The sequence below is a fragment of the Anopheles marshallii genome, chromosome 2 (genome assembly GCF_943734725.1).
Source record: "Anopheles marshallii chromosome 2, idAnoMarsDA_429_01, whole genome shotgun sequence".
NCBI classification, from domain to species: Eukaryota; Metazoa; Arthropoda; class Insecta; order Diptera; family Culicidae; genus Anopheles; species Anopheles marshallii.
The window spans coordinates 57221197-57293285 of record NC_071326.1 but is presented as its reverse complement, the minus strand read 5'-3'; the positions used below and the strand labels follow the sequence as shown (position 1 = coordinate 57293285).

Below are 72089 nucleotides of genomic sequence, written 5' to 3'. Positions count from 1 at the left end.
TTTAGGGTTCTTCAAGCTCAATAATTGTTTTATGTTTCGACTATACGTGTTAAGTAATAATGGATGTAATCTGGGTCCATCACTACACTCCTGAATAGAAAACCACGATCTGCTAGGACATAAAAAGATACAGGCAATCTCGACCTTAAAACATTAACAAGTAGATATATCACAAGGAATTTGCAAGCTTTAAATAATTTAGTTTAATAATTAACAATAATTAATACTTTAAATAAGTTGATTTTTCACACATGGATTATGATGCAGGAATCTATGATACATCTTATTGAATGTTACGTAACAAAAAGTTAAAACGCTCCTCCGATCTATGTAACAAATTTTAACGCTGGTACTAACCCCCTCCCCCTCTAACAGCGTTACTTAATAATTGATTGTGTCCTTGACACCGTTTTTTGTACCAAAGGCTTTGTATTAACGATTTGATTTCCGAACTTGTCTTTGCGAATAAATCGCGAACTATGACGAAAAACTATGAGTACCAATTGTAGTTTATGAGCGTCGCAAATGGTTTAAGGCTTGAGTAGTTTTATAAACCTTACAAATGAAGTATTGAAGTATAGATCTTGAAAGTCTGTCTGTCTGATTTTTCTGAACTTCTGATACCAATCAAGGTTTTGATACGAATAAATTTTCATAATTTTCAGGCTATTTCGACTTTGTAAGAGTTTGAATAATATATTAGGTGTATTATGTGTATGCATTATGTACCATAAGTAAAGTCGTCCGAATATTCACTTCATTCAGAATAAGCCATAAATAAGGTAAATTCAGAATAAGCCATAAATCAAACTTACAGGGCCTTTTGCATTGTATTGCTAGAAAATAATTTCAGGTGGTGTAAAGGTGTATATTGACACTAATTATTGTTTTTCAAATCTTTAAGGAGTTTAATGAGCTTAATGAGGAGAAGTAATATGAGTATTGTATGAGTATTGTAATCCAACAATACAATTGTATTGTAACAATTGTAATATGAATTGTATCCAACTGACATTTATACACATCATGTTAGTTATACAGTGCTACAGGAATCTATGGCCGCGAAACATTAATGTTATTATATCTTGGAAAGATACAGTGCTATACAGTATGGGAATTTTGTTTGCAATTGCAAAGGCAGAGCTAACTACATTTTGGACGATTTTTTTTGAAAACTTCGAAAAAAACTTTTTTGCAACATCATTAAATGGGGGTTTGCAATAAAAAAATCGATTTCAGCTGAATCAAATTTTGGGCAATTGTGATTTTTAAATGATTCGAGATAAAACTGGGATTAAAATTCGTCTAAAATGTGGCATACTCGGCCTTTTGAATTTCTAGCTAAAACCCAAATACCGATCAATACCGTATCTTCTGAAGATTTAGCAAACAAACAAGGACATTTAGGGTGCGGCTAAATGAAAAAAAAAGCCAAGAAAGTCGGAGCACTATGTTAGGTATTCTAATATAGTATATAATCATCGCCATTTGTTCAAACTATTTGTTCACAAATCAATGATATAAACACTTTTGTTTGAAGGAAGGTTGATTAGTAGAAATTACATAACGCAGGTTCATACACCAATCATAACTTTAATGATCGATTGTCTTCTGCAGAAATTGTATCTAACATGAAAGGAGAGCAACTTATATATCCAAAGTTCAGAATGGTTAACTCTTGAAGATGCCGTCACGGACTGTAAAGAGGTGAAAAATGTAGCGCAAAGATGTCGGCGAAACGCTAGTCGATGGTAATACACCGTTTATCCATTCGTTTGAATTAATCGACACTCTCTGCGTGTCGTGACTTGATTGGAATTCATTTATTGTTGCTTCCCATCCTTATCGTTGCCACATTTATTTTCCTACTCTGTCGTTAGTTGGCGTTGTCGTTGGCAGCGCTTATCTACCAGAAGCATTTAATATATGTCACCGGGGAGACAAATCCAACCACATCGCGCCCGTTTCGATTCTGACGAGGTCCATCGCCGCTGCTGTAGCTATGGATTCCGTTCGGTTCGCTCGTCTATTTGTCAGGCGCATGGGTAAGCGGATCTTCGGCAAGCTTACCGGTGGTTTGTAGCTGGCGACACGGTCAGCTGGTATCGGTTGACAGGGTACAAGAGTATGCCCAACAGCTTAAGATTAATTTCAGCGCTTTATAGTGACGACGCCCGGTTTCGATGCTTCTTCGTGCGGTTGAAAAGAAAGGGAACTAGGAAAAAAACCTGCGATCGTGTGCTATACGGTTTCACCACTCAGCGCATCATTGGTCAGCGGTGTGGAGAAGCAGTAGACGTTCTTGTTGTGGCAGTTGTAGCAGTACAAGCTTAACCACATTCCAACAGATCCGCACGCACTACGCGCTCACAGGAAGAGGAAGAAGAATATTTCCCCCGCCGCGAAATGATGACGACTTCGCACCTTACCGAAAATATATTTCACCGTACAGGTGAGTTGGAATGATTGGAGGATCGTGGTCCGTGGATAATTATTGATGCTGCTCTCAATTTCGTTTTTAAATAAGATTAATGATAATCGCTCTACTCCATGGCAGCGGCGCGGCAAAAGGCGAGGAATACTCCAATTTTTGGATCGGTTGGTTAAATCTTTGAGAAATAGTTTGACAGTGTTGAGTTAATATTTGTTAATATCGCCGTTTTGCTTTCGAGTGGTTCTCGTTGAGTTATACACGGGTAGGATGTCAGATATCATAGCACAGGCTCAATATTTTGTCGATGATTTTAGACAAAGTTTGTGGTAGATCTTTTGGTTGGTGGTATTTGTTGTGGAATCGTAAATATTATGAATGATTCCGTCTGCTTATCAAGGCTTTACACATCAGCTGGAATGAGAATTGAATAGTCATATAATAGTTGCCAAGTGTTGATATATAAGTATACAGGGTAATATTTTATGCATTCATGAATTCGATTCCACATTGTAAAATATAGTTTTCAGCTGTTTATCCTATATCTAATATTTGACTATTTGTTTTTCAGTACGCAATCCAGTGAAATAATTATCGTTAAAATTAATAAGTAATAACACTAGACGACGAACTATCGTGGTTGCAAAGATTACCTCATCACGGGAGAATAGATGAACTGACCTCCGCAAATGTGCGGTTTGATTAATATTGACGATTTGCCGTGATTTTTCATCGTCGATTCCGACGGGTTGTAAAAATGCGATTACAAATGTGCTCACAAACTCAGTTCTCTCTTCGGAAACTTTGTAAACAATCTGTTGGTGCTGGAATATTAATCTTATTGGTATTCAGTTTACCCAGTTCAAGACGTTTTAGCCAGCTTGCATCTGAGCACCAATTGAGATTTTGAAGCCGACCGATTGACGTTCCAGGGGTCCATTTCGTTGTGCCAGTGTGTCAGCTTGGTGTGTACAGTGTCATGCACAGAAGGCGAAGATGTGTATCGATGTTCCTAAACGGGTCACAAGACCAGTAAAGAAGGTACAGAGAGCGCGGATTAGCCATAGTGCACGCGTTTTATAGCCTAAATAAAAATCATTACCGAGCCAATCCTTAGCGTGCTGGCCTTAGCACAGCTCGATGTGCGCTAGTGCAGTCACCATTGACTTGCATTCCAATTTAAAAAAAAAGCTGATGGTAAGGCATCGGATGGTTAGTCTTTCATTATATGAAGGTATAAGGTAAAGCCTTACGCAAAATAGTTAGCTGTAAGGTGTCATGTAAAGATCGTAAAACTCAAATTGAATTAAATCTGCTGGAATGTGTTTGAAATCGTTCGCTGACACACTGTGCTTCAATGTCTGCTCGCAGAAAATAGTTAAATTGATATTTTATTGATTACAAAACGTAGATGGCTTGCAAGTTCGGTTCACGATCAAACAGGGATAGAAACTTTGTAAGTTGGAGGCATCATACAGTGGTTAAAAAATATCGTGATGGCGTTGTATGGAATAGACCGAGTTAGCATGGGGTCAAAAGGATCAATGTTTGTTGTTTCCTTGATGGCCTTGCTAAAATGCTTTTTCTTTTCATTGTGGTGAGCACCTCATAGGTCAATGCTGCCCGTACATATGTTTGCTAGACATGTATGTCATGCCTGCTACTGCAGAAATGGCTAACAGACAAATTTAATTTTCACAACTTGCGTTGTGTACAGCTGACTGGTTTGCTCGACAAAATCAGATGGTTCTTTTGTTTCAAATTGTATCATGTAATTTATTATTGTTTGCTTCCAAATTACTAACCATACTACAATTGGTACGGTCTCATGGGCCTGTCATTTAGTGCGGCTCATTTAGATCTAACGCATCGAAGGTTGTGTGTCATCTTGACAAGACTGTGGAAGAAGTATTAGGAATAAATGGATATAATCCATGCCCTAGTATTAGATTAAGCCAAAAAATAGTTTAAATAATAGTAAGTGTTGAGAAATGTGTATACAATTTAAGAAAAGGCATGTTGGCATATCTTTAGGAATGAGGAAGGTCAACAATTACCAAACAGAAATGTCTCTGTTACGGTAATCAGCATTCCTTTGGTGGTTATTACTATCATAATCGTTTATCGTTGGGTTGTCCTTTCGCTTTCAGCTGAAAGGAAACAAAAGAAATGAGACATTCAAATATGGTAAAGCGAAACACGATGCAACGCAGAGCAATCCGTCCGGAAAATAGAAGTATTTCTGCATATCGCACTTAATGGACCCGTTCAAAAGGAGAGTGGAAAGGCCAGGATCGTAAAATTATTCTCAAGTTTAATTTGTCGAGTGTCCCAGGAGCAATTAACGCGTGATATAAGGTGCAGTCAGGGTGTCAGAGCTCGCGAAGGCACCGTGAGGGGAAACGAAAACAACATGATCTTCATAAGGCTTGTTGTTTGGCGGGCTCCATGGACAATCGATATGTACTGTCCTCGATAAGCAACGCTCGCTGATCAGTGTGAACAGTGCAGGTAGATGTACTGGAGTGGTGCCTTAATTTATTACCAATAAATTATTTTTTAATTTGCATGGCGCAAAAAAGTTTGACATGATGACGAGACGATGATTACATTAATGTGTGCCATCAAATCTCGGTTCTCTCCGGATGGTTTGATGGGCACGATCTGGACTGGAAGAAGAGTGTACCAATTGGCAAGGGTCATTTAGCGCGTTGTACAAGTTCAATACCGAACCGTCACACTAAAGAAAAGGAAGAGCAGCACCGGGTTTGGGCACCGATATTCCACTTGTGTGGTTGCTCTTTATCTGACATCTTTCTCTTTTTGAGCAGCGAGGATAAATCTCCTTATTTTCGTGATTTTTATAGCCATCATTAAGTGCGCACAGTTTGGTCAGCCCGAGACGATCTTTGAAATTGTTCAGATCTCGATGTTTTCCTGGTGGGCCATTATAGAGGCAAGCACTCTATTCGAACCATTAACGTGTAGCATATCGTAAAGTATGAACGGGACGGCAGAACAGGGAGAGATTAACCGAACACATGTGCCGGAAAGTTCGTTGTACGATCCGGATCTAAATGGTTTGATGAAAATAATACTTTCGTTGAAGAAACCTCCGAGGATGGAAGAGAGTTGTTGTGTTCAAAGTAACACTTGATGTCCTTTTATTGGTACATGATTTGCCTAAAAAAAGTAAATCAAACTTTACAAAACATAACAAAACAGGTATACCTATCTATTCGTGTACATCTTGGTATGTTATTTTATAAATATCTGGGGAACAAAATAAAGAAACAAATAATGGTTCTTAAGCTTGTAAAGATAAGACTGCAAATGGGGTTTTCAGTATAAATCTGGTGTTATACAGTAGCTTGAAATATACATATATGAGCTGTTATCGATTACACGAACTACAATAGTAATCGTGTTTACAATTAAAATTAAATATATTCGCTTTCATAAAATTTAATCAGACCTGTTTTTGGCATGATTCAATCAAAGTTCCCAGTTGTGATACATGATTATTGCTATTGGAATAAAATAAACCTTTTTGAGCTGTGCTAAAACAAACCATGACAATAGTCTACTGTTTGCCAAAGTAACTGCTAGCTGTCCGATAATGTCATGTTAAAATAATAAATTCCCATTTACTTCGTACCGCCACAAGTTTTCGACGGTCCTAGTGCACTTTAGTGTCACAGGCAATTTTGCGAGTGCATTTGAAAGCTGCAGGTCGTGTGGGCAAAATTTAATGCATCCACACGACCAGTCGCACGACAAAACGAAATCATGATTCATTTCTTTGCTTGATTTTAGTTCACATTGGCCAAACGGGTGCATCTTAAAGCCGGTGCATTAAGGTTGGAAGTCAGGAAATAATTCCTGCACACTGCCAATTCATGTATGGCTCCACGACTGTACGGATCAAGCGGACACACTCGCGATAGGCGACATAGGACTATTCACACTAATCTCATTCATATTCATCACTTCGTACTGCAGGTATTATCTAGCAGTGTAGGAAAAACAGCATTGTCTGAAAGTGTACTAGTGCTTCACGACCCAAGTAGGTCGCTAAATCGAAGTATGCTCGAGGCTAAGCTTCACGATCGTGCTCCAACTGCAGACATGTATTCCAGCCTGGCTCGCTCTCGGCCACCTCGACGTATTATCAACGTACTCCTGGAGCATGGGAAGATTTGACTGGTTTAATACTCTTACTCTCTACACCCTCGCCAATCGCATAACATACAATGCGGGGTATACGAATAAAGTATAGTTCACTCTGTTTGAAGCGACACTTCCGTTTACAGAATGGAAACTATATTTATTCAATATTGGATTAAGGCTTAAAGCAGCACAAGACTTGCCACAATATTCAATCCGTTTGAAATCATTTTTCATGAATGCAAGAGTCCCTACGCACTAATTGCGATTACAACTATGATCGTTGATGCATCATTTGTAAACTACTTCTTTCGTAAACACTGCACATTTCAGTTTATTCGTTATTGAAATAATCAGCATTATTTTACATTTGCCAATGAATATCGGTGCTTTGAAAGGAAATGTTAGCAAATGATACATTAGATTTATTTGTATGTTTTAAACCATTTAAATAATTTAGAATGGATAATTTGTAAGTTCATTGATTTGGTTTGGTTTCAAGGTTTTGTCAAGAGTGTCATAAACGAATGTAGGCAAAGTTCAAAGGCAAGGTTTCCATAGCTGAATAACAAAGTGTAATACAATTTATTAGTTATGCTGAAGAAGCTATTTTAATGTCGTTTTTTCATGGCGTACAGTACGCAAAGGTTAAGCAAATAATATACACAGCTTTAAAGTTCCGTAAATGAATGTGATTTACTCCAACACAGCAGTACAGCAGTTTTCGTAATTTATCATTATTCTATAGTTTACCATAAAAAGCAAATTGAAACTTCAAACTCCTTTTTATTACAAGCTCAAAATAATCTATTGGACTAATTGAAAAAAAAAACTAAATGTTTGGTTAAATTAGAATAAATGTAGAATTGTATGATCATCTTAGGTTTGAAATAAACTTATAAGAATCTGTTTTATAGTATATAATATATATATAGTATATAATACTGGAATCGAAGCCAGCTGAGCCGTGTTATGTGATACAAAAATTAAAAATTTATAGTATAATGTTTTATGAACCAATTGGGTACGATAATAGATCATAAGTTATACCTAATATTTACCATTAGCCACAAACAGGATTCGAACAGGTTTAGGCTTAAAGCAAAGGAAATGGCGAGATGAATCGTTAGCAAGGGGTTTAAAGTAAACCAAACATAAATGATTTCGCGAAAACAAATATATGATCACTTATATTAATAACTTGTGCGCTTATCAAAGGTTTCAATCTAAATTTTTCAATTTCTCTGCCCGTCAGTAACTGCCTCGACCAGGTTCCTGTATTGTGCAACTTGAAGGTTGGAAGTGCGTCGAGGCTAAAAGGGGATGAACCGTTTTGTGTGTGTTTCTGCGCGAGTACCTGTGCTACATTTAGCGTATAAAGTTCGAGGCGAAATGGAAACAGAGCAAAATATCGGTCCTTGCAACCAGCCTATATTTCATATTCGCGACGATGGTATGTTCGCGTTTCCGCGCGAGAACACATTTCTCATATTTCACGGATGGAAGGCGCGCGCGATCGAGCGCTCCTAAAGGCGATTCCGTTTAAGCGAGGAAATCTGAGAGATCCCGTAGAAGACTTTCCCGTACCGTCTAACATGCACTATATCGTAAACCAGCTTAAGCACTGTTCTGAACGCCTTCCGTCGAACCGGTGGCAACACGGTGGTTGGTAGAATAAAGTTCTCCGTACGAGGGAGATGGAGGGCTCGTTGCGAAGATTTGCAACATCATGAAAGATGGGGTGGCCGGGCAGCCGCATAACAATAATATAAATAACAGTGTAAATATTTACCCCCTGCAATTTTTAATAAACTGATTTCAAAATATCAAACTGGTGCTTGAAATTTATGCTGAACATACGAGTACATATGCCTAAGGTGTTCAAGGAACCTCCATAGGCATTCGGTATGCCCGCTGGAGTGGAATGAAGAAGTGGTTCTGGAAGGGATGTTGGAAAGGAAAACAAATTGATGACAACCATAAAACGAGCGACTTGCAGCGGTTCGCATTTGAAAGTGTGGTGCATCGGAATTGATGCACGGTTGCTGATGTTTTCGGTTGTGTCTTGAAGCGTAAGGCATAAGATTTACATGTGGTTTAATTGGTGCATTCGGGTTCCTAATTTGTGAACCCATGGATCAACTGGCGAACGTTGGAACCAATCATTTTACTCGGTTTGCGAGTAAATCAAGCAAGAAACATGAACCTTAAAAAAAACTGCTGCAGTCATCAAGTTATTTTAGAGTGAGCGCCATGGTTGGTAGCCCTTGTGGCTTATTGGTATTTGGTGAAACATGATGCGCTCCTTAGTTTGGCTAAATGTTTGAATGCAAGCAAAAAATAACGATAAATAAAAACAAAAAGAAATGCATCATTGAAAGGTTTTTGTGAACGCCTGACCGGGCAGGGATGATGGGAAAATCGAAAGGTAGAGTCCGTGCTCTGGCACACCACCAGCAAGAAATCGATCGCCTGTGATGATAAGCAGTGCTATAAATTTAATTAGAAGCGCAGATGAAAGACTCTCAGCTCAGGTGGCTCGGACCAGTGTGGTTTTGCTGGGCGTAAAAGATCTGCAAACCCCACGGGGGCGCCCAAGTGACTCCCTGAAAAGCGATCGCACTACCGTAGGGCAGTAAATGGAAAGGGTACTAGATGGAGAGTGCTGTATGGGAGCGTGTGTAGAAGAAATTAACGGAAATTATCCGTAAGTAGCAATTAAAAAATTTGCTTGCCCTGAAAGCAATCACGGGCCTGGGAAAACCGTGAGAAACCTCACCTCTAGTCCGGACTTGTTAACAGACCCCATATGAGTTATGCACTTTGAAAGGGAATCGAGCGGGATATAAGGGTAGTGTAGTACCGGTAATGAACCTTTGACGCATCGTGGGCGATTTAGAATAAAAAAGGAACATCAGGTTCGATGATGCTTATTACATGGGCAATAGAATAACTTGAATGTTGTAATGATAACTGTAAATGTAAGGATAACTGAGCAAAGTAAAGAGAATATATACCAACTGTAGTACAATTCAATGCAAGCAATTGATATCTTTTAGTGAGAATAGCGTGAGCTGTATGTTAGGGCTCCGCTATACTTTAAGAAACCAAAATAGGTTCAATGATATTTTCAAACACTCATTACCAACACTATATAATGGACAGTCGTTTTTTTGTCTTAAAGAGTGTATTGTGTTCTATTTTTTTAAAGTTGTTTGCATTTAGAATTAGTACTGCGTAACAGCAGTATGCTCTGTTTTTTAAATGTTGTGAGTTATTCATCAAGAGTGACTAGGCCGTGTGGCTTTTCGTTAAGCTTACTATAATGCTGATGCTAATGTTCTGCTTATGGTAATGCTTAGTAATTTTCAAAGTAGAACTTTAGTATTCAGCTGTGACCTGGCCGCTGTAACGAAATTGAATCAAACTTTATCATTGGGTAATATATTTTTTAAATTGAAATTATTAATGCATTAAGCATGATTCGTTAAGAGGTATTACACCGTAAAATTTGGAACAGTAAGATTGAATAAATTATCACACTTCAATAGAAAGTACTGAAAAATACCTCAACGTAAACTTGCTGTTCGTTTTTAATGATGCAATTAATTTTCACATCTCTAGTTGACATCAATCACAGAGCCTACGAGATACATGTGTAGTGTAATGAAGCATACTCTTCATTGATAAATGATACGGTGGTCCTTGGAGTAATTTAGCGTAAGCTCCTTTCTGCCATCGTGATCGCGAGATGGTCAGCTATTTTTATTACCACCATCTATCGCATATCATTGCGACCTCCGTAAGGTGGTGTCAAATGATTTTGGAACACGTTTCCAGGTTAACGATATGCGCGAGGCGAATGACACCCGGTACCGCCTGCTGTCTAATTAAGGGTACGCGCGGATCGTCCGTATTACGTGAACCTTCATACCGGTGGCCTATGGTCATTGCAATATAGCATAAAACATCTTGAATTGGATGTTAGATTCAGCAATCAAATGAACGTCAATTAAAATAAATATATTGGAAATAAAACGGGCAGACCGAATGAAGTGCGTTGGTCGGATGTGTGCATGTCCGTTTTCGTTCAATGAACATTGTAATAGTTTAGCTATATCATTTGTTTGGCTAGTGCTGGCCAGGTAGTTCGGGCACGTGATGACACGATTGCAATATGCCTTACTTTGTACGTTTTGCCCCAACCGAAGCTTCTCACCGTGACCAAAACGTTCAAGTTAGTGTGCTTATCCCGTGAGTGTTGGTAACGTACAAGCCTTTCTGTTCTTCCTGTGATCGTGCATTTGGTCTGCAATCGGTTCGCGCGGGACTACATATTTACATGATAAAGGTCTCATCTCTTTACGAGGCGGTTGGTCAAAACCGGGCTGCGGATGGTCAATGGTTCTGGTGTTTGGTGGGTACGTTCTGCTGAAGCCAACACAAAGAAGCGAGAGTGGTCGCTGGCGCGCGCGCGCTCGCGATGCAATTATTTTTCTTATTTATGATGAAATATTTCGAATACTGGTGCGATTGTGGGATCGTGCCGATTAGGCAGCCACGGTGCCATCGTCTGGTAGATCGGATTTCCATCGGAGACGAGCTACAGGTGGCAAGAGATGCAACAGGACAAGAAACAAGTGATTCATGTTTATAACAAATTAGTCAAGCTTTTCAAGTGTTAAATATGATGTTGTGTGGATGGTTTGCTGACTCTCACCGTTCGCATGGTTTACGCTGCTCCGCCTGTGCTTGGGTAGCCTTTTACCAGTGCTAAAATGTGTTTATCAATATTTTTCATGTGTTTTCAAAGAAGCCTCGACATATTGGAGCTGTCGAGGAAGCTTTTATCTTCCAACCAGGCACCGCATTTCACACGCGCAATCTTGCCCGTGCTGTTTGCTGTTCTGCAAACGAGTTAGAGGGTTACCGACCGGTCAGTTTTCCAATAAGTCGAACGGTATTAATGTTCAATAGGAATGTGGGAAAATAAGCTTTCAACAGGCACGGTGACGTTGTGCTGGATAGTTGTTGGCGGTGATTTAGTCAAGCAAGAGATATGGCTTAGAACTAGTACAGCGATTGAATTACATTCAATTCATATTCACTTTCATATAAAGGATGATACTTTGGAAATCTTACCCATATTCTATAATACGAGCAAACTAAATAAATATATTTTTTAATTTAAATAACTATTCTACCATCGGAAATTTGGAAAAGAAGAGATTCGCATGCGTGAAATATTTTTCACATTATATTTAATAATACAACAATATTTTTATATGCAAGTTATACACTTTTCTGCAAAGCGGAAAAGGCTTAATTTTAAATTTCATTGCAGCTTAAGTCGTTACGCTATGTCTATTTCTGATCATCTGTCTATCTATTTCTGACAAATTGTTGTAATTACCTACATGGAAAGTAATACCCGTCTTAGAAGTTGGTAAGCTAATAAATTAGTCTTTTGTCTGTTCCTCTAAAAGTACGGGGTTGGAAAATCTTGTAAGTTCGCGTACAGCAAACGAGTGTACTTAGCTGCTGAATGCAAGAAGAAGGGAGAGAAAGCGTACTGTTTTCGTGAAAATTTGATAGACGATTCTCATTCGAGCAATATTAATAATCGCAATTGAAAACATCTCACTTGCAGTTCGGTGTCGTTAAATATTAGCCCAAGACATGCAAGATCCCATCGGTCCGTGTGCGCTGGTGAAACCGAAGCCGTGGAATCGTTTCACCGATCGATGAACATAAATTTCGCACAACGCTTCCTTGCGTCCTGTGTTCAGCCATGTTATTGGTTTCACTGAGGCGGGATATTCAAATTAAAATAAAATAAACAAAACCAACAGCTCTCCTCGGCACGTTCTTGTACTCGTACTGATCTGCCGCTTCTGGGTGCGCTACCCACGATAGCGTCTCCTGCTCCCGGTCGGTGTTCTTTCTTTGGCGACTTTAATGAAGTGCGATCTCTCATTTCAGCAACTGCTGTGCACCGGCTGAAGATAATTGCATTCTGATGCATCCGAGTAGTGGACGGAAATGGGCATGCCGGCTACTCTACACCTACAACGCTTACACCTCGAAGGGCCATGTCCCCATGGCAATGCCTATATGCCCTGCATCATATGCAGATCGTAAAGTGTGCCCTTGTGAAAAACGGTTCGCGGATAACATTAGTTTCTTTCGCACGGAATAGGAATTAGCTCGCGGAGAAAGAAGGCTAGAGCATAGAAGAGCTTCAGAATGTAGTTGATTCAAAGCAGCGACACTGCCAGTCATTTGACTAGTGCCAACCGGTCGGGCGCATTACTAGCCGCGTTGCATATCAGTGAGAAATGGGTCTGATAATGTTTTTCTGCGAACCGGTGAGCTGGATAAATGTTTTAGCGGAAAATTTAAGGTCATATTTTGTTGCTCTTCAGTTGACCATGGTTGCGGCTGTGTTTAGCTTGGAACAGCGTTTGATGCTCCGAATGAGGCAAGAATTTTCCTTTTTCTCAAAGCGCGAACTAATTCCTGAGACGTGTTGTAACCGCACTCGTGCGAATTTTGCTATGACAGGGGGAACGCGTTTACTTCTGTGTTTCATCTACTGGACATCTGTCGTGTTGAGCCCCCGGGGGCAGTGCGGTTAATATATTGTATTTGCAAAACGAGACAAATCAATTTGTAAGCAATTATTTAAATCGTTCACTGGTGATGAAGTCGTTCGGGGTTGTTGATTATGGGTAATTAATAGTGAACGTGCGATTACCGCGGTACTTTGCTTGTTTAACACTCCGACAGGAGAGCGAGACACAGGACCAGATTTTTTCTTTATTTATTTTCTACCTTTCCGTCCGGATAAGAGCAGAAGAACTCAAACCATCGAGTCGGCCTGATCGACTGGCCGTATTTGGGAATTCGATTATAAATTGGATCAATTTAGTATTTTAACGCAAGTCTCGCATAAATTAACAAATGTTGGTCAGGTTGTCATGCGAAGCTATTACGAAAGAAAATCGTTGAGATTGAGCGACAGTGAGTCCCCCGATGGCATTCGAATAGTATGGTGATGATCACTATCAGGGTCGGAGCTACATCGATTAGTTTTAATGGTTTCCGCTGATGTGATTTATGTGGCATATTTATAATAAACTTTGCGTTGCTTTGGTTCGACCCGGTAGGACCTCAGATACTAGTTTCTAGATCTTCTCTTGCCGTAAGCCGAAAGCTTTTCTCGACAAGACAGTATAATCTGTATTAGCTGATTTTGAAATATCACTCCACAAAAACCGAACCACTTAATTTGAAAAGCAAAAAACGAGAAAACATTGATAGAGTTAGAGAAAAATGTGAAACTATGAGCGTTTGAACGAAATCTAGTTTAACATTCAAACCGCAGAAATAGTTCTCTAGCTGTTTTTTTATACACCCCTGCCTTGGTGTGCATAAAATGATGATTTTATTGAAATATGAAATGATATCACTTCGAAGATGATTTGTTATGCTATAATCCGAAGGAGTGGTGTCGGGAATCCGGATTGATGTTGATTTTCACAATGCTGGGCAAGCGAGGTAGGTTGCAGTGACAAGTGTTTATTAGTGTTATACTATTTTATAATATTCACTTTCGTTAGGTTCGATAACATCACTACAAATGGATCATAGTCGGTAGTCGTGCAAGCACATCCATGCTGACATGTCAAAAATGCTGTGGTTTTCATGGAACTTTATGGAATCGATGGGATGAACTAGGTGTCTTTCTAATGTAAATGTAAATACTGTACTAGGTATGCAAAGGCAAGGTTTCACCCTCTGAACGACAACCGAGTGTCATACTGTCGTATAAAATGTTTTTAATGCTCAACCGTAGGATCGTGCGTTGGGTAATTTTTATAATTTATACCTATTAATGAATTCCAATACAGAAAAATGATCGCGGCTTTGCATTCCAAACAGAGTGTTTGTTGTTGTTGTGAACCAAAAATTGACTAACCTGATACCAACCATGAAGTGGTGTCAGGTCGACGATTCTGTGCATGTCATCAAGGAAGATCATCAGCTTGATCCAGTCGTTCCGTTCGTTATCCAGTTCTTATTACCTGCTGGGAATGATCAACATTCGATGGTTCCTATGCGTAAAATGTCTATTTTCTTGTCCGACTGTGGAAATGAGCGAGGAGATGATGAACATATTTTGTACGGGAATGTATTTCTAGTTTTTTGATCTACTTTATGAGATGGTGTCCTGTTACGCATTCGTAGCGTAGCATCGTTGAAGTTTTTGCGCATTAATACTGTCAAGATATCGTTAAGCCACAGTAGGCAAAAAGATAGTTTGAAGGTTAAATGTGTTTAGTGTGGTGCTTTATACATTCGAACATCTTGATTTCTTCGTTTACTAATAGCTTTATTGTTATTGTTTGACTAATGACTGTAAATGATTGTAATGACTGTTACTAATGACTCGTCTTCAAAAAATCGCATTTGGAAATTATTTTTTATTATATAATTTTGAATTTAATTGGCATGTACAGATTAACTACCATGAAAGCCGTCTGAAATTACTGTTCTACTTAATATATATATATATATCATGAGCTAATTTTTAATTTTAATTAAAAATAATAAATTAATTTTTTTTTTTTAATTTTTTTTTAAATAGCTATAATATATCATGAGCTAATTTTCAAGTTACCAAGTTGTTTATTAATTTAATTCAGTTTGAGAAAAAATCCTCCTTCTTCTTTATCGGTACAACAACCTCAGGAGATCAACGCCGGCCTGCCATTTTTGGCTTTCTTTGATTTTTTTTACTCGCAGCTGGATAGTCATATTCTGCGTGCGGGGGATTGGTCCGAATGGGATTTTGAACCAGTCCGTTCGTGTAAAGACCGGCGCTGTTACCAATACACCACCGAACCGGCCCAATTCCTTCCTCCCTTAATTCCTCAAGCTCTTTCAATATGATATATGCGCAAAGTACGATTTGCTCATGTGTTTTTTATTGTTGTTGGAGCATCATGAAGATGTCAATCAAATCTCTCACCTTTACCCTCTTTCTCTTTCAACATTATTCACTTAAGCAATTTGTGTAGACATTTTTCGATGACCATCCCTAAAATGTCCAATTATACACGACCGCTTCACCGGTTTTACACTGTTGTTCCGTACGCCAGTACCGGTTAGCATGGTTTCGAGATATCTCAACAGCGTTCGAGTTCGATGTCACCCAAGGTGGTACCAGTTGAGCAACCAAATTTACATCCACTTGTTGTGGACATTTTAATTTTGCGGCAAAATTTCCACCTTTGTTGCTTAACATTATGTTCACGCGAAGGATTTGGACAGCTTTCTACTGAAGCATCTTCATGGAAGCCCTGAGCGAGAGTTGCGGTATGGTTATTTTTCCTTTTTGGTGATTTTGAGATGGTTTTTGGTCAGCACTTCAATCCATCAGCCAGTTGGCATTCTGCCATGACAATAGCAATTATTGGTGGTCAGGTCAATAAAATGTCGAACACTCTCCATACATATGGGTGTGCTGACAGCCTGGATAGTAGTGCACCCAGCGTGTGATACCAGATTTATTTACGATTCTGATGACTGTTTACGACGTTTATAACAACGGTGGCCATATTTGAAAATATGAATGTAATCGGGTTTATATTAGCAGCAACGAAAATTATCTTTGCTAGCAAGCGTTGTATCTCGTGTATAACGAAAGGATGTGACTAAAACACTTATGAAATCTTAATGATCATCTAAAGTTTGACGTTCAATGCACCCTGGTGAGGATCAATTTAATATTTGGTCGTGGTGTGTTTGCATCGGAGAGCACAAGTGTAGAGCATAAAATTAACAGTCATCATCTTTGTCCGCCCGCGCACAAACACGAGACGCGGTAATTGTCTTGCAGCCGAGCAGACAACAGCATCCCTCAAGCACACCCTATAACAGACACTCCATGAGAACCAATCCATCTGCACGATTTCGGACGTGTGTAGGCAGCTTATTTCAATGCTTTCTGTAGCAGTTTCGCATGAATCACCATCCGCTAGTGTGTCTCAGCTGTATTTGTAGGCTACGGATGTCCTAAGGGACGGTTGCCAGTCATTCTCAATCATCCGTCTATCGGGTTGGGCCACGGGCACGTGTCAAGCTTTGATACATTTGAAGCATCTCATATCGTTTCTGGATGAATCTTCCAGTCAGTCAGACAAAGATCGCGAAACCGTATATCAAGCGACGTGTCCTTCGTTCACATCCGTCTAGTCTAATTTGCCATCATCAGTAATCAAATTACGATGAAGCGTTGCTGATCCTCCAACGCATTTTCAGGTCACGTGACACCTGGTAAGGATACTGTTTGTAAGGCATATGTAGACGTACGTAGAAAGCTCGCACACCGATTTTAATGAAACCAATTGTGCTTGATTGGGGTTGATTTGTGCAAAAAAAAAAAATGAAAAGAAGCAGTAATTGAAATTGTTTCCTTAAAACATTAACTTATTCTGAAAACAGAAATCTATGATTTTTTGAACTATTATCAATCTAGTTGCAGAGGCTCGGTGGTGTATTGATAGCGACGCCAGTCTTCACACGACAGGACCGTTCTAAAATCTCATCCGGGTCATACCCCCGTACGCAGGATTGACTATCCGGCTACGGGTAAATAAAGTAAAAGAAAGCCAGGCGCATAACAGGCGTAGACCTCTTGAATTTGTTGGGCCGATAAAAAAGAAGATCGATCCAAATGGCAAGCTTTTGGAAAGTAATGTCAACTGCATATTTGAAGAATAAATGAAAGGAGGAAAATAATTACTTTGAATTAGAGATGAGTTTTATAGGATGTGGCAATTCATTCGGACTGTAACACTTTCGATTAGTTTATGAATTTTCAAATTAATCTGGATCACAATATCGGAAACGGCCACAGCTTTGATCATATTGCAACATCATTCTATTATATTCCGCTCACGTGAGCTGTAGTCTGCAGCCCTCCAAAAATAGTCTGACAGATCTAACCACGATGCTGGCGATAATTACACGTTTAAGTTTTGATAGAGGAAGAACCAAAATTATAGTCGAACTGTGGATGATTACCGAAATCAAGAGCAATGCACGCCACAAACGCCTCGCATATTCTGTTCACGTTCTCACAGGTTTTCCCTTTCACCCCAAAAGAGTTCGGACGATACAATGACGAAAGGAGAACTGGACCATCGGAAGATGGACGCGTTAAGTCGACTAGACTCGGTAGCCGGATGGGAGCGTTGGTTCCTCCCCCCTAACGGGCGAGCACGAGCCGTGTGAACTGTGAAGTTTTATCTAAATTACAGGAAAAGCGTAAACACTGCTTTGCCGCTAGGTGCTCTCGCTCATTCGGCATCCGAGCACTTAGGGGTCCAAACCATCCTTGCCATGCCAAACATAGTTTGATTGGTGGTGAACGAATTTTTGTACGGTGCGGCATGGCACAATCTGTTCACCAATGAAAATCGATTAACCTGGGCGTACGTATCTGCCTAAGACGGATAGTTTTAATTGTATCGAAATGCTGCTTCGAAATGCTGCTCTGCACAGTGAATATGTATAAAGTACTTGAAGCATTAGCCTCAACTTTAAGAAGCGACTATGTTACGTATCTGAACAGCTGTGTAACGCTGGTAGCGGTATTGCTAATAGGTGATAGTATGTGACGACACTGTATCTATCTTCTTTGCCAGAACCTGACGGAATAAAACTATCCTCTCACGTTTGGATGTAGGCACAAGTGAGTTAGATGAGTGTAATTTTTCTGAGCTAATTTAATAATCAAGAAGTATATATTTGAATTGGAGGATGATTTGATGAACCAAATTTGAAACCCTGGCTAAAAAGAAGTATAAACGTTTTATAAAACGATCTTTATAAATTTAATGTATCTTATAGATTTAATCTTTATAGATTTAATGTTCCAAAAATTTATTCTAAAACTAGAAAAAATATATGACAGCTAATTACTTCGCGCAAATAATCGATTAAGCTGAGCAAAAATAGCCAGCAGACGAACGGTAAAAAATAAATCAAAGTTGTGTTACAATACTGCCCTTGAAACAAAAACGTCTAATGAAGCACTGAATTCGATGAAACGAATCTAACTAGGCGGCAGCATGGGAATGAAAAGATCCTTAACTGTAATTATAGCTGGGCTCAAGTTTCCTTTGAACCAGAGGCGAACATGAAACGTTTCAATGATTATTCTTCATCGTAGTGGATATGCATTTTGTGAATGCGATGTGTCTTGTAGAATTTTGTAGTTTATGCTAAGTACGTTGGTTTCTGCCTATTTTTTTGCTTTTGCTGTTTGGTATGTTTTTCGTTTGACTATAAATATGTTAAATTATATCACGTTTCTACAGCATAAGTGTTGTGCAAGTTGAGCATAGATAAGGTTCAAATTCATTGCAGTAAAACAGGTTACCATTTTGCCATAGATTGTTAGTTGTTAGATTCATTGATTATTGGTTATTTTTGTTATCATTCTTTACTATACTCGAAAGCTTTCAAATTGACTGTATCTTTATTTTAAACAAATTGAGCATTTAACGAATGCATTACAAAATGCAAACATTACATTAGTATCCTTTTGTGGGATAAGGTTCTTTGCGCGCGAAACCCCGTTAAAGCACGCTAAACATTGTCTAAACAGCTCGACCCTGTATCAGCTGTTGCACTGATTGTACTGGGAATGTTTCTTGACTAGATCTCCCAAAATCCAATCCTAAGTACGAAATTCCCAACGAAAAAAGCGGGGGAGAAAACGCGAGCACTAATTCTCTATATTTAACAATAGATTATCTAATTGAACCGTGAATTCTTACAATACGTTGGCTTGGTTCCCAACGAATTAAAAATCAATAAAGCCAAATTGTTTGGCTACAGGTAGAAAAAATCGAGATCGCTGAAGTGCACCCCTACATCGGGCATGGTCCATTCGCTGGTGGGCCTCTTCGAGCGTACCCCAGGTTCTGTGAGATTCTTCTTGTATCTAGCCGGCACCTGATAGTACCATCGGAGAAAGATTCAACGAAACCCGTAATTTTGGATTCATTCATAGAAGTTTGAAGCGAGCTGAATGCTACAATCGCTCCTTTTCGTTTGTCTTCTTCGGACGTTATAGTTAAGGCTGGGCTGAACGTTCAGATGGGGGTCTGACCTATTGGGCATGGGCGATGGTGGTATTGGCTACTGTTTGGAAGGAAATCATCAAAACCATCGAACATTCGAATCGTAATGGATCAATTAATAACTAAACCACTTTCCTCGGTTAAGTTGCATCCAATAATTTATTGTGTCGAAACGTTTGCCCAGATCGCAACGATGGGAAAACCGATTGAAGTTACGCTACACGGGAAATTATCTAACTGGACCGGTACGTTTTATTCGGCATGAGAGTAAACGGATTTTTAGATACTTCCTGTGCGATTGTTGATTTCAAAGGACGATGGCAAATAATTGTTCCATTATCTGTATGATGTAAATGATTTTTTTTAATGAGAAACAACATATTTGTACTGTAAACTAGTAATTATGTGTAATTGAAATTAGGAGTACAGTGTTATATTTTTCGTTTTAATGTCCTCTGTAATAAGCTCTAAAATATTGTTAAAATTTCAATGGATATTTACCTGATGAAATTCCGACATTAAATTCGTTCTATTTAAAGAATGTATTGGGGAATAGAACAACAATTTTTATCATAAATGGATGATAATCCCGGGATAAGGTGATAGGATAAGGAGGCGCAATGGTCGCTCTTCTTGAATAGGCTAGTGAAAAAAATGGTTAATAATGTGGCAAGCTTATTAAGCAGATTTCGATGTTTAAAATCAAACGGTTTAGACATTTTATAGATTTTTTATGCATTGTTCAAACAATCATGAGTGAATATGTGAAAATAGTTTGGAAAACTCAATCTGTTTGTGATCCTGTTCAGTTGCTATAGTTTCGTCATTTATTGTACGATTAATTGTCCAATTATTTGCCCAATACTGTATACTCTAAATTAGAGATTACGAAAACCGTTCTAAACTCGGATCGTTCTAGCCTAGCCTACGGCACAAGAGCTCGCTTGTAAAAATGCCACGACTGTACATGTCCTGGAGAGCTGGTCAGTTGTTTCGTGATCGATTGAGCGCAATTTATTATGAAATGAGGGTGAATTATGTTTCAACTATGCTCTCTTCACGCCGCTTATGATTTTGATATTTTATGGCCGGTTGTAGACACGAGTATGCAGTGATCTCGATTTACCAGAGAAGATTCAGTTCTATTTTGAAGCCCTCTAATCATCGATCTTGCGATGGTTTTGGTTCGACTAAGATTGCCCGGAATATACTGCTGAAACAAAAATTATCCATTCGCGAGCCACAATCACTGGGACTACAGTTCAAACTCCCTTCAAAACCGGAGGAAGGATGTTTCAAAGCAGCATTTAACTGGAGCTTTCATCGCGTGAGATTTGTGGCGTAATGTGAGAGAAAAATACATGTGCGACAGACCCATGCATGAGCACACGTGTAAACTCCCACAAGATTCATCCATCGCTCCACTTGTTTTGTCTTCGTTTCAATGCTGGGTCGACCTGTCCTTGGCACTGGCTGTGATATTATTCACGCTTCGATTTCCCAGCCACATCGGTTCAGGACGGTGTAGAACTTCGGGTTGTCCGCAACGATGGATACGTGCTGATCAATATTTCACGGGAAAATTTATGTTTCATTTCATTTGTAATAAATTTATGGCAATTTCGCCCAAGTGAAGTTAGTTCACACAAGTGCTCGGGTTGATGGGCTCAAATAGCCACGTTAGAAGCTGGTAGTTGATGCAGCTGAGGATCAGAAGCAGCGACCCAACAGAGCAGAGAGTGAAGGGAAGTAAGTTCCCTAGCAAATTGATAATTTTGCCCGGCGTTTTAGGTTGGTTGGGTGTCTCGAAACACGTCGGAACAACAGCCAGTCATCAGACAAGGCACTGAGGCATACGCAAACCATCAACTGAAGTCACTTGGCCTCACATGATGAATCTGCAGGGCAACGTGCCGATACAAAAAGTTACCCTACCGCGGTTTCTTTCGTTTTTCAGCTGCTATTCCATCACTTTGGGGAAGTGTGGGTATGATTCCAAGTTCGGAAGGTGAAGCGACACGAACCAACGTATAACGGGTGGTCACACGGAGGAAAGTGACTTGGACTTCCACTACAACGGTTCCGTGCGCATCTATCATCTGACCTTTGGTCGCGCGATGGTCTTATTCGTTCGAGTTTGTTCAATTCCGCATTCCGTCCGCAATCACCAGAGAAGGCGTCCACGGATTATAAACGCTCATCAAGTTGTTCTTGGCCTTTTTTGTTGTGGATCTGTCTTTCTTGTAAATTCACACACACGCACATACGCAATCATTTCTCTTCTACATTCATTCTCCAAATGATGCCTTGACAGCCAACCTTCTCAAACTGCTCGTGTTGGAAGGCCAATTTCCACCTGATAGATGTCGGCAAGATGATGTTTTGGGTGTAATCAATTAGTGTTTGAATTCATCTACACATGGGCGGGTGTTGTATTTTTCACAATGTGATTTTAAATGATCACAAATTAGATACTTATTCAGCCGAAGATGCAGTAAATGTGGTGCGAAGTTTATGCTTTTTTCATGTATCACATCACCACAAAGCTTGTAAAATAAAAGGAATCATTGCATATTTCAGAGCATTGTGATAATATGTTAGTAATATTTATAACCATTTCAAAATTTATATATTTAAAAAAAAATTCATTATTTCAATTGTTATTAAATATGATCCAAAATGACTATATACTTGTTAGCAGCGACATGCAGAAGACTATATGTAATGGGAAGATCTCACAAATAGTTAAAACGGTCATTGTATCATCTTCTTTTTAATTCATCTTATTTTAAATATTAAAACCTCGTACAGCATTTTGCTTACCTTTTCTGCATTTTTACTTTAACTTTAACTTTAACTTTTTACTCATAATTGTGTAAACGGTGGAATAGAATTTGGTCCAGTGTAGGCGCATTTATCATTTTCGCATATTTTGTTCATTTCAAGTTAAATTCTCTAATTAAAAAAAAATGTATACAATCCATTAATCTCACATTTGAAATTTTTGTGATATTCTGTCAACAGAAATGAAGAATAAAGTAGTCTCGGTACACTTTTTGAAACCGTCCATTAAATTGGGGGGCATTAGTGTGAATGTGCACTAAAGAATAGTTTATTCAGTGTAAGTGCTGGCTAGTATGTGATAAATATGCAAAATTATAATTTGAAATTCACACTGGAAACTGATCTATAACGATGAATTTTATGGACAACAACGAATAAAACTGACATTGAAACTGAGAATTTATTTTATATTATTTTTTAAAACTCATTTTCAATTTGATTAAAACTGCATTGCAATGATGAACGGTAAAATTAATAATCATTGTTGTTCCTCTGCAAACGAAGTATTTTTTTATTTTACAATTTACATAAAAAAATGGGCTGAACCACTGGATTTCCCAGTCACTATTGTCATCTCCATGATCTTCTCCATATCCACTCGTAAACGTATACTTGTTTGAAACCCTGAGTGCTCGGATCATTCGAAAGTGTTTCATGACTTCCTTCGATAATGAAAATGGAAGAAATTAAACCACTAATGAGTCCGAAGCGCATGGTACCTTGAGGCGAGATAAATACTACTTTATTGTACACGGATGAAGGAAATGTTGTCGCTGACATCATCTTTCCTTCAATCTGGCATCCAGATTCGTGGGTCATCAAACGTCGCAAAGTGCGTGAGAATCACCTTCGCTGTGCGATGTTACAACCAAAACCACACCGTGTAGATTAGTGCTCCAAAAGCAGAGCTTGATATCGTGTGACCTATGCCACCCAGTCAGTGAAACAGTCTTTCCCCATTATTATCTTTGGCAGTTTCTCTAAGTACTCGCACGGAACGAAAGTTAGACTCGGCGCTCGGAATGTGTACGAAAACATTCATTTGGTTGTTTCCTGTACCCTTTCATGTGCCTTCCGCTGCAACTTTCTCAATATTCTCAACTAAGCAGGGCTGTAACCGATTAAATCGAGGAGTAGAACTGAAATAGTTGATTTCCATGTGAGCAAAGAAAACATTTAATTTTTAAAATAAAACATGTTTGTACATTTTCTATGTGACCCAGATGTGATCCAGATTAAGGAAGACACTCTTACGTATTACGTTATCTTAAATATCCCTTTTGAATGAACTACCAATTATTAAACTGTGTTTGTTTTAATAATTCGTGATTTCTAAAGCTTGACGGTTGTATAAATAATATTTTGAAAAAATGTACTGTTTCTTTAATACGTTCAGTGCTGCATCACCCAAATTGTATGATGACTTGTCTTGATCTTGATATCTTGGAAACCGCCTTAATCGATTTTAAACCTATTTGTCCTCATTCTTCGGATGTACTGTAATTGTTTAAAAACTAAAAAAATAAAAACTTGAAAACTTGAAGACGCTACATATTTGCTTGATTTTGAATTTATTTATTACAAGTGTTATTTTTTCTAATAATATGCACAACAGTTTGTCATTTAAGATACATATTGAATGGAATGCTTAGTTCTATAAACGTGAAACTAAATTACCAAAACGCGGACTTGATTGCATGCTTTAAAAGATAACATTTTATTTCTATTACGCGCGTTTTATGCACAATTCAGTGTAATTCGACCATGGTGAGCAGTTGTGATGTGAATTTAAATAAACAGTAACACACCATCTATACACAATGCCGGCAGTGACGGCATAAGTAATATTATTATAAATATGATCAACTAGTTTTTTTTCTGGAATTTAAAGAAACAACCGTAATGGTGTGTACAGTACAATAAATTAGGAAACCGCACCGCATTCGTATGATTGTGTCATTATCGATTAGCTACTGCGAAACGGAAAGCCTTGTTTTACATCGAATTAAATTACCAGGTAAACTCTTAGCATGGTTTTATACAGTATGTAGATTGCCTGATGTGCTAGAGCTAGAATAGATTTTCCCGGTGCATGTGCAAATGATTCTTCTAAAAGGGTAAATTGAAGCTGATAGTAGAATTTTAAACAGCCGTTGAATGAGCTGTTCTAGCAGAAAGGCACATGGAATGTCAAACTGAAAATCACGGCGGATTTATTCGAATCAAGCCCGAAAGCAATTCACACGATTTATTGGAACCTATGTAGAGGTCGTATGTTTTAATAGAAGCAATTCTTCCAAGAATAAAGCATAAGAAGGCTAGACGCAGAAAGATGGTAACGATATGTGTTTTCCCGATCGCTTGTAGGCAGAAAGCGTTCGTGGAACGAAAGGAATCCTGCAAGACGAAATGAAAAATGATGATGATATTGAAAGAAAAGCGGACGTTAATTTGTATGCATTTAATCGACACTGAACCAAGCACGTACATTGTAGGGGTAGTAGTGAAGCAGTGAATAATGGGTTCCACTGTCTCAAACCAGTTTGAGTAGCACCAGAAGCCCTTTTTGTCTGGAGTTATTGTGGCACAGGAATTCCGGTAGCAGCTTTGGCATTAAATATCCGTATACTCTTGTTGCTGTTACGGGTTTGTTTATTAACATTACTTCGAACAGTTACCATTTTAGCGGACTCCTTGCCTTCTTTTTTTTCGTGCAGCGATTTCTCATCCGCACAACAAAATGAAGCAGATTAACAGATATTCGAATGTACAGGTGTGCTAAATGACAAATGATATTGGAATCAAATAACTGATCAGGGTTTGTAGCTGCGATTTTACAAGTCCTCAAATAGATTCAACATTAATACTGACCACAGTTAGCTTGCCAACATATTCACACTGGCTGGTAATTTATAAGTGTTCCGTTCCGTACTGGCACATTGGATTTGCATCGGTTATTGAATTTAATATAATGCGTGTCCTATTCTTTTGTGAATGGCATTCTGGGTTAGTCTAGTTTTTAGAACAAAATATCCTTATCAAAGATACTCCGACTATCCCTAGCCAATAATGCTGGTTTCTGTCATGGGGTTCTCCCTTTGTGCACAACAATTGGCAAAAGCAACTTTATTTTGTGTGCATTTGTTTTAGGAGCTATCTGCGGGTATTGACAACTACTGTGTCTGTTGCTATAATTAAGCTGTAAAATATTTACAATAACCACGAACATCGCTATCGAAACATTGTCGATCTTTGGTAATTAGCTGCAAATCAATGCTCTGCAGCTCATGTTGTTATTATGTATATGATGTTCTGCTAAAAACAATTACTATTTTCCTTGTACTATACAAACAGTAATCCTAGGCTACTGGCTGCTTCCGACCAGCGATGGTAGAAGGTGTATTGTAGATGTTGCAGAAAAAATAATCTAATCAATCATCAATTATTTCCACTTCGCCATACTCGACAGTTCTACATAAACATTGCACCACAAAATCTGCCTCAGCGGCACGTAGAGAAGGGCTTCATCGTACTTTGGTGACTCTACACCTTAGTGGTCAGGTCCAACGGTGTGGTGCCTTGTAGTTTCATTCGCTTCACCTCACGATCGTATTCGGTTTCCTCTGGCTCGAGCTCCGACTCGCTGCCACTTCCACCGTGATGAGCAAGAACGTGGCGTTGACGATGTTGTTGCTGCTGAAGATGCTGATGATGATGATGGTAATGATGTTGCAAGTGGCGTGGAGACTCTGACCGTATCGGAGACGCTCGGTGGTGTTGGTTCGGTAGCGATGGGGATAGCGAGTGAGGACGTGGCGAGTGGTGAAGTGCACCATGATGGTGATTTTGGTTGTTGCTGATACTGTTGTTATTATTGGTGTTGGTGGATGAAGCATTTTTGGCAACAACGGGCGCCGTAGTGGCAGCCACAGTACATTTATATTTCTCCATTCCGGAAGAAGGACGGCTATCACCATTGGCTTCATCATCGGATCCATTGGATTCTGCACCGGACATCGACGATCTACGCTCATCCACAGATGTGCAACTGCTACCCGTTTTCATGCTCAAATCGATGGGATTATCTTGCTGATTGTGATGGCCTGAGGGAGTCTGTGATTGCCGTAGCACTGGTGTCGGTTGCGTAACAGATATAATGGGAGATCGCGGAGGAGTCATTGTTGCGGGTACTACTTCTTCTGGTTCGGGGTCGTCCTTATCACTTCCAGTCGTACCATTGCTTGGACAACGTTGCGATTCAAGGACCTGATCGAGAATGTACCGCTTAGAGAAGGAGTCGGGTGATTTGTCATTATCTCGGACGGGCCCGGTGGAAGGATGCACATTAGATTCGGTGTTATGATTTGGCGTATAGCGGCTGTTATTGTTGGCCAGAGGTGAGCTTGGCAGCGTTAGGTGAGTATCGGCTGGCTTTAGCAATCCTGCTTGAGGATGGGAATACAGTGCCGGATGGAAGCCTGGAAACATGAGATGTGACGAGGGCAAGAATCCAGGCGGTGGCATAAGCGGTAGTCCTCCGAACGGCAGCGGAAGGAAGATATCCTTGTTGAGTGGCGAGTCGTGAAGTTTGCCCTGTCGCAACAGCGCATTTCTACGATCATTGATCTCGTTGGAGCTATCAGAGTTGTGACTATCCGGAGAGCTGACGGATGGTGATGCCGACGGATGCTTACTGTACTCTTCCAGGCCGAGTAACATCAATTCCTCCTTAGTGCACGGAGGGCGCGGATACATCCCATGTGGATAACCTCCATGGAACATTCCCGCATGGATGCCGACTGGTTGCGATGGTTTCTGGTGGTTTCCTTGTTGCTGAGCGGCTTGCTGCTGCTCCTGCAGCAAACAGTGAATCTTGAACCAGTTCGATCGACGCCCGTAACGTGAACCACTTTTTGACATTCCTACCATGAGGCATTTACGCAAGCGACACGCCTTGCAGGCAGTTCGATTCTTTTTGTTGATGATGCATTCGCCGTTATTTTTACACTCCGAGATCGAGGACAAATTGTTATACGATCGACCAAAAAATGACTGTAAGCAAAGAAAGAGAGAGAGAGAGAGGGAGAGACGAGAAAAAAGAAAGAAAGTTAGCGACAAATGTTGAGGCTAGACAAGAAGACATACGTTGAATATCTTCAGACATATTTTTTTACTCGCAACAGCTTTCATCAACGAATCGTCGTTCTCCCATGACAAGTGTAAAGTTCAAAATGCAAACAAAAGCCAACACAAGCCAAGAAAATGTAGTTTTGTGACGAATGATTAACAGCTCTACGCATTCCACATTTTCACAACCACCCCCACAGATTTATCGTATGAGGTGTTATGACTTGCGATTTCAGCAAGTCTCACTGTAACATACCAATTCACATCTATTCGTTATGGAATTTAAACAACTAAACTTTGGTCTGTTTAAATTTTGAATCCAAATGAAGGAATAGCAAAGCTATGAATCTTTTTTATTATTTTAAAACGTATTCGTGCACATTCGTGAAACAATCTGCGTTTTTGTCCATAGACTGTAACAAAAATGACTCACTTGACAATAATGCTTTTAAATAAAATACAGTACCAACATAAATAGTTGGTTAAAAACGTCCTTGAACATGATGCACGCAAAGCCATCGAATGATAAAGCAAACGTGCCATAACAATAATGATAGTTGAGCAATGTGTAATAAAACGATCGAAGCACTTTAATTTACACAACTATGACCACTGTTTATCCCATAGCACGTATGTGATCGGTTGCCTAGCACAATTGCCTGTTTCAGACAAGTCTTGTGGCAAATAAGCACTTCGATGGTTGTTTTGTGTTCGATTGCTTAAAGAAAATTGCATACAATCTCAGAGATATGCACTGCCGAAAACGCACACGCAAATTCCAATTCTTGCATAGGGCCAACATAACTATGACGCCATGACTTATGAACTGACAAAGATGCAATACAATTTATCTTATTGGTATCTTGTACGCCGTAATTATTAGTTGAATTAGTGATAGGGATATATTCGTTGTATGATGTGACACGGGTTTTAACTGAATTATAAAGTAATTTAATTTAAACAACTTAATGCTGTTTCAGTGAGTTCATTGATGGACACGTTCGACTTTCGATCGATTTTATTAGCGTTAGAAACAGGGTGGAACTTCCACCACACAAATTAAGCTTGGTCTGCTGCTGAGTTCAAGAAGCGTCATTGCAATAGCTATATTAGTAATATGAATCTAATAAGGCGAACACAGCTCTAGTGACGATGAGTTTTTCGAATGATTTAAGATCCCGCAGCGTTAGCACTAATTCGCTTGCATTCACCCTGTGCGATGAGACTGATTGATCTAAAGTGTCGAGGCAATCCATGAGCCTACACCATTCCGTAGGAATCAAACAGCAGGTACTACTCTGGTTACCACGGGAAGTTTGATTGCTTTTTCAAACTCGGGCCCCAATCAGCCGTCTCTCATCAAACTATGATGGCAATTACCAAATATAAGCTGCGATTGTTTTGTCATTGGTAATTTATTTGAAGAAAGAACAAAAAAAAAATAGATCACTTCTTCGCCCTCGCACTCACGCATCTGAAGCGAAAATGAAGACTTGCACTATCGTTACGTCCAAAGTACAGAGATGATCGCGTTCTACCCCAACCTCTGAGAAATTGCCGAAAGCGATTGATATGCTCTGAAATTTACGAAATAGCCCACATCAGTGCGCTCCGATCGTTTTACATCCCTTTGTTGGTGGTTTAACCTTTAACGTACTCATGTAACTTTCATTAGATCTAACCAACATGAAGTAATTACTATCATTCTGCGTATTATGCATTAATTGTATTGTATTGTGCTTTGTTGTGTATTGTATTTTTTTTGCGCATTGCAAGTTTTAAATAGTGAATTCTTTTTACAGTACAGTTGTGCAGTATAACGTGTTCCATGTAAGAACTAAACAGATGAACGTTTTTTTTAGGGAGCGGTCTAAAAGGCACATGGTACAAAGGAACAAAACTTATGTTCGTTGTTGATGAACGATTTACTAAACTCTTCTGATGCATTGGGGATAGGAACACGGGTCTCTTTAAGCCTGATGACAGACTTTGTGTAGGCGTTGCATGGGATGAGCGTCTGAGTTGTGATATTTGTAGAGCATAGCCATTAAGCAACCAGTTGTCATTCAATGCCCCGCGGAGCAGTGCTGATTCATCAGCCCTTTTCGAAACCGATGGCAATCCCACAATAGTGAGATACTAGTGTGGATGGTTAAAATTTGCAGCAGCGTGTGCCTAATCTGAATAGCAACGTATTGACAATCCTTCGGTGTTGAGATAGTGCCGTACCGTTGGGAGCAACGCTACCGGCTCACTGGTTGTACCGGTGGTAAGTCAATGCCAGGAAGGGTTTTTCTTCCGGCAGCTGTAGTTCTGTGCGATACTATTCTGAAAACACCACTGGAGGCTGTAGTTCCCACCATTATTACGAAACAAGAACAGCTTCTTACCTTGCAACCTTCGCAAGTGAAGGCACCGAAATGAAAACCGGCTGCCGGTTCGCCACAAACTTTGCACTGCTGATTCATCTGAAAAAGAATTTGAAAAAAAGGGAGAGACGGCAGGTTAGCAATTATTATTTAGAACGATTTTGCTGCGACTATAACCCAGCGTATGAAAAAAGTAGATGCAAAAAAGGGGTGTGCGTTTTTTGCTGTTGTTTTCATCCGGTAGGTTCTTAAACGATCCGACACGTCTTCTGGGAGCCATGGAAGCAGACAAACGAGAATCGAGCGAAATGACTAAAACTCAAGCGGTAGTAGCTACATTTTGTGAGATCTTCTCGTGACCGTACAGAACTGTAAAATATAAAATCTACATTGTTGCTCTGTTACAAGTTTTCAGTAAGTTGGCATTATCCTATGATTTACTGTTTACGAGTTCAGTATTGTGTGTTGCTTCCATTTTTGCACAGTCCACAAAGATTGGAATCGTTTAAGCGGTAACGACAGAAGTGTATGTACCTGGAAATGTGATGAGTGCAAAAAAAATGTGCATGAGCAGATAGGGCGAGCTTAATTGGTTTTGGGGAGCAGTTGTTGAGAATATACGATAACTTCATTTCTCCACATAAAAGGAGGTTATTAAACTCACAACTCGTTTATTTTGTGTTTCTCGGTAAACGTTTTTCGGTTTTGAAAATGTTGACTAAACGCTTCAGTTAAATGCTGTATAATACTGTAAAATAGCAATACTAACACAAAAATATTTTACGATTTTCACAACAGGCAACATCTGCAACATAGCAAAAACAAGCAAAGTAAATGGTAGATGGCATAATGGAAGATCTCTTCAGAAATGAGTACCCTTACAGTCAAAGGAATAGATACTTGAGTTTTACGGCTTTTAACCTTGCATTGACCTGTTCGACCGCATGAACATCAATAGCAGGACGGTAGATTTGTGCATTGCAAGCAATGGCGTCACGTATTTGCCAAGCCAACGATGCGCTTTGATTATGCAACATATGTGCTAAAACCTTCATGTACAGATTTACCTAAAGCTACATGCATATTAGTCATGATTCTCCAGATGTTTAACGCTTTGGTGTCTTTTCGCAAATGAGAGACGAATTTCGCGACGAAATTAACGCTTACTTGCCACTGGGTGAATGCGGAATTAAAATTGAATAAGGGGAGTAACTATTGAAATCAGTTGTTCAAGTACCGTGGAATATGCTCGTTATCCATAAACTTTTGCGTTAGGAATATATTCCTTAATTAGTCGGCTGAGATCAAGACAGGTGTGATATTCCTCCGCTTGTCGCGCATCATCGTAACGGCAAGAAATCGGCCACCGTTCGTTCAGTCTAGGTTTATTACACAGTAAGAATCTCACCGAGGCCTGCCAAAAATCCTGAATTCTAATGAGTTTCGATGAGCTTTATTGCTCTCATGGTATATTACCATAATGCATTTAAATTTTATGCCACTTATCCAGCCCGAATCAAGTCCAGCTAGTAAGCATCTATACGGAAACGACCGTGCCGGTTGGAATGGTCGTCTTCTCGGTCGGTGCTGCTATTTATCATAAACGGAACACACCTTCCACGGTACCGCAATCGTCAATCGCACCCTACTTTTGTGGGCCTTTCAATTCCGATTATCCTTTCCTTGCATCGCACTGCTCAGCATCTTCCTTCTGGTCAGACGTGATAAACTGCTGGTGGGAAAAGTCATAAACCGTGCTAAAATAATTCATTTTCGTGCATCGCTTGCGGAGTATAAGGTGCGTGGGTAAGGTGGGTGAGGCAGCGTGGTTCGTAGTCGCGCTGCGATGTTGCGGATTCCAAAGTGTTAGCAGTGGAATAAATTTATATCACGATCACTGCATTGTATCTCGTTCGACTGGTGTTGCTGTTGTTGTTTCATTTCTAGAGGATGCTCCAGTGCAATGATGCATGAGCTAGGATGGGTCGGGCCTTCAAAAGACCTGTTGTTGGGTTTGCCAAAATCCCCCCTTGAAAAAAACCCGAGGCTATTTTCGTATTGGCTATCAGAATAAAAGCTTCAATAACGAGTTGAATGTTAAATCAAGACTCGAAAGCACTATCTCTAACGAAGCAGACGGGGTTATATGATAAGTCGTTTCGGTTACTTGCTCGTACAGTCATTAATGTGCACAGTTTTGTCAGAATGTGGTTTTAATTGCCACTTTTACGACCACTCGTCTCAGATGGTGGTGTTGAAGCGGCAAGATAAAACCGCACGGTTTTGGAGTAAAATTTGTCGATGTATTTTATGATGCATTTAAAGGTGAGCGAACTTCGGGTCCGGGATGCAGTTGTGCACAACACCGCTGCATGACGGAATTAAAATGGTACATCACATTTCTGCTCGCTAAAGTTGACGTGAATCTCGCAACCTCAAGGTTGGCGCACATTTTTGAACCAAACGGTACCGCCACTTGTCCTCCAGCCTTTACCAGCCTTTACACGAGGTTGACGAAACACCGGCTCGCACCCTTTACAGGTACGCAACTGTACTGTTTTGTTTCGTATTCCTCCAACGTTCGCGCGGTGGATTTGAATATTCGCGCAATCGATCGAGGCCGCACCGTGGCAGTTCGGCGCTACGCTCTATTTCAGATAGCTCTCGTGTTCGTGTACGGGCACGTGCTTCAACGCTGCTGGTGGGCATTCGATTGAAGCAAAAGACAAAAGTTGCATCGTCCGTTACAAGAACCGAGCAAACGTGAAAGAATCTTACTCTCCCCGATCCAACTGTACCATTACCACCCCAGTACCGGGGGAAGCACGAGATGTGCTATCCTAAATTTATAGGAATACCCGCATAAGCACAAACTGGTGGCTTAAGTTTTTGATCCTAAATCTTTTGATTCTACGTCAAGAAGAGGTACCGTGAAGCGATAGCTCTGTTTCGAGTAGGAAAGCAGTTGCACGGTTCGGTGAATGCCGGACAGCAAAACAATGCCGATTTCACGCGCACTGGATACGTGTAGGAGTGAATAAGATTGACATAATTCGAACACTAACGAGACAAGTTAGTACTCACCTTCCCTTCTGGAGACGAACTCCTGAGCAGCCTGACCTACCACAATCCAATCCGAGTGTGGAGGCGTACAGGCAAATAGCGAGAGTGCATAAAGGCAAATCGTTTGTTTTGCGAGTGAACAATGTAGTAAGCCGAGCAGTAACGAATGAGTATGGCAAGCAACAAAGGTGCTAGAAAAGCGCGCAAAAGCATTAAACTGCGCTAGTGGCAATTTAACTGTAACGCAAGCAGAATGAAAGAATGAAGCAAAAGTGAGGAAAACTTAGCAACGGAACTAACCAATTTGAACTGTATCAAGGTTGGAGTATTTTATAAGCGCTCCAGTTGAGTTGAAAGTGAAAAGCCAGAACGAATAAAACAGCAGAGCAGACAGGCAGAAAGCATTGGAGTTGGGATGGAAACAAGCAATGTAAACAAACCGCCGCGATGATTGCAACAAGACGGAATGTAATGGGTGGGAGTAGTATAGGTATTATAGGCCAGAAGCCATACACACGCATACACCCTAGCATAAATTTGATTAAGATAAAACAAGAGATATAACAAGAATAGACAAAACTTGTGGAGTTACGAAGCTTTCAGTTGCTGACAACAGCTGTGTCTTGACAACAATTTTGTTGCAAAAATAAGAATCATCTAAACTGCGAAGAAAACCGGTAACAAATAACAATGGGACAGAGTTGAATTTTGAAACGCAGACACATGACACATCATAAAAAGCCCTTCCGGAAACTCACTTCGTTGGATATCTAATTGTAAAATGTAATTCACGTTGTCTAAGGTTTCGAGCGAAATGTGACAAATTGTTCGATTGATCATTTTTTACCTCTCATTACAGTCCGTAAGACTCTCGAGAGACTAGAGCATGTTTGCTATTATACAGTCATGATTGATCCGATTCCGATTAGCCGAATAAGATGATGCATTGATCGTGTCGGGTATACGGGTTGGGGTGCGACACAAACGTGATTCCGGAAGATCGATCCATTTGTCATGACTGTTAACCAACTGTTCATTTAAACGTACTTCTAGAGAACAGGGCGTGCATTTCATGTTGACTGGGAAACTACGTAAAAGGGACGCATCAATGTAAAGCCAGAAGGCAACAGCATCTTTGAAACGTTCCCTCGGCAAAATGTGATATATACAGATTTTAGAGCGACTACATCTAAAGCTATAACAATTCACGGCAATGAACATGATGCAGCATTCGGCAAATTCTTTTACTTAGCCAAAATCCCTTGCTCCCATTTCAAATGGCATCCAGCAAAGGCATCGAAATACAATAACGATTGTCACCATGTCGGTTGTTGATTTTTCCCTTGTACGTTGCTTCCCGTCCACCATTTACCACACGGCAACAGCTGCGGGATAAAATGCTTTCTCAAAACTCAGACGATGTGTTGAATTTAATTGCCGTTTTTGCATTCCTGTGTTCTTTGCTTAATAACTTTTGAATAATTTCCGTTTTTATGGACCACTAGTCCTGAATATTCGCCCAATAAACGCACAACAGCAAAAAGAACAAACAAATAAGAGGACAAAAAAAGAACGTACACAAACACGTACAGATCACGGTCCATCCATCCATCCATCCGGAAGAACAGTGTTGCAGTTCGAGATGGTGTTCGGCATCGGCATACAGCTCAGTGAGATCATCATAATCCCATCATCCCCAAGTGAGCGGAGAGGAGGAAGTGCATTTTTATAGCCCGCGTGGCATCCATCCGCAGTGGAGTTTGATTTATTTGAGCCAGTTCCGTTTCGTTACGAGCTTGCAACGCGCCCCGGCTGGGTTATACGCGAGCAAAACAAGCAAAAAAAAGGGCAGATCGCAGCAACAAGCGGTTTGTGTTCGGTTGTCTGCCCTCTAAATATCCGTGCACATTTACGCAAAAGGTTGCAACAGGGTCGTCGATCGACCGGGTCCGGGGCAGTGTTTCTTTGCTGCGCCAACTCGGCGGTGATGCAAACTCCATGGATGACTAGCGGAGAGTCAATCGACTTTTGCACATCCGTCGTCAAATCGCCCCCGTATCGAGGCGTTGCAGAAATCCTTCACACCAATATCTGCTAAAGAGGCACTAACACATGTTTAGAAATTCAACATTACAACGACAAAAAAAGAAACACGAGTGTGGATCGTTACGACGCTCCATAGTGCCTTTCGAGTAAAATCCCTACCATGGTGTTGGTAATAGTATCGAAGCTACGCTAGCGTTAGGGTGAATCACATAAGATCTAATCTCACACTCTTGTGACTTCTTTCCGTGAGAAACTATCGCGCTGAAAATCGTGTTTATTTCTTCATTACCGTATTATTATTCCCACTGAACTGATCTCTTTTCCTATTCGTTTGATTGTATCCGGCTCCGGTACGCTTCCAGTTTGTTACTACTGGATACGATCGGGTGGAAGCTTCCCCGAATCGGAAGGTGCCAGGCGCAAGGGAGCAGCCCCACCGGCAGTCATGTAGATGCCATTAGAACACAGGTATGCGGTCATCTTGTCTCGTTTTCGTCTCCAATACACATACACACACGCGGGTAATCAGCGGCATGGTCGATACGGGGTGGCTGCCTGCACCTAGCGGAAAGAAAGAACGCATTCGGTGGAAACGAGCAGATCGTACCCTAAACGATCGGCACCCGGTACGTTGGAAACTGGTCATGGATGTGATAGTTTAATTTTCCATTTCGTGCTCACGGCGCAAATTAATAGTGCATTCATGTTCGTGCTATTCTATTTTGCAGTGGTCCGTCCACGGTGCGGCGTCTGATGCAGGGCCCATCCGCATACTACGTACATGCATGTGATAAGCACGGCGGAGGATATGGCACAAATCCCATCCCAGTGACCAGCTGTCAGCACTTTATCGCGATAAGGTCAATCTGTTACGGAGTGCTTGGTATTGGGGTAACTGGCAGCATCTCTGGCAGTACAGCGACAGCCAAGGCGACCGTTTGTGTCGAACCCAAAGTGAGAACGTTCTGCCGTTTTGTATCTTCTACCACATTATCCGTTCCCATTCAGTGTATTGTTTAACCTCGTTCGTCGTCTGACCTTCCGCTCGAAAGGTGTCCATTAGTGTCGCAGCGTGTCGCTCCCCCGGTAGGAACAATAGCGAGTGACTTTTCAATGATTTTTCTCATATCAACTAATCTAGATGAAGCGGGAAGTTATCGCATTGTTGCGATGCTGCCTGATGACACGTTGACAGCGCCTCTTTTCGAGATGTCTCATGGGATGCCTCAGGGAAGCTGAACACATCCGGTAGTGAAGGTTTCGTATGTTTTGGATCGCAACGATATTCTGTGCTCGTCGCAATTCGATGTCGTTCCGTCGAACTTAAATCATTAGCGCTTTACACTGCACATAAGCATTCCCTGGTGCGCGAGGATGGAAATGATCTTTAACCGGCATCGGTTACCAAACGTGATCCACAAAGTTTGTTGGTTGATAGACATCAATGTGTGGTGTGTTGCAATTGGCAAAATATCTATGCTTTAAATCGAATTTGTTAGAAATATATTACAAGCGCTAGAAATGCTCAATCGATCACAATAGAGCAGTACACTAGAGTAGCTAAGAGACAATTCCAAGTACAGAACGTGCAAATATCATCGGTACTTGCGCAATAATAACAATGCACGGCTATACCCATACTCCACCACTATCTTTACTCTTGGTCTAAACCTAAGGTGCCATGCGAGCACTTGAATTGAGAAACAAGCTCAGCTTGGTACAAAAGTAGTGTAATTCGTTACGCTTGGTTTACGTTAAAAGTGAACTATAAAGCTTGCGCTGAAGCTCATCGTCTGAAATGAGGGTTAAATCGTGGAGCTCGTCGAGATCAGAAATGCAAGAAACAAATCTAAAGCAAAATAAGCAGGTGTGTCACTTGCTGGCAACGATAGAGCTATTGACCCGACAAAATCGGTTTGAAAGCAAAAACACCCATCCGTTAGCTTGCGACTAGATGACTTCCATCAACGAGTACCCCGACTGCCAGAGATGCTGCAGCAGGGGATCACCTCGCGAAGTGTTTCTGAGACTGTCTCCTCGGTTTAGCCATATGCAAGCATAACAATAGGTACAATCGAAAATAGGAAGTAAACAAATGGTTGATATTTGTACATTAAGTCTATTAATTATGCAATTAACCTGCTATTGTTGAATGTAAATCAAAGCGAAGAGAGAACGCAACGAAAGTGAAACGACGAACCTTGACTACCCGTGCCACTCCCTGGGTACGAGTAGTGTATAACCCGTTGACTTCGGGATCGCGTGAGCTGGGTGTGTTCGAGGAATTGAGACGCACTAATCGCGTGTGTGGAGGTAGCATCAATCGAAGCTTAATTAAATAATTGAACTAATTTTAGCACATGATCTTCACGCTCCAATCAGGTTGAATTCATTGGCAGATGAATCACCTCCATTCATCATCCATCGATGGGCTGACGAGATACATGTTTCATATGTGTGCATGACCACCTTACATTAATGTAAGGATATTCTGTGTGCGCAAAAGAGGAACTAATTTTCGCTAAATTGTATATCATACAAAATGGGGAAAGTTAATCTAGTTCATTTTATCTGTCTGACACAGAAGCTAATTTGATTTATCGTGCCACCATGCACCATACTATAGCAGTGAAAAATTTATCTGGCTGAATGGATGATTCAAGTCAAACCTGCAATTGTCTATTTTCGCACAACCCGCTCGACGTTGTATCCTAGTCTATTTTGTCATAGCTGCGCTTAGCTGTCTCTAGTGTAACATCAATGCTTTGGTTGTAATCACGTCACAAACACTGCATTAGACGGAACAAAGGTCGCACTTACGTCTGAAATGCAATTAACGAAGACACTTGCATCTCAGCAATCGTCGGCTTGTCGGTTACAGTGTGTTAGAAATAGCCGAATGCAACTATTTACCTTCCCATTCTTCCTGAAGCTGTTCTAATCTAAATAAATTGAAAACGTAATAATGGATTCCAAACAAAGAAGACCCTTTAGCTCGTGTGCAGTGTTCTGTGGTAAACAGAAATGTGCAAACAGTACTTCCTCTTGCCGGCTAAAGGTTCACATTGACCGTCTAGATGTTAAAAGCATCCTCTTCAAGTGCCGCCAGCCATCGTACCATACCGTTACATCAGTCAACCATGTTTGTAAAGTACCTTCTAATGCATGCTACCGATATCGAGCTATCCTCATTGGTGACCGTGTTCCATTGTGTAAAAAATCGAATATTGGAAATCTATAAATGCTACACTTCAACGCTCAAGGTTTGTCGAGTGCGACCGCTAATTAATCAAACGATCTCTGCTGTTACGCCTACGTGGCCTCGCGTAAGATGGGACTGTGTAGCTTCCGTTTGCGAATCTATTCTATTAATGAAACAGACTTTTAGCACCTCAGATGGGTGGTTTTTCTGAACATATAAAACATATAAAATTTTACTTAAACTTACCGGTTTTTAAAAACGGAATGCCATGCACATTTTATTGATTTTTTATGCTCATTATGAACAATCTTAATCAAACTAGACGAAAAACTGACAATTTGAAAAGTTGTGCTTAAAATTGTTTATCTTGTAAATCTATCGTCCCCATCCACCGATCACCATAAACCGAAGATCATTTCGAACTACGAGAGAAAGTGAACAGAAAAGCATCAGGTTATTCGTGATTTACCTGGTTTAATTTTTACACCCTCTTCTCGTTGATGTTGTTCGCTCTGAAAGCCGGTCATGATGTCGTTTACTGTACGCCCTCTTTTGCCCGTTTTGTTTCGTTGAGTTCATTCGGATCGTACTGGGAACGTATACGTTCTTCTTTATTCCAACGACATTTCAACTTGTGGTAAAGAACTGGTACTACTTGATCCTAAGAAGGTGTCCGGTTCTGGTAGGAACCCTTTTTTTTAACCTTGAAATGAATTTAATCTTCAATACTGCAAATAATTGTTTGTTAACATAATTTAATTTTATCTAGCTTGTTAGACTCGAAGCAAAAGTTTGTTTAGACTGCATTTATGTTTTATTTATAAAATTATGAGAATGTTGAATAAAGTAAAATGATTAATGTCAGTTATCTGCAGTTAGTAATGCCAAAGCAGTTTCGTATCTACTAATAAAAATATAACGAAAAATCAAACCATGAGTTCTTTAATTGGTTAGCATGTAGTCGGCCTATGTATGTAACCAAACAGTGGAGAAATGGTCTTCAAAGTTGCTGGTTTCACATTAATGTGTCGAGTATTGCCGCAAAGCAACAAACAAAGTAGTAGAGCACACGGCAAAAATGATAGCTTTCGGAACGAATCAGTAGGAACTGAGCGACATTGCATTGCGAACCATGGAAGGATGAACCATTTTCTAGTGGCATAATGAGCGCATAAGTCATTTTCCATTGCGTGTGCGACAGACGCCATTCAAGACGTAGCTGAAGATGATCTTTGCGGTTTCATGTAATTGAAAATTGTGCACCTTCAGCAGAAACCGTTTTTGTCATCAGTGATGTTCACGGTAGTTGTCGCGATACGTTCCTCGAAGTTAGTAAAGGAAAAGGATTTCAACACCTCTTGCTGCGCGTAAATGGTGAAACGGTGGACGGGTGCAATGCAGGTGCGGTTTTCCTAGGTTAACCTTTGTACCAGTGCACCGCAAATAAACTATGATTTAGAAGTAATTGAAAAATGAAACGACAAAACTGTTTGCACAACCAGTAGCAAATCGATGCCGCTTCACTTCGACGAAAGTGCGCCATGACTGCGATCATTGCTACAAAAGCAGGTTAGAAATAAATAATTGTATTTGAAGGTTTCGGTTTGCGAGGTTCATTATAGCTCGTGTCTCGTGAAAGTAACAGATCATTCCGAATTGCCCGAATGAGGACAGTTTATTTTGAACATAATTTTTAGCAATAGGACCAGACTGACTGACCAAATCGAGTTTTACCAACAAAGAGTTACTTAGCTGCATCCAGATAATGATGTAATTTATCTCAAATGTAATGAAAAAAGTGTCCAATAATATATCCGAAAAGAATTAATTTTCCATTCGTTTTGGTAAGTCCCGACCACGAAGCAACAGTAAGAAACGTAACTAACGGGCAATTAAACGTTTCTCAGAAACAGTCATGTAGAGTCGAATGTTTCAATCATCCGCACGACCTTGATCGAGCGTTATGCATGAAGTGTGCCATTTTTAAAGAGCTCCAGCGTACGTCTTTCAATTGACGAAAATGTTGGTTTCAATCTTACGGCGGCTGGAGTTTTACCCAAACGGAATGTGTCTTTGATCGTTTCAAATGAAGACATTTACGTTCCGACAAGTGTTGTTGATGAAACAACCACTACATGCCCTAGCATCTTCAACCAGTGCTTGCCGTTGCTTTTCAAGAGTACAACATTTCGATTGTACCTAGCAATGCATAAATTTGACAGCTTACGAAAATCTGCTGCTACTGAAGCGTTCGCAATTGATGCTTTGAAGCATAAAAGGAATCATTTATTGATGGGCCAAATGCCAAGATAGTTCAAACACAAGCACTTAGATCCAATAGCATCATTCTATGCTCAATGTAAGGTTTTTTGTGTGACTGCTCGTTAAAGTCATTTGGTGCAACAGAAATGAAACACTTTACTTTTGGTTCAAAATTCCTACATCATCCATCTAGAAAGTAAAACAGTAAAAATGATTCACCAAGGAGATGAAATTGTACTATTTCTTTCTCTTTCTTTAAATGGAATTCTCTCTCTTTTCTTTGCAAGACTAACGTGATCGATTCTGTCCCCAACGGTGACTCTCGGTTTGCCCATCGAAATGACAATGTGAAACGCGTAGGAAATGAAATTGTTTTCAAATTGGTAACACGAAATCAAACTACATTTTAACGTTTCTGGAACGCTTTGAACAGCTAACAAATGCTGGGAAGAAATGAAGGGGTCCTCAGAATAACGGCGCAGCCATAGTTGGACATTAGGGAGTACTGTTGTGGAAGCAAAAGGGTGACGATGCAGCCAACAAAAAAAAAAACTGTCTACAACTTGAACAATACGCCTTGGGAACTAAGATTGAATGTGCTTGTTTGGTGGGCGGACAGCTTCGTCTGTAGTGCGCATTGGGGAAAACATGATAATTACAACGAAAACTATTAAAACGTTACTCTCTTACCGGAGGTGTCGGCGGTGTTGTTGTACGGTTGTCCAGGAGGTATGCATGCGTTACCCACTCTTGGACGCGTACGGTCCAGACTTTTTCCGAGGATCCGAGTGTGATCTTCACCTTTCGCTCGCCTTTCTCTCTAACTAGTTTGCTTCCGCTTTTATATCCACGACTTTGGCCCCATCCTCTTTTCTGTTGTTTGACATGACGATCGGCATGGGGTGAACGGTGTGAGGAGCGTTCGCATTTGATGACTTTTGTAGTGCTTGGTTTAATAACAAAAATCATCACTCAAATATCAGCGATGATCATTAACGTCTGCGAACGTTGAGTTGGTGTACTCGAGGTTTAACTTGGATTCGCCAGCAAGATGCTCTGCACAGAGTGGAAGGTGATAAATGCCGGACTTAATGTGACTCGGAATGTTTTATTTTCACGGGTCAGAGTTTGTCGATTTGAAGATAAAAAATCGGATCATGATCAGAAAGCAAACCATGACTGTTCATTACACGAAGGAAGATAGTTTCAGTTGTGCTAAACCAGATTGAACCAGAAACGTCTTATTGTGAAATGTGAAGATAGTGCAGAAAATAAAAACTGCATCACATAGGCTGATACTGGTTTTACTAAATACATTCCATGGCATGAATGCTGCCAGCTTCTGAAATACAAGTGGTGCATCGCAGCATCTGACTGCACGGACTTACGCTATACATTGCTATGACGTGAGCATAAAGCAAGATAAATTAAGTCGTTGACCAACAGAACATGCACGCACTTAACGAGAGGTTGCCGATGTTTTCGAAGAGTCAGAGTGACAGCATTCGTATCATTATGTGCTGAACGCAATTGAGTTATCATCGTGCCACATGTTTCCAGTGGTAAAGTGTCAGCAAGTAAATGAGAAGAAGCTGTAACAAGTATCATTTATCTATCCTTGTTATATTTTCTCACCAGCGATTAGGAAAATGAGAAACTATACTTGAAAAGTTAATCATGATTGATCATTGCACGAATAGAATATAATATTTAAAGAATATATTATACTTAAAGAACTTTTTTTCAAAAATACATATAAGAAGTAAGTTATTTATTTGTGAAGTCATAGATTTCACTGAAGCACTAAACATGGCTCGGAACGCCCAAACCACACGTTACCACGTGCTTATCCACCTCACAAGCGAAGGACCGGAGTTGCTATTCATGTTGCTACAATTTATATAGCTCTCTATAGATTGATGACTGTACAGGTATGGATCTTCGGTGCAGTCTCACAGTGAAGGTTGACCCGGAAAGTGATATGTTTGAAGCATGGTAACGTTGCTTCCTTTTTTTCCTTTGATGAAGATGATAAATCACACAAATACGTTATGAACGACGCACAGCGAATGGAATACCGTTTCTTTACTTAATGGTGAAATGTGAGTATCCGTTTGCTGCTAATTATGTTGAATAATTAAATAAACTCTAATCGATTAGCTTTGCTAAAGTAACCTAAAAGTTTTTGAAAACATGAAAGCAGGAAACTGATGGAATCGAGTTTTTAAAATATCTTAGAAGTTTTTGACCAATTGAATAGAACCACTGCGAGTCTGTCATAGAGTGCATAACAAACTGGCCCTACATTTGCAAGATTGCCTGTTTATTTTCGACCGGAACGCTTTTTCACGTTCGCGCTGAACGCGAAATATCAACGCCAGCGAGAGGCGGCGTCAGCATGGATAAGTTGTCCTTCCACAAACCCGTTTTTTCCGTAAGCAGACTAATCGTAGAAGGTTGATCTTCATTTCGCGATCCTCCACTGCCGAAACCCTTACAATCAAACCGTGGGAACTAGATTCTGTGAATTCGTGAATTCTTGAACTCGATAATCGTTGACGATGATGATGGTAAGCAGACAGCAAAGGGGGATATCGGTTTCCACCCGCACAATTGAGTGCACGTGCTGGACGGGGAGTAAACTGGAATTGTAGTCATTGCATTGCATTGGTCGGTGCAAAGACTAGTGAAAAAACAGCAAAAAGGAGACTAGAACAACCGGCAAGTCACCGTACCGTAAGCATGAAAAATCAAAGTACTCAGCAGCTGCCTTGAAGCTTTGCTGCATCATCTGACCTAGGTAAGGTAGGGCACCGCAATCTCTCTCATTCGCAGACAACGACTTAAAATTACTATCTAAGAAGCGCATCATCACCGGCTTGCAGTTCGATAGTGCAACGTGAGAGTGTAAGGAAGCAAAGGGCTAAACGGGCAAAGCGTTTTTTACATTTGCTCTTTCAAACATTGTAGGTGGGGTGATGTGCATGTGAAAGGCGGTTTCATTACAAGTAGCAATGCGTACACAATCCGTTCGACCGACTTCGTTATGTCAAAAAATAGCCATCGACGCTCGATCATCGTCAATCGATGAAAGCTTTATCTAGATCTCCAAGCTTCGTTGGATGTGGAAGAAGCTTGCTCTCTGTTTTGAACAGATATGCTCCATAAGCGCAGGGTCACGTACGATAGTTGAGCTGTTTTAATGCAATTAACAATAATTCCACTGGAAAGATTCAGCCCTACTGCTGTTGCTACTTTTGTTGGTATGTTTTGCATAACATGACCAAACAGACACCCTTCCATGTCCCCGTTTTGTGAGTGAAGCTAATTATCGAACCGCATCAATGTACGTGTCGTTTTTACGACAACTCCCCTATGGACAATCGTTTCACGATGTGCTGTGGCCTCCGTCGATCCTTCCTACCTCTGCGACATCTTCGCTAATACTCGTGCCACTAGTTTGCACCGATATTTGCCACTTGCCATAAATTAATTCACAAAGTATAGCAATAAAAATCGCGCGCTACAGGCATGAAGATGAGCATGTGCTGGTTGCTTATAGTTTGCAACCCCGTCCATCCGACCTATTGGGCGGTTTGTGCGAACAAAAATAGCTGAGCGATAGGCTGCTGTGGTTCGGAGGCAGGTGGTAAAATGTGAAACAAAAATACCATCAAACCGTACAGAAAATCAGTCGATCTCGGGATGAAAGAAAACCTTCACACGTCCGGCCCGGTCACGTTGAGTATGGCTAATTAAATTTTTACAATCTTGCCATATTTGAATACATGTTCGGAGCAGCACGAACACACGGATGGCAAATGAGTACCGACTTAAAGCACATCACGAAATCTTTCAGCAAGTAAATGAGATTTGTGCCGGCCTAATCTAGATGGGAACAAAAGTGATCGAATTTTCAGACGAAAACAACAGTTTGAATCTCAACGATTATGTCCGTCGTTGTGGTACACTTTGCGGCAGAGCAGCTCGGTACTTGAAATGCTGGTGACTTGCGCGGTCCTCAAGCGCTGAGCGCAGAAGCGTCCGTCACTGTACTCGACCAACACGAACAATGAACTTATTTTTCAATTTCGATCGAGAATGATCAGCATATGTCCTTCAGCACAATACGAACCACAACCTGATTGTGCTGTAGTACAGTGTGCAGCATGGTAAGGTATAATTTTATTTATTTATTTTATCGATCGATTCGTTTCACAATGAACTTCGTCGGCTTCAGTAAGTGCATGCTACAGTATGCGGTCGTGAGAGTGAGATCGGTGAATAGCGCACAGAATCTTCATTGAACGCTCATCGCTGACTAGCCGTTCGCTGTTGGATAAGTTTGATTTGCCTGTGCACGCGGTGTGCAATGCATTACGCAGGATGCAACGTAGGACAGTATGACAATAATTTATTGGTTATTATATTCACAGTAGTATATGCAAGCGGCAAACGCGGTAGGATGATATGGAAAGGAGGGCTAGCGGGTTCTGTCGGGTGGCCTCTGTTGTTCGGTTTTACAACTTGACGCTCCTGACAGTTGGCGACAATCATAGTTTGGCATTCTCAATCAGTTTCATGACAGTTGTTATGGTGCGTATCGTTCGGCGTATGATGTTTGGTTTGCGGTGAACATAGTGTCGGAATGAAAAAAGTTTGTTAGCTATTTTTGCCGATAATATTTCTTGTGGTGCTGGGATGAAACCAGTGAAAGATACAAATACAAATAGTTGAAAAATAACCTAGTTACTATTTCTAACATTAAGCGTACTGGTATGTTTACCTTCATGTCATACAAATTGTGCGTTTTATACATATTCTGCATACACTTACAACGCAACCAAACGATCAATTCACTCAAATTCACATCACATAATGTTGCCAACAAACGATACCCGCAACGAGTGGGTATGATTTGTGGCTTGTGTCCATGATTCTTAGACGACAGTAAGCACCTATCGATAAATATCTGGATAACAAAACCGTGCCCAGCTTATGGCACGTACGTTTGTGCCATTTTTCATGGGACCAAAGGCTGGCATCGTCCTTAAGGGACCTTCGTCGATAAAGCAGTGTGGCGACTTGCATAATCAATGATTACAACAACCGATTGTTGGCGTGCAAATGACGCGCACGGTTTCGCTCTACGGATCACCGTGTACGGTATTATCGAGGTCGATTGGCTTGTTGCGAAGCCAGTAGTGGAAGTAAAGCTGTTCTAATTAATTAAACCGTCGCAAAGTGTGATGCTTTGCATCAAGGGTGGTGGCTTAACGAGTATGTCTAGATGAAAGAATTATTTACGTTGAACTAGCGCGCTAACATTTAGTTTAAGAAGGCACATTAAGGCATTAAGCTGTGTGTCATGATGGTTATGAATTAAATCGTTACAATGATGATGAGTAGTGCACACGATATGTTCTTCATGTGAGCGTGTGCAGATGGAATGACGATTGACTGGAATCGTGCAGTTTATAACGATCTGCAATGAGGTCATGCTTAGTTCTCCGCCGTATTAACACTCCAGTTTCCAATAATCTTCGATGGGATTTCCCGCTCTCTTGGATTACGATCCAACGATGATTGTTGGGGTACGTATTCATTTTTTCATCATTGTCAAAGAACAGCCTATTAAAAAGATACCTGGATCTGTGAATGTTCCGACCATAGTACGTAAACTGACGGTTATAGCCATGATTCGTTACGAGTGCTTTCGTTCATAAGCATTATAAATTAGTTATTGAAACATTTTCACGAGTTAACGCGATTTTGAATCGATTTTTATTGATCAAAAACAGATGAGCCTAGCATCTGTGAGAGCCAATCGCTGATCGTTACATTTTGCGCTCGGTGAATGTTTGGTAATCCGAGCAATAACAACACAAATCAGAGCTATTTTATCTGCAGCATGAGTCGCTTCTGCCTAAAGCAATCCGGATGCCAGAGCTCCGTCATGCACCGGTCAGCATAAATCGGTGTTACCGCTCATTTGTGCCGACAATTAGTGAAGATCAAGATCGAGATCGAGCATTGACAGTGTGGATGCTGGTGAGCGAGGAAGGTGTTACCTTTGGTCGATCAGACGGTTCGATTGGATTGATATAAAATCGGTTATTCGTTTCATTTTCGACGATTATTCATCAGAATCCACGGTTCGCTCCGGGCCATTTAGAGCTGTGGGCGCGAAGCGTTTCCCAGAATAATTTCATTACCGCATCCTCCACCCGAAGAAAAGCCTGGCCACCGTGAACCCTTCCTTGCATTGTGGTGTTCGCCATTCACATCGAATTTTATGACTATTCAAAATACTTGTACGGTCAGCCGGTGCGATTGGGTTCGGTGCTTCGCCAACAAATCGAACTACCACGTCAGAAACAATGTGGATTACGTGAGGTGGCCCAGAACGGTTGATGGTGCCGACAAAGCGTCGAAACGGATCCTGAACCGGCTGCCGTTTCGGGCACGGTATCTTCCCCGGGAGGCTTTTGAGATTTTATTGCTCCAAATATAAGTTGTTTGGCATCGACCTGAGCTGGAGACCTCTGGATGGCAATTGCGGTGTGGTGCGGTGCGCTAGAAAGCGGCATCATTCTTTCATCTGCCATCTCGCGCAGGGCTGTGCTTGCAATAAAGCGCACTCCTGCTTCACGCAGCCCCCCACAGCATTTAACAGACAACACCCTACAACCCCTTCTTTTTCTGGAATCATCCGTTTGTCCTGCGTTGTCGTTCGTTGAGAGAAAGCTCATTTGTTTTGACTCGAATCAATTACAATTTACGACATTCTCAGTTCACTTAGCCTTTTTGTTCAATTAACACGTTCGACTCGTCCTCATCTTTGGAGGACTGTCGGATTTGACCGTCGGTAGGATTCCTTGGGTCGCTAGCGGTGAAGTCATCTCACAGCAAAGTGTAAGATTCCCACCCTCTCCCTCTCCACACACATGCCTTTGCATTGTGCGCCCCTAACCTTTGCCTTCTCGCCGAGTCGAAACGGTCCGGGTGGCATCAAGCTTCATCGAAACCAACGCCCTTCGTAATGTTCGGTCGGCGTAAATCGATCGCATGGTGCAAAAGGCACATTGCAATGTTTGCCACTTTGAAATGGTAATAAAAATTAAACCGTGAAAAACCCTCCAACCTGATGACTTGAGTTCAGTAGAGTTGGTCAAACTTTCTCTACCCAGCGACCCGCGATGTGAACAGCGATGAAACATGCTACGGAAACGGTGCACAGAAAGGATAGTAGGACTGGACAGGTGGTGGCTAGGTTGTACGACTTTTTCAGAAGGATGTAATGAAGTGTGGCCTTTGCAAGAACCTAATAACTTGATCAAATTTCTCGGCAGAGTAAATAAAACTGGCGAGCCCTTGAGCCACAATTTGGCACCGTTGCGTAGTATGAGGCACATATCGGTAAAAAGGGAGACCAACGGGGTCGCTTTCAAGCAACGGACTCGTATGGAGCAATCTGAAATCAATCGAGACTGCCTCTTTGAGTACCCTTAAGCACTTAAGCACCCTTTTATTTTATGTATTTGGCTCGCAATGGTTAAATTGGCGATGGTAACGATTTTTTAATATAGCAAAAAATTAGATAAATTACAATTATTACAAACAAAACGTTACATGATGGAGTTCCTATTATGCGCCATTGCTCTTAAATATTGCACCTGTGTAGCATTTCACGTACGATTCATCTTTTAGCTACCATGTGCCTTATTGCTATTAATTAAGTAAATCTCGATAGTGACTTCACTTATCATGACCGGCAACACGATGCTGTATGTTCATGTAGGCGCATTGCGCACGGTTACCTGAACGATGCCATAGCGCAAATGCTATCGCCAAAAGGTGCAGTGCGAGAGCGAGCTAACCGGAATAGGAGGAAAGGCGTAAAGCGTGCCAACATGTCCACCGTTCGCTAGAGGTTGGTGGAGGACAGAAAAAAAACCGTGGGAAATAAACCTATTTAACGCCTCCGGCCTGCAACGGTGGCTTTCTTTTGTTCCGTGCTTGTAAGCGCGTCGCAAAGATCGGAGGATCATTGCCTGAGTTCTCTCCGCAGCTCGTAAGCTAGCTTTAATCGTTTCGTTCTCTCTTTCGCTTCCGCCATTCGTAGCGACAATTCGTGGCGACTAGATATCATTGCTTGTGGTCGGATGCATGATCAGTACCGATCCAATATTTTATTTTCGAAAATGTATACTTATCTCTTGGTGTAACGAAAGCATGTTGAGCTGTTGAGCCCCGCAGCGTCTAAATGGTTTTCATATGACATTCGTTAATCGCGTTAAATTTTTGACAATGTTAACGTTAAGGTAGTAATCGGCAAGGTCAAGAATCTTCATTGTACTTTTTTGTGTGCAAACATTCAGAGGGATTCTTAGGCTAGCACATGGAACGACTTTTTAGCAGTACTGTTAATGAATTCAGCCGGTAAGATTTATGCTGTGGCGATGCATCAATCAAATAAGACACCACGTTATTCGTTGCACGCCGCTGGGTGATTCTGATGCATATGAAGTGTTGGAATTATAATTAAACGCAACCAACAACCGCAAAACACTCGAATTCGCGAAGCGTGCAGAACCAAGACAAGCTGTCAAAAAAGTCAAATTTTTGGCAAATAGTTTCCTGTCGAGCGTTTGTCTGGCCGTTGGCGTGCGCTAGATGCCGATGCATTTGAATGCATTTCGGAAAGAACCAAGAAACCATCGGGTACATGAGACCTGCGATGTAAGCATGAAAAATTATCATCAACCAACGATATGAATTAATAATGGCAATAATCAGCAAAATAAAGACAACCACTTAGTAGTGGCGTTTATGGGCGATGCGATCGCGATACGCCAAGCAGAACAATTATTCACAGTCTCAAATTCCGTCGTCGGGCGTCTTTGTGTGCGTATATGATGCTCGCGGGTTGCCAGTGAGAACAATGAGGTGCAATTTTGCAATATCATTAATCGTCGCACGACACCCGGTGGTTGCATCCCGCGCTTACCTTTCTTACAAGGATGCAGTGCGAAAGGGATGCGAAAGGGTGGACACCTCGTTCCGTATCTGTCAGATGAGTGGCTTGGCTAATGGATGCCTCTTTTGAGCCACTTTCCCCCACTTGCACTTGGTAGGGTATTGGCAAGGAGTAGAATGCGAGCCGCGACTGCAAACCCGTAACAGATTTCTGATGGACTCCAGGTGCGGATTGTTATTCACCTGTGTATTACGAAGCTAGCTGAACAATCTTGGAGGAGTTCTTTGTGTTTGTTTTTTTTTGTCACGTTTATCGAGAGTCGCGTGTATCTGATTTTTTGTAGTGTGTTCTAACCTGATCAAAATGCTACCGTTGTAATTTCTTCTGGTAGATACAAAAAATCATGAGGAAAAATCTTTTGATTTTGTAGTTGTGATCTTTGTGATTTTAACTCGTCAACCGTACTGATGTGGACAAAAAGCCAGTGCGAACCAACCACCGGTTCGGTGTTCATTGCGTTTGTCACGGTTTATTGAGCATAATTAAAATGTGATTAACAAAAACATTTTGCAACGCTCGGCACCTTTTTGAATTTTTTTACACCACGACACATTTCGAAGTTAGGCGTAGAGGTCAATTTAAAGAGTTGCTTTTTTGGATATATGAAGTATACTCACTGCATTACTTCTTCCTGCGTTCGTCGAATGCATTAATGATTGTGTTGCATCGTAAGGATTTTACGGTTCGATAATTTTCGCATGTTATTACTTTTCTTGTGTTTATGCCGCGTGTTGGACTTAAAGCTAACAATAACTTTGCGATTGTTCAACGATTTTGAAGTGACTCACCTTTATGTTCTGCGGAGCGGGAAAGGAAGTTGACAAAATGCTCTTAACGAGTGTTGTGCGATTCCGGTATGACAAATATGTGCCTATTAAATTCTTAAACCAACCAATTATCTACTTCTAGAGCACGTAGAATTCCTTCGAGAGCTTACACTGAGCGCCGGTTGAATAAAATCACTATCACTTGATTGAACTTTAGCAATCCGTTTGCCGATCGTGTGGGAAACAATCGCACCAAAACATTGCTCCAAAATTGTTTGCCTTGTAGATTTGACCGTTTATTTCTGTTTAGCATCAAATGGAACACAATGCAGGGGGGAGGGGAGTCACCGGCTGGTGGAGCTGGACGGTTATCCTCGCTAACAGCTCCAAATGCACAACAATATGTATCGCCTGTTGTCACAAGCAATTTTCATCGCGGCACGCGGTCTATCTTACACCTCGTTGTTGTGCGTTATCTCGAAATAGTTCAAAAACTTGCGCCGTCGGTTTAGTCGTGTATTTGTTGATGGAAACAATTATCATTCGTTATTCAAAACCGAACATTTCTATGATCCACTTTGCACCTGGTAATCGATTGATCTCTTTTGACGGTTAGGCACTTTTTCGTTCGCGCTTCTGATTTGTTGTTAGCGCATTTATGAGGGAATATAACGTGCACGATCAATAGTTCCGGTAGTAAAACTACTGCAGCCAATTCACTTCATTCAACGGCATTGAAAAAAGTATGTAAAACGGTGACACGTTTTATATTTTTTGTTTAATGCCAGGGCATTGTTGGGTTTATGTGGTTTCGCTTGAAATAAATTACACGTTAAATCACGGCACTGTTATTTTCACTATTAACTTTGAAAACGCCTGTGTAATGCCCACGCAAGATAAGGCATCTATTGAGTAGCTTCCATTACAACAGACCAAACTGCACTGATTGAAACTGCACCGGAACTACACACACTGCACTAGGAATGAGTTCACCCCTTCCCGGGTTCGTCGCCGGAACGAACTTTCAGAACACGACGACGATAGGTAAGGATCAGCAGCGAAAGTAAAACAGGTCGTGGTTGCTGTTACTGCTGCTGGGCTTGAATCAGTACCACCAAGACACGACGATTGTTCCAACGACGGCGACCGCAGCACTGACATGCGATCGTGAGCGCGCCCTGTCTGAGACTGGAAAACATCTCGGCGCGCACCGCGGCCAGAGCTCTGCCTGCTGTTTCCAAAGGTGCTTGGGTTGGTTCGCTTTCGTTGTGTTGGTTTGACGCGTGTGTTTCTTACCTGTGTTTGGTCGGGTGGCGAAGTTGCTGTTTACAGGGGAGGTTAGAGTTTACTTGCTGCGTGATCGTAAGACGACGACTGTTCGTGTGGACAAAAGAAGGGGAAGCGATCGCACCAATCGTGATCAATCTTCCTGCGCGCTAGCTAGCCTACACGTGCGCAATGGGGAGGAGTCTAACGCAGTACATCTGGCGAAGATTCAGCTATTGCTGTTCCTAACGTCGGGCTCGACACAGAACCGATGCACGTTTCGTCTAATCCATCTAATCGAGCGAGATTTAAACGCCTCTGGTAGTGACTGCATAGGAGAAAAACTACCACTCTGTAACTAATATTTGTGTACGTTTGTTTCACAAGGATCGGTCTGTATGCAGCAACAGGTACATCTTGTTTTAAAATTGCAGCGGGCGTTAATGTTTTCTTATTCCGTAATGTATGTTCGGCCCGCTCATTTCTGCTACAGTGTAATTAAACCATTTTTTGTGCTCAGCTCTGCGGTATCAGGCTTAAGGCCATAAGGAGCAGGGAAATACACAGCATTCAGTTGGGGAGTGCAAATACCTTTATTAGTTTATAGTTTGTTTTGGGTCTCGATGATTTTATTGAACGCCTTCTTTTCGTTGCAGGTCATACATAAAAAAGGCATTACGCTTATACTTACCTGCAACCAACCGGTACCGTTCTTTTTTTGCATTTCGTCTTTGGTTGATCTTTCTGTTTGTCAAGAGTTTGCCAATTTTTTGTTAGTTTTGTCTTCCACGTTGTCTGTCTGTGAGTGGCATGCAAAAGAAACGGTGTCCTTGTGAGGAATGCCGTGCAAGGACATGTCCGGGGTACATATTACTGCATTCGTTTTTCAGTGAGCAATTTTTGCGGATTGGCTATAACGTTTTGTGTATCTACCCGGGATGGGTTTTATTGATGGCTCCCAAACGAAGGATTTGGTCGTGCGAGAATAATAAATGGATAGTTTTTTCAGACTGTTCATTTTTTATTAACAGATTTACAATCAGGGACAGTTGTGTTTTTTACACGAAGAAACAAAAATTTTCGTAACACATTTGCCCGTTTTATCACGTGGCCAATAATGTCATATTATATAAATATGAAAGTCGTCACATATATAGCTGCACAAAAATCTTTTAAAGAAACTTAAGAAGCCAAATTATTGGACGTAAAGCTTGTAATGCAAGTATTCCTGTATCATCAACATCGGTAACGTCCTAGAGTCTTAAAAAAAAATACAAGCTTTCAACTATGAGTTAAAGTTGAGAAAGGCAAGCTATTCTGCGCAGGAATCTGTGTTATGTTTTATCTACCTGCTGCTCAATGGATTTGGGCAAAGTTTAAACAGTAAAAGTGAATAAAAACACACAACCACAGTTTGCATTCCACTTGTGACGGTTTTGGTATGTGAAGTATTTGTCAGTACGTGGTTTAAGGGTAAGAACTTAAGACATTCAAGATAGCCCCTAAAAATGCGAATTTATTGAGAAGTTAAAAAAAGAAAACAGGACAAACAAATGGTGCTAACAGTTGTAGTGAAACAACGTTTTTAAAGATGATACAGTCAGAATTAAAAAAAAGTTCTGAAATAAACGTTCACAAGTTGCTGCTCTAATATTTGCCAAAGTTCTTGTACTTTTGATACTTAAATTTAAGTAAAATTCTTAAAACATTTACTTAATGAAATCTTCAATGTCAGCACCTTCTTTTCCGATCAACGACTCAATTTTCATGTATACGAAGACCTTACTTTTCCCTGCAAAAATGAGATCAAGATGTTTTCTCGTTGAGTCCCGATCCTTTGATTTACAGATTCATATCTGACATACTGAAACACATAAAAAAATCTGGAATGAAACCATATGAAGGGCTGCTCAATCCAAGACAAATCATTACTGGCCTAAAAACAAACCATCCATTCGGTACGGTCAACTCAGCAGGATTTTTTAGGATATCTCTTTCTAGTTTGGCGAACCTCGGAGTCAAGCAAAGGCAACTTAACCAAAGCAAATGGCCCAAACGGGAAATGGACACCGTATGCAATCATCGGTTATTTCTAAACAAATATACATAATTCATAGCTGTTATAATTTTCCCGTATCCTATTATTCGTATTTGTCTTAACAGCATGCGGTAATAATGGATTAACTCTTTCTTGTGGAACTTCCTTTTGGGATTGTCCTTCTTAAGCAGAGATTCTTCAGCAATCCTTGGAAGGCCTAAAGGATGCACCATCCACAAGTGCGAGGCACGAAAAAGGGTTGGTGCTTCCAGCGGCAGGAATATGCCCTAACCGCAGTGTGACTTAGAAACAGCGGGCAATAAAAAGATAATCCTCTCTTTGTCTTTCCCGTTTTGTTAGCCGGCAAGCTGCAAGGGTGCAGACTATGAAAAATCGAAGCAAGCGAAGAAAAGGGTTACAGGCAATTGACAGCTACCCTTTTTCGCAGATGCTGCGGTTCCTCCCAGTCCACACTGTAGTGGAACACTATAGACCTATGCCATAAATCTTCGAGAGGTTGTTTCACCACTGTTGAACTAGGAAATGTGTCCTGAACCGCAGAAAAGGCTTCCGTTTTGTTACGATATGCCCTCAAGTTACATGGTGTTAAAGAGGAAAGATTGACCGATTTGCATCGCCAGCTCAAAACAGACCCGTATATAATTTATGAGCTGTACTAATCATTCCCCCTGCGATGTAGATCACCTTCGGGATCGTTGGGCAAATCTTTTTGACCTGGTTTTTCTGATACAGGGGATATTCTGGAACTGTGCTAGGGACAGCATGTGTGTAAGGATCGTACTGGATAGCGAAACCCATTTTCAATCGGTCATCTAGTGCATTGCTGTTGGTATCTTCCCGTTGTGAATGGTCAACCGTTTTGAATGTTTTATTGCTTTATTGTGCTCATCATTAGCATGAGTAGCATCTTGCCACAAGCTTAAGTTCGGCTGGATTGTTTGCTTCGTTTTGCAATGGATGGAATGATTACGATGTGAATCTGCTTTAAATGGTCTGCATCTATTATCTGGATATGGCGATTCCGCTCTTTCCGCTGTTGTCTACGAGAACATCAAACTATTCTTTCCATATCGACTGAATAGTTTTCATTGATCCTTCGTCTTGATTGTTTAACATTATCCAAACTATGATAATTATGCCATTATAATAGTTTTGTCGTAATGCAACATGGTTATTCAATCTAAAGATGTAAGCATGTCAAATTTAATTACAAAATAAATGTTGTTATTTTTTATTTTATGAAATTTAAATTGTAATTCACCAAACAAATTTGCAATGAATGTTTGATTCATGACTCAGTTGTACTAGAGATTCTCCAAGATTCAATAAAGTATTCATTGTGTCTACCTACCGGGGCATCGGTTTACGGGCTAGGAAAGTAAAGAACAAAAGAAACGTATAATTAGATCTAATACTTCCCCTCCCCTAATTCCACAGGCAACGTAGCTTGCGAAGTATGCCTTGCTCCGACATCTTCATCTGCCGAATATTGTATGCGGCTCGCTGTAATTTACCCTCCACATCCTCAGATATTGCCGCCTGTAGAAAGCCGACAATAGCTAGGAGAAACGACCTGCAGAAAAGAGAAGACACACACCGACTTAATCGAAAGTGTGGCTATTCTACCCGGAGAATGAACGGTGTTTTGGTACAGACTTATCAACCACGGCAAGACACAGCAATTCTCGTTGTTTGAGTTGAAAGCTGGACCAGCTGGAAAGTGTACATATTATACGTCAAACGGCGAATTGACCAAACGGGTATAGTCAGCTTGATAATCAGGTAAACAGAAGCGGAAGGAATAGTGCCTGGAAAAAAGACAAGGCGTGGTGTATGTATTTTTGGTGGATGAAAGATGCATAGGTATACTGCAATGACCTTTAAACTACAGAATGGGATGTTGTAGCTGTTATTTGTTATATGAGTCTTGGGTTGTAAAATGTACGACATTGGTTCACTTTTTAGCAAACCAAACAGAACCGTATTAAAGTATTATCCTTAATAGGCAAGGACAACAGTAAAAAAGTGAAATAAAAAAAACAGTTAGGCTTCGATCCAATATTTGCTAATCGTAAAGGCGCATAAAAGGATCGCAGTACATCCCAACCATGGAAAAAAATGTATACTGTTTTTTTAAGTTGTCAAGCTGTTGGGCATAAAAAAACATGCGATTCTTTGATATAATAATGAATACCTGCTTGAAGTCTGCTGCAGTACTTACGAATTTACCATTCTCAATTGTATGTGAAAGGAAACAGCAAACAATTAGGCTTAGTTTGTTTTGTTTTCAAAAAGGCTACGACACATAGTAGTAAAAATATAAAATGCAAATTTCTTTGTAATGTATCAAAGATGTAACGTTAATAAGTGCGTTTTTGTTTTGATTACGGAACGCGTGCCAAATCTAGTATATCATGCATCGAAAACAAAATTTTTAATAATACATAGTTAATTATAAAACGTGTCAAATAGCTTTAAAACGTAACAATGTACGTAATCCATGTTCGACTACAAAACGCTTTTACAACTCAACAAAAATATGTAGTTTTTCCTAGAAACCCCCATCAAATAATAATATAATGATGGCTAGAATGATTGCATCAAGGTGATAAGTGCCATATTCCCAAAATGAAGTTAAGATGTTTTGTTATTAACAACAGAATGACCAGGCCGTATGTCTTATTAAGATAATAGATATCAAAGATGCAATTCATCTAGAGTTAGTTACAGTCACAAAAATAGTTCAATATAGAATAACATAACGAATAAAGGAATATCATTACAGGCACCCGACTAATGCGAAGTGTCAAATGCACTGTTTCCGTACCGCATCTGTAAGAATTATGTTTGATTAACCAAAAACTAAAGTGCTAGAATAACAACGAGTTTGGTGCTGTCGAGAGCCATGTAGAAGCATGTTTACCGAGCACGGTGGTCATGTTTGCAGATTAATTGAAATTCGATCAAGAGATCCAATCGTAATCGGCAAGCAGAGACTTGAGTGATGGTTAAACGATTCTGTTCGGTTTTAGATTGGCCCAATAGGTGGACAAATATTGAATATATCCACTCAGCCGTTGATGAAGTAGCCTGTTAGTAACGGAAACCAAGCACATCATGTTTCAGGCTTGGATTGTGCAGGAAAGTAAATGTTCCAGTTAGTTTTCATTTATTTTGCAACGCTTCGAGTACATTTGCCGAAGTGGAACGAACGTATGCACGCATCTTTTTCTTTTTTCCGAGTTGAAAGGTCGGATAAAGTGGTGCGCGACACCAAGGCGCATCGCGCAAGTTCGTCTTGGTACGGACAGTTCTCACCAAATCCAACAAAGATTTGTTATGATTCCTGCCCACCAGCTGTCTACTCGGATCGTCGTCGCTAGGAACGTAGCAGAACGCAGGGAATGTATACCCTTTGGCGTATTATTTATATCGTGGCTTCCTTGTGGCAATTCGGAACTGAGAAAATGTTGGAGGCTTAGATCTTAGCGCAAAGGTGAAGCAACACGAAGTTCAAGTTCAGCCACTTGGCAAAGAGGACTGGCTAAGCGAAAGAGATGCAGCGGCCATGTGAACAAGTGATCACGACCGTACTGCGAAAGGTGTGTTACATCGACGCCCATGTGTTTGGTGGTGAACGGATTTGGATAGCGTTGGCGATGGTAAGCGAACGATCAACAGGCGGACAAAACCGAGTCATAGGCCACTGAGCCACAGTGATCAAGGAACTGAACATTATATACGGTTATTACATGTAGGTACTGGTCGGCACAGTTTTGTTACCACGCAGCATCCAACGGCACGGGGATGGGTAATCTTCGCAGGAGAACTAAATCGAATTGGAAATTCATTTCAAACATTCCGTACAAACGCTCGCGATAGCTAAACTTTTGACCTCTCTCACATGCAGCATAACACGTCGTGCTGCCAACTATGATGCGATTCTTACACCCTCGAAGCTGTAGTGCGTTGATATCTAGGAAGGAACTTTCTACTGTATTCTGGAAAATTTGAACAAGCGTTGTGGCATTTGGTTTGGTTGTGTGAAAAGGAATTATTATCGACATTCTTTATTACACCGAAACAGAAACACATCGATCGTACCGCACACTTGTAAATATTGGCAAGTATAATTACAATACGTTAAAAATGTATTGAATGCAATTGAAAATTAAATATATACAAAAATCAATATTAAATTTCTACATTTGCAAACTGAAACTGTATTTTGGAATGTAGAAAAACAAAAAACGCTTCCAGAGTTGGCTCTGCATGTTACTGTATCTTGAGTAACGAAGGTGGGATAGATTTGCATCATTTCGTTTATAACTTACTGTAAAGAAGTAGATACTGGGTGTCACTTTCCATTAGACCTCCCAAACGTCTACTCAGCATCTACTTATATCCGTATACCGTTAACTCGGTACTACCTCAACGAATTGCGCCACACTACATAAAAGTATCAAAACTGGCACCTTCTGAAAAATATACAATGCTCCGGTATTGTACCATTCGTTTGACACACAAAAAAATACTTTAAGCAAACAAGTCCCTCGCCACGGGGGGCTTGAAGATCATTAATAATTCATCTGAAAATTCCAACCACTGGAATTTCTGGCACCAACCGAGCAGCGAGTAGTGCGCAACCAAATACGCAGCCACTGGAATACGTTGAACCACACTTTGAATTTTGGTGTGCTGCTATCGTTTTCCTCTTCGGTTCAGTTTGGATTCATCTCAATCTTATAACGATGAATTCCAAATGACAGCCTTATTTGTCCACGAGCTGCTGACACTTTTGTATCTTCTAGATCTGGCTGCTTCTATGGTGAGTGAGGTTGCTAGTTTAACTGTTGACTGTTACAATTTGTACGGGTTCGTGGAACCTGTCTGCTTCTGTTTTGTTAACAATCAAATATTTATGCTGCCAGTTTGTCTACCGTGGCTTGTAAAGGCATTAGGATTTGAGGTTTCTTGTCACATGGTCCAAAGCATTTAAAATTCGTAAAAAATGCAACAAACAACCGTCGAAGGCAATATGGATATTCCCTTGTAAAAAGTGTATTTGAAACATGGTTAAAACATATTGCAATTTCCGTATCATTGCGTTGGTCGTGATGATGAAAGCTTCAAAGCTATGTTTCTGTGCAAAACGAAAAGCTTCCGTTCGATGGTTGATAAAATAAAGCCATTTGTGTCTATCCCAATGTGAACTGGCTAGACGTATGGCTAATTACAAAAATCGGATTAATTTCATCGTAGTCAAGGAAATGGGGTCAGGATATGTAATTACTACGCTTAGATGCATTCGTTTGTGTTACAGATCTAGGTATAAAAGGAACGAATTTATCGGGAAGAGTCACATTCAACTACTGAGCTTTCACACGTTTTGTACGTTGGCACCAAATAAACACTCTATCGAACATGATTTCAAACAAAACTGTATTCATCGGAGTTTGTGTGTTGATCCTGACAATCGCCAACAATGCTCCTGTTGAGGCTTCCCCTCAGATTGGTAAGTTCCAACTGAAAACTTATGTTGATATTAGGTGCACACTAACATGTAACATTTTGGTAATTGTAGAACTTATGGGAGGGTACGACATTATTGGGATCTGCATAACAAATTGTGCTCAGTGTAAAAAAATGTATGGTGCGTTCTTCGAGGGACACCTGTGCGCTGAAGCATGCGTTCAATTTAAAGGCAAAACCATTCCAGATTGTGAAGATTTGAGTTCGATAGCTCCATTTTTGAACAAAATGAATTAAATCTGTGAGAGGTGTGTTGCTACGGGCAAGACCAAAAAATCTACACGTTGTCAAATGGCCAAAGGATCGTGATGATATTGTAGGAAACGTGATGATATTGTAGGAAGCAGTGTCGCTTTAAAAAAAAAACATGACTAAATAAACGAACTCATTGACAAACCACCTAAAACCTTTTCAGGCACAGTGTTAAGTTTTTTCGGGTACGAACAATGAAAGAACTCTCTATTTGCACAAGCAATCGGTAGCTGGCGAGGGCAAGTGTGTAGACAATCTAGTGAACTCAGCATGCCATATGGTGACCACCGTTGATCATCAATCTTCCGCACCACACTATCGGTGGAACGTTTTGTTTACTAAAGCAATTAAAAGAGCAGTTCTGGAAGCTCTCGATCGGGTGTAATCATAACAGTTCCTATCGAGCGGCTGGACGCCCTTTGTCGAGGGCTTTGAGTACTGAAAATCTTGAGCGCTATAAAGTGCTACCATTACGTTGCAATTGTCTGACATTGAGTGGAACGATCCGGGAAGCATCCTCAGCGTTAACCGAGATGGATTTCTTTGGGGACCCCGTGATCCGGCCAAAAGACCGCAACCCGCCATCCACTACCGATGGCCACCATGGCGGATCAAGTGTTTGCGTCTGTTGTGATAGCTTGAGTGTCAGTTTCTTCATGCATTAAGGGAACCCCAGCTATGCATACAAATCACCGTTTCAGGTAGGCTTAGATCTATATGCGTTTCGTAAAGTCTCCGCTGGAGAATGGAGGTTTTGAGATGAATTTTTCCCCATACAGTAAGTAAACACTCGTGGAGGAGCATTAAGAGCATGGTGTGATTTTTGTAAGGCTCCACGTTATACGCCAACAACTGTTTACGACCCGATCGTAGGTAGAATTGTAACATATGGTTCGCTGGTCATATCAAATGTATGGAAATTAGAGTACTTGAAAAGCCATGAAATGTTTGTAGTGTTCAAACTGAAGTGTGATTCGGATTGTACAGCGCAGACTTCACACTGACAGCTGTTTCCTTCCACTGTTGAATAGCATGTAGTGCATGAACGATAATTCTATACATATATAACATAAATAAATATATATACATGAATAAATATATATATATATAACAATTAGCAGTACGTTGATTGTCAAAATTATTATCTGTATAAACTACTCACCTTTTTATTGGAAGAACGTCCAGGCCGTATATCTACTATATAGAACTACTCACCTTGAACTATTATAATCAGCGGCATTCAATAGAGTTCATGTTCCCACGATGCTTTCTTGACGTAAATCCTTGACACGTTTGCGATCAACATTTGATTTGAAAAATGCTTCCACTCCTCCGAAAGTCCCAACCAAACGAGCAAATGCTCAATAGTATACATGAAAAATGTACCGCACTTTTAAACGGAGCCAGAAAATCAATATTTGTTCCTGATTCTGTTGCCATTTACACCTTTTTTGCTCCTCTTTCGCTGGAGAAGCTCACGAGCAAGAGGGTATCGAACGCGATCGGCCTAACTATCTGAGAAACCGAAGCAAGCGCTTCTCCTCACAGATGATTCGATTGGATACCATCGCGGTGTAGGGCAGCACAAATCTTTGAGGACATGATTAATGAGATGTGTGTTAACCATTTTACCTTTTTTTTGGCCCTTAAATTCAATAATTGAAGAAAACAGAGTACCAAATAAAAATCACCTGTGAGAGCAAGCGTATGCTCAAATGCTGTTTTTTCTGTAGTTCTTGACGCTCAAGTCCATCGTTAACACAGCAGAGAATCCAAGTTCAATATTGAAACTTCAATAGGCATTGCATTTGTATTCTCGTAAACCAATTTGTATGCTTTCAAATTATCATTCATCAACTAATGGCTTACTGCTAGACCACGGTACGACAGGTTCCTCGGGACAGGATCCACGGCAGGAACGGTATTCAGTAAATTTTTTTGTGATGCTCTTGATTCAAACACACAAACCGTTTGTTGAAATTTCATTAGACTACGGATCGTGTGGAACAAGGTTCCTCTGATAACCGTTACGTCACTCAAACTATATGGTATATTTCGTCGGACTACCATTGATTTGTTAAAATATAACAGTCCCAGAGCCCCCGCGATTTGAAAGCACCAAGAACAGTTCACAGTCACTTACTTACTTACTAATTACATGTTCTCGTTAGAAAAGCCGCGGCTTACACACGTTCTAATTAACGATGTCGGGAAGCTTTGGTAGCGGCTCGAAATAGACAAGCCAAAACTTTTCCTCAAAATGTTGTTTACATGGCATGGTGTTGTGCCGCTTGTGTTGCTGGTATTGGAATCTAATTTTAATTGTTCACACGTTAATGGGTTTCCTATTTTACCCGGGAGCTCCATCTGTGCATGTGTGTTTTGGAATGTTCTCGGCATTGCTTTAGAGGATAAAAAAACATTATGACTTTCTTTGCTAGGTTAAAAAACATGAAATCTACTCACGATCACTTTTTCCCAATTATTTTTAAATTGGAAAATTAAAGTTAATTTAAATTAAATAAACGTAAAGAATTATAGGAAAGTGATGATTTTCTTTTTTTTCTTTTTTTATGAAAATTTAATAAGGGGCGGCCCGTTGGCATGATGGTAGCGGCGCCGGTCTTTACACGAACGGACCGGACCAAAATCCCATCCGGGCCAATCCTCCGTAGCAAGGACTGACTATCCGGCTACATGGTAAAATAAGTCGATACGGAAAGGCCGTTCTAAGGAAAAAGAAATTCAATATATTTCCCTCGAATTGAAGAAATTAGTTTCTGCATTAAAATCAAAACAGTTTTTGAAGGTTTGTAAATTAATGATATCTATCAAAACGCTTATGACAAATTTTTAATAGTTATTTAAACATTTTGAGCTTCAGTTTGAGCAGTTTGGACTACAGTACACTGTTAGGGGTTTTACATTGTTAATGCTGTAATATTAAAGCTTATGTAAAAATTATCCCGTGGACATCGTTCTTCTCAAGTTTTTTTTTATATCTAAATGGTCCTGACGAAGACGAAAGTGCAACTTTACGTAGGAGGTGTTTATCATCTCATTAGAAACCCGCCCGACCATAGGAGAATTTAGCCATACTAGAACAAAATCTCTACCAGCTACATAAAAAACATCAGTTAAATAAAAAAATGGCGAGGTGGTAAAGGGTGTCTCGAGGCCATGTATCCAGACAAGTTTTTGGAGATTTGAAAGTTGGTAACATGCTGGTAAGAGCTGTTGTTAGGTTGAAGAAAACTTCAAACTTTGAAATAAAAAATAAATTTTATAAATTAGAAAATTATAGACAGTAAAATTAAAGTTTCTGTCAAAAGCTTACATAAGGTATTGAAATTATTCGCACATTTTAATAAGACTTCCAAATAATATAGGGATCCAACTATCATTCGGACTGCCACACAAATTTGATGAACAATTAGACGGGATGCATAAATTATATTGCTTTTGATACAATAATCTATAAACAACTTGATGCAGAAATCCTTGGCATTGTCTCTAGACTACAGACAGTGCCACATACGTAGGACGTCTTTTCGGATAGTCGATACACTCAGTAGGAGGTAATCATCCGGTTCCGGTGAGATGTTCTCGTTTCTGATGTTGTTTTGTTGCCGAACAGCGAAACGAGCTCCGTTACGGATATCTCGATGTTTATCTGAAACAGCATGCTAACTCTAGAAGCGAAGGGTTTGTAATAAATTGATGTGAAATAATTTATTCGTAAGTGATTGTCCATTAAAATGTGATAATTATTAGATTTGGTCAGAAGATACCGTATCACCTGGGTCGGTAGACGACGTATTCAACCTAGCCGTCCGTGAGTTTCCTTTTTGGTAGAAACTGATGAACGAGTGACTTGATTTTGTTTGAATTTCTCACGATACCCTTTTGGATGGTTGCTACTGTAAATTGGTATTTCAACAGCGAACCAATCACTCCACTCCCCGAAACATGCTTCTTGTTCAAACGTCACGCAGGACGGTTCAATGGAGCTCATGCGGATGGCTTGACCTTCCCATGTGGAGGTATTTCGGCATTCGAGCTGAGTGACAACGAAAAGACCGATATTGTTCATTTCCAACGCCCCATCCAGTTAATATTGAACATAAAGCCTCTTCGCTTCTCCACAAGTACCGAAAGTGAGGAAGTGGGAGCAATGAAACCCCCGGATAATGTAATTATCGTACGGGTGTCAAAATGAATATTTTATTTGGACGCTAATCAGTTTTGTTGTCTTGTAAAAATACGTCTTGTGGTGGTATTTTGTAAACTGAGCATAAGGTACTCGGTATTCCTACCAAACGACGAGTTTTGAGCACTCGAATTTGCCCGCAACTACAAATGTGTAGAGTTTCATTAATATATTATTACACGGAAGCTATTATGATTTGCAAATATGCTTGGTTTATAATTTAAAGTAGACGAATACGAAACACCTTGAACGCAGTGAATGAAATGCATTTGCTCTTGGATTGCTAATACTAACAATATCTGCTGCGTTTTATGAAATATGGAGAAACAAGCTATCGTCTGTAAAACATCCTTCGTCTGATAATGTTTTCATGTGCCCACAAATTTTAGTCTGATGTTACTGTCACCCATAACAATGCTTCTTACAAATGGTTCAAAGAAATGCACCACCGACTAATGTACAAAACACAACGGCATGTGCAGTTTTCACTTCTTGCCAAGGGCGCATCTTGCCAGACTATTCGTTGAAATTCTCATTCCGGATCATCTGCCGGTCGATTAATCCACCAGTAAAAAGGCAGTACACCACGTTCACAGCACCGGTCACAGCACTAATCTTAAACTTTCCCGCATCAGGTAAAAGTCACACCATCATCTGCCTGCCCGGGCGGCTTACACGCAGTTATCATTTCAATGAGTAAGCAAAATAAATAAACATGAAATTATCTGTGCTGCTCTGACACCGTCTTACTTCCTCCTGTACAGTCCCGGGGCTGGCATGTGCCTGAAAACATGACGATTTCAATCTTTCCCCATAACTCACGGCTCACTGGGCATTTCCTTGCAGGGCAGCGCACTGGTCGGCCAGCGTGCACGCTGGAACTTACCGGAATCGGGAAAACAGTTCGACTGCCGATGCTTTCACGTTGCTGAAGGAGCCAGTGTTATTGTAGTTCGCATTTACGGGCATCTATCGGGCTTATTCCTGCTTGATATCTTCTCCGACATCCCGAGCCCCGGGAATCCCGTTCCGGTTTCCTTTCCTGGAAAGCAGGAGGTGACAAAAGTAGAAATTATTCAGATTAGGCTTACATGTCTAATCCTCTTGGCTGAGCAGAGCAATGGGTTCGGGCAGTTGATGTTGTTGCGTTAAACATTTTTTCGGTTATGTTTTGCTGCTGCATCGTGACTATGCTTTGAGCAACCGGAGCCCGTTGAGCCTCTCTGGCCGAGCACCAGAAAAGAAGATTCAAATGCGTCGATCTGATAGAAGCAAGAGGGACCATTTGGATCTTTTTTGTGTGTGTGTGTGTTATTGTGCACTGAGTATTCGAATAAATAAACAAACTTTGAACCAGGCTAAGCGATGACCGGGTACAGATACAGTGCAGTACTTTCCGAATCAGGCCCCTCAGGTGAATTGTTGCTCTACCGCATTGTGAAGGAAGCAATCACTTTCGCACACGGTACGGTTTCTGTGCAGTTGCAATGCAAGTTCTGGCAGTTTTGGGTTCTCTTCTCTTTGTGGTTTTTTGGCGTTACGTCTTAGCAATCTTAGCATTGCAATCTGTAATCGAAAGTTGCGGAGCGAAAGCAAAGTGGTAATTTGTTAGAAAACATAAGACTATACAACACTCTTCACCTATCAACAGTGATGTGTAATACAATAATTCATCGATAGCGTTTTGGCACACAATGCAAACAAGTATAATGCAACTTCAGTTTGACATCGGTGTCATGGCCAGGCAGTGGGATGTTAACCTTATTGCTGGTATCGATTAGAAAATTCATAAATCCTGCTGCACACCATGTGGGATATGTTGCAAAACTGATAACTTAGAAAATGCAGTAAACTCACACCCCAGGGGATGTCCTATCGGTTTTTTGCAATAAGACTGTAAAAATATCATTTCTTGAATCAAGACTTCGTTCTTAAGCGTTTGAAGTTTTCTAAATACTGCTCTTAAAAATGTTTTTATTTACGCAGTCTTTTTAAGTATCGATTGTAAAATGAATTACATTTTTTAAGTTGCTGTTATCCATTATAATAATCAATGTTTAATAAAGTTTGGCAAAGTCCGTCCCAGTCGAGAAAGAATTTTCTAAGGCATCTTCATAGGGAAACTTAAAGAAAGCACTAGAACTACTTATCTATTTGAACTGATAAGTGTTGCGTTCTATTATAATTATTTAGATACTTTATTTATTTTATTTCCTTTTTTCCATAATGACGGCATTTGCCTTATTATCAATTATTTAGATACTACTAATGTTGTAATTGTGTATATATATTTTTTTTTCTAATATAGAACTTAGTTATCCTTTATTATCTTGAGTTTATATAAATTCTAAATACTCGAATGTAAATAAAACTTGCGCATTAATTTGTTTCATTGACTGAAATTTGTTTGATAAGCTAAAACAACACAATTGGTTTACTAATTCTGAGTGAAGGTTACTTTATTCAAACAACTCTTATTCAATCACACAGCATCCGCCAAAAACAGATAATCCATAATGAATCTCACACCCACAACATGGTTTGATACTTGGTGCTACCGAAACAGATCGTTTTACATCGATAATTGCACCTATTTACATTCCACCCAGAGCACCTAGCGAAGAAATCCAATGAGAGATGCAACTAAGCAACAGACAAACTGTACCCGAAGCGATCGTTTATAAGACCCTTGACCAGTCAGTGCCCTATACATGTGGACCTTCCTTTTACTCGAGGACTTTTAAGCCACAAATTAGAGGACACACTGGTAGCAACAAAACACGGAACGTTTATCTGAGTACAAGCATTAGCTCCCGTACTTACCGTTCGTATATAATGGTTGGTTGATTGTTTTACAGTGGCTTCTGTGACACCGAGATCCAACCTCGATCACCCGAGGTCAGATTTCAAGTCGCGGTCCCTGAGATAAGAAACCTATGAACCATATGAACAAACCAATTCGAATGCTCGCATTTTACTTTTCTCACGTTTTCGTTCAACATTTAATAAGATTTTAATTAGACTCGATTTGAATCCGATTCTCAATATTTCGTAGATTGTGCAGATTCGTTTGCGATAAGCGGAACGGGATGTGACTTTTAGCAAGCGACACAAGTCTCAAAGGCAGTTGGCGATTGGGAATGGTTGATACTTTTTTTTTAGGTCGATCTAAAGGGCCTGCTGGTGGGTGCCTTTGGCAGTAAAGAGTGCTGTGCAGTGGGAAGGACGAGAAGCGATGTGCCGTACCGTATCATGTGAGCATCGTCTGTTGGGAATTTTATGGGCCGTTTTTCCGATCACTGGCAGTATACCAGGTTGGTGCGAGGCAGATCGGAAGAGAGGCGACGACAATCAGTGACATCCTGTAGCCTTCGGTAGCAGTTTCTCATGCGATGTCGTCCAATTGTTTCTGGAATCTGGTTGCCCGATCATGCGCCTCCGCTTTTAATCGCCAACTTTCGTTACGGTTCTGGCGTGTCAATGGGAAACAGAGGTGGCTCGCCCAGCCGCTACGATGTTGCAGTAATTTGAGCATGCTGGGATCAAGCTGAAGAACATTTATTGTGCATGTTCTGTTCAATATCGTGCCAAAAGTGGATTAACGATAGCGCACCACACCAGAAACATGGTTGGGTTAAAGTTCCTCCGTGCGCCTGATCAGCTCACGCTAAGCGAGACGTTAGTTTGGTGAGCTAGTGTGGATGAACCAATGAACTTTGCTTCATCTGGCGCCATAGGGCTATCGTCGCGATTCAATTGGTGTTTGGGGCACATTCTCCAGTTTCCTTGGTCAATGTTAGCAAATAAGCCACTCCGGCACGGGTGAAGCATTCTTGCAGCGATCGCACACAAAAAGTACGGGAACTGTGTTTAGATACGTAAACTGAACCCAATTGAGAGGGGAGTGAGACGGAAAGCTAGCAGGCAGCAAGCAGCAAAGAAGAAAGCGATATAAAGTGTGTCTGAAGCAGGGATCATCTCAAACCGAAACTGAGTGAGTGGGAGCATACCGAAGGAGCCTGCGCATCGGTGAAACACAGACAGTGAAACAATTCAAGCGTTCACCCTCCTGCGCTTGACTGTTTGCTGACGGTACTGCAGATGTGTCCACATACTCAATGACCCAATATTACCCGGAAGAAGAAGCGCGCTTCACCTGAGCGCTATCCTACGGGACCACCCAGGCGCACCGGCCAATCCAGAAGTTCGTGCATTTTGTCACATGCCGCATCCAACCATGAACACGGTAGCTTGCAACAGAAGTTGGTGGGCCGCGATGCCCAGAGCATAAGATGACAAGCGCAAATAGCACTTGGAAAATCTAATAACAATAAAACGTTCACCTTTCGCAAGGGATCTGAAGGTACCGGGGTTGAGCGATTCGTGCGTGCCGTGCTGCCGCTGACCGTTTCCGAAATCGCATCAGCTAATCCCATCAACCGATGAATCATAAGAGAATCTCTTTCGCTCTGGTCAAACCCCATTCGCGTCGTTTCGCCGGATACCGTGGCAGAAGCGTTTGCCACTTGTAAATGCAAATTTTGCTACCACATTCAACCGCCAACACTAGGATGCACCGAGTGCCTTTCACCATACAAAGCGTTCTATGGGTCCAGCTTGACTTCTTCCCGCGAGGCTGTAGAAGGCCGCCGTCGAACCTGTACAAGCCAGTCGAAGGACTGTATAGGTTGTTCCAAACAAAAACAATTGCTCATCGATCGTCCGGATGTCACGATCGCAGAATGGCGAGAAATGTGCGTGCAAAAACGGGTTTCTTTGCGTTGTTTGTAGCTTTCCTTCGGAAAGGCAAGCTCATGGAGACCACTTTTTAAAACGAGTTTACTATTTTACGTGAAACATTCGCAAATCTTTGTAATTTTCGATTTTGAAAAATATTTGAAGTCATTTCAAATACTGAAATTTAAAATATAATTCCGAAATTAAAAAGAAAAAGAGTTGAGAAAGTAAAGAAAGAAATAATTCAATAGAGAAAAAAATACTGTTCATGGCCTTCAAAAGTCTGTTTTTTTATATTTCCTTGTTCAACATGCACATGATCATCAAAAAAAATAGAACCGCTTTTTGTCACCTTGCATCAATAATATACAACCATCCTTAATGTTTATGTTATAAAGTACAAAACATCGCTCATCTTTGTTAATGGAGAACAAACAGAAGTGTTTTGGAACAGAAGAGGAATTCTTGCATAATCCCAATACTACTTTCCAATACGGGCAGAACTCACTTAGTCGCCTTAATGATATTTAATCCTTTTCCCTCGCTTGATGTGTCATCGCTTGAGGCTGGGCCAACCGGTGGGGTAACCCACATCGTTAAGACAGTCCGTTTAGCGACAGGCGATAGCAGAAGAGAAGTATCAAGATTCTCGGATGGCACCTTTCACACCTAGCATGGATTTATTTCCCACGACAACCTACCGAGCAAAGTAACGATGGATGACCATGGTGAGCAGGCGTACACGCGAGTCCGATCGTGTGTTTCAAATATTTCTAAATTAATGATGATAATAGTTTAAGATGACTTTTATAAATAAGAATATTATTATAATTCATAAAAATTACATTTCATTAATTTTACCAACATTATCATTATTCCTGTTCGAGTTACGCCGTCGAGCGATCGCCGTCGATTAGCAGTGAACCGCGTGGAAGCGTCGCTCTGATCGGTGACATCGAGAAAAGCTTTTCTTGTACCCGGTGTATGAAACAGAGATGGGAAAAGTTGTTCAGCCAGGAAGCATGGGAAAGCAACGGCCGAAGCATTCGGAAACAGACGGGCACACCGAAGGGTCACGTCGACGGGAGCGAATAGAAGCGGTTGAGAATACCACGGTCGAGAAGCAATTCAACGACAAAACGACGACGGATGACGAAGGAAAGCACGATTAGGAGCAGAAAGCTGAATGTCAACTCAATGAAAATGGGCAGCCGTCCTCGTTCTGTTGGCAGGTCTATCAATACTGACCACACAAGATGGGACTTGAGAGCTATTTTTCAATTGCACCACCCGTCAAACCCTTTCTAGGCAGTGCTGGGCACAGGTGAATGTGTTAAGATGTATGATACGTGCTGCACTGTTTTTGACTAATAAAATCAAACTCGGTACGTACTGCGCACGGAGCCATTGCACGGTAGGAAGGGTGTGAAATTCTCCCAGGACGCTTCTCATGACCTATTGAATGATTCAACGCGTGCTTTGAAGGTTATGTTTTAGTAATGAAAAGGTTACATGCTTAGTACGGTCAATTTTCATTTCCTGCGCAATGACGTGACCAAAAAGTAAAGTTTCGTAATTCGAGATGGTAAGCATTCTAGTACATTTGCATCATCTTCTAAACTTTCAAGAAGTCGCTTTATGTCTGTTTAAATGTATGTATGTTTAAATTATTATTTAGTATTAGATAATTATTTATATATGTTTATGAGAGTATTCGTTGTTATGGCAATTTAAAATTGATGGATTTTTCAAAAATTACATTATTTCACTGTAGGATACTTATTTCCTTACTTTCCGCTTCATCAAAATGCTACACAAGTAAAACACTCGTGATAAAAGCATAAGCAAGTTTTGAAAATCAAAAAAAGCTAACCCCTCCCTGTATACAATGTATTCGGTTTCGTTATCGAATCCATTGCGGCTTTTTTCTCTGAAAAACAAAAACACATAAAATTGAAGCTTTCCAAAGCAAAAGAAATAATCAAAGCTATTAAACTGTCCCTTATTGGTTTTCTGAATTCGAACGGAAAAAATAAAGCCTCATCTTTCGATCGGATGTGCGTCTGCTGCGTCAATTAGCAGTGATCTAGGAAATGGAAGGATCGAACATTTTACCGGTGTTAAGGTGAATCCATTAAAATCTGAAAGATAGTATTCACTTCGATTCCTCTGTCAGTGTTCTAATATTGTCATCCATCAGATCAATGGGAGCTGGTACCGTATGGGATAGACATGTCGCACCAATCAGATCATTGATCTGATTTCTATGAAACGAAATATACATTTGAACAAATTGGAAGACGGATTTCAGTTCAATAAAACCGGTAGCTTTCATGGCATCCGTACGTACGTGATGGATAGAAATAAAACCGACCGTTCCTTAATCTAGATTTGGAAGCAAAGGGTTCTGAAAAGCAATAAAGTGTAACGTAAACCCCGCACGGTGATCGAAGGTTTTGATGGGTTGAAGAATGGGAACCATCATTTAGAAGTGGTGTTTCATTGGATAAAGTGTATCTCACTTAAACAAAATATCCCCACGATCGGTTTCAAATGTTAGCAGGATAAATGGACTAAGTTGGCACAGCTTACGTTTGTTAATGTTATGCTACTGCGTGTGAGGAACGCTATGTCCATTATTTGGAAAATTTACGAGCAACAGTATATCAGCTAATACATCAACATCGTACATCAGCTGTTGTGACAATTTCAATTCATTTAGTTGAAAGGCGTTAGTTTTATAAACACAACATATTTGAAACAATGGTTTCACTTACCATGATTCGCAAATGTACACGCTTTTCGTTTAAAACGAAAACATCAAAATGTTGAGTCCGCTCTTCAAACTAGCTCCATGTGTTCAACGATTATCATTGATTCACATCGATGTAGATTTTACTTTGCAACTGCATCATATCGAAATTGTTGCTTTATTTAACAAGATACAGGTGGTATTCTCTTTTCGTTCCTTTCTGATATATTCCATCACACTATCGACCGGTTTGCCTACCAGGTTAACAAAACTCTATGTAAAATCTCAATTGAATTTATCCATTCTTCATATTCGCTCAGTGAAAATCGAATACGTTCCCGGATGGAATTCCGTTAGGTTAAATTTGAATGGTGATATTTGTTATATTATTACACTATTACTTACCAATTCCGCCTCACTCCGAGCATTAATTTTCACTATTCCCACTGTTTCGGGGAACCGAGAAGGCGAGCCGCTGTCCGTATGCAGTGGACAAGAAACACACTTCCGTTCCCATCTATCTTTACCTACCATACCAATGCTTCTTCGGTGTGTTTCATTGGTACCTTCACAGTGCGTCTTGGTCACACTGGTGAAGATTTACCAAGTGGCGATTAGGTCGTTCACTGGCCATTTACCATCGATGTGATCCGATCAATGAAACCGATTCGTTTGGCTGTGGTAATTGATTGTGGTTTTTCGAACGCTTTCACGGGTCAATTTCAATACGAGTTCTTTCGGCCTGCTCAGTGTTGTTTGATGATGATACAGATGATATAGGACTCGGAGTTCGCCCGGGAAGCACT

General features: G+C 40.6%; 2 protein-coding genes across 2 annotated transcripts; one reads left to right on the top strand and one right to left on the bottom strand.

Moving 5' to 3' along the window:
- Positions 1 to 26142: 26142 nt before the first annotated feature.
- On the bottom strand, positions 26143 to 37741 carry LOC128715525 (knirps-related protein-like). Its single transcript, XM_053810435.1, has 3 exons — positions 37727 to 37741; positions 30117 to 30194; positions 26143 to 27651 (listed from the first exon to the last, which is right to left on the bottom strand). Exons 1-3 carry the CDS (start codon positions 37739 to 37741, stop codon positions 26143 to 26145), a joined length of 1602 nt encoding a protein of 533 aa, XP_053666410.1.
- A 21483-nt stretch (positions 37742 to 59224) lies between these two features.
- Positions 59225 to 59569, top strand: LOC128709659 (eclosion hormone). The gene is made up of 2 exons (XM_053804664.1): positions 59225 to 59315; positions 59385 to 59569. Exons 1-2 carry the CDS (start codon positions 59225 to 59227, stop codon positions 59567 to 59569), a joined length of 276 nt encoding a protein of 91 aa, XP_053660639.1.
- The last annotated feature ends 12520 nt before the right edge of the window (positions 59570 to 72089 follow it).

Coding starts and splice junctions, on each gene's coding strand:
- LOC128715525 (XM_053810435.1), bottom strand. Junction 27,652..30,116: donor TCACTTGCGAAGGTTGCAAG/GTAAGAAGCTGT, acceptor CTTTGCTTACAG/TCATTTTTTGGTCGATCGTA.
- LOC128709659 (XM_053804664.1), top strand. CDS start 59,225: ATGATTTCAAACAAAACTGTATTCATCGGAGTTTGTGTGTTGATCCTG. Junction 59,316..59,384: donor TGAGGCTTCCCCTCAGATTG/GTAAGTTCCAAC, acceptor TGGTAATTGTAG/AACTTATGGGAGGGTACGAC.